Source organism: Centropristis striata, chromosome 16, assembly GCF_030273125.1.
Source record: "Centropristis striata isolate RG_2023a ecotype Rhode Island chromosome 16, C.striata_1.0, whole genome shotgun sequence".
Classification (NCBI taxonomy): Eukaryota; Metazoa; Chordata; class Actinopteri; order Perciformes; family Serranidae; genus Centropristis; species Centropristis striata.
This window is the reverse complement of record NC_081532.1, coordinates 26,501,571-26,553,832: the sequence shown is the minus strand read 5'-3', so window position 1 is coordinate 26,553,832 and position 52,262 is coordinate 26,501,571. Positions and strand designations below refer to the sequence as shown.

The 52,262-nt window shown below is 37.6% G+C and overlaps 2 protein-coding genes across 2 annotated transcripts; one reads left to right on the top strand and one right to left on the bottom strand.

The window, feature by feature from the left end:
* The first annotated feature begins 3,640 nt into the window (after nt 1–3,640).
* tonsl (tonsoku-like, DNA repair protein) lies at nt 3,641–36,199 on the top strand. Its single transcript, XM_059354064.1, has 28 exons — nt 3,641–3,999; nt 4,083–4,178; nt 6,503–6,645; nt 6,731–6,914; nt 7,671–7,800; nt 8,794–8,965; nt 9,091–9,205; nt 9,299–9,450; nt 10,717–10,869; nt 13,832–13,957; nt 14,757–14,955; nt 15,039–15,094; nt 15,182–15,271; nt 16,232–16,304; nt 16,396–16,559; nt 19,097–19,220; nt 19,319–19,560; nt 22,632–23,106; nt 23,735–23,937; nt 24,838–24,938; nt 27,023–27,179; nt 28,416–28,494; nt 28,984–29,291; nt 31,012–31,183; nt 31,640–31,815; nt 31,919–31,992; nt 33,121–33,254; nt 35,044–36,199. Exons 1-28 carry the CDS (start codon nt 3,975–3,977, stop codon nt 35,241–35,243), a joined length of 4,323 nt encoding a protein of 1,440 aa, XP_059210047.1. The 5' UTR covers nt 3,641–3,974; the 3' UTR covers nt 35,244–36,199.
* Nucleotides 36,200–37,933: 1,734 nt separating this feature from the next.
* LOC131988574 (uncharacterized) lies at nt 37,934–40,948 on the bottom strand. The gene is made up of 5 exons (XM_059353717.1): nt 40,865–40,948; nt 40,692–40,777; nt 39,281–39,358; nt 39,037–39,191; nt 37,934–38,140 (listed from the first exon to the last, which is right to left on the bottom strand). The coding sequence occupies exons 1-5, from the start codon at nt 40,911–40,913 to the stop codon at nt 38,065–38,067; spliced, it is 444 nt and encodes a 147-aa protein (XP_059209700.1). The 5' UTR covers nt 40,914–40,948; the 3' UTR covers nt 37,934–38,064.
* Between the last annotated feature and the right edge of the window lie 11,314 nt (nt 40,949–52,262).

Here is a 52,262-nt window from a genome sequence, read left to right as displayed (position 1 = left end):
GGACTTTGATTTGGGAATATTTTGGATGCTTCAAAAAATGATTACACAGGTTGATGTGTTCGCAAATCCAGCAGAAATAAGGCCAACTGAGTTTTTTCAACAAGAGACCTAGAAATGTAGAGCATTAGAGGATATATAATATTGAACAGTATGCCAATAAAGCAACTGACTCTTAAATATTCTGAGTATTTTGCAATAATGATTTGGTGGTCTGTTTTACCACATGATGGATAATAAAATTCAAGAATACATGCATTTGAACAGTCTAACCCGATCACACACTTCAGAGGATAAACAATGGGTGTGCTTTTCAGTGTAGGAACCCACTAGAGGCTGCACCACTACTTGTCTGTCAAGGCGTGCTGTCCGTCTGAATAACCCAATCAAAAAATGTCTCAGCCCTCACGTCACCGGCCATGTGTCAACCTTTTTTTTTTTTTTTTAGCAGACTGAACAGTTGGATTATAAGATCATGAATTTGGGTTAGCTCCATCGACGTCAATCTGAAAATTGGTGTAAGTAACTTTAGGCTTTTTATTTTCCCTCTTTACAGTAGTCCTGCTGACCAAGCAAATAAAACAGATACACAAACTAAGGAATTATTTATGAGTTATACACTTATCTTTTAGATATTGTACTGGATATATAGTTTAAGGATCTGATAAAAGCCTTCAGTGACTGGAGTCATAAAAACTATCTCCTACTGAACACCTCAAAGACTAAGTCCCAAGTTATAAGTATCTAGGTGTAGGGGTGTGCCATATCGTATCGTTCACAATTATACCGGTATCATTTTTTTATGGGTAAAAAAAAATGCATATCATGATATTGTCAACATTCCTACTTGTTGCCGTATCGGCGTAAGGGTTCCCATTAATGACCTGGACTGTGGCGGCTCCAGAGTCTCATGTGCTGCACTAACGTCACATTTCAACCTATTGCCCAAGTTGGGACTTGACTTGATATATTTTCAAATGTGATATGGAATTAGACCATATTGGATATATCGATATAGTTAAAACATTTTTTCTTTCTTTAAATATGACAAACCATAGTAAGGGCAGCTTTATATATAGTTCTTTTGTAATCTTCATTATTCTTTTTTCATATAAATATTGTTATTTCAGAAAAAGATTGGCCTATTACATCTGTTGTCGTACAGTATTTATGTTCACTTAAACGGTTTCAATAAAACTACTTGTGACATGTCATATTTGACTTTGACTGAACATTTGCTCTCACTTTGCAATAAAATATCTATATCTCTATATATATATCGTATATCAATATTCAGCCTAAATATATCGGGATATGACTTATCCATATCTCCCAGCCCTAGTGGCAGAGATTCTACCAGACTCACTGAATTTCCCCTCGGGGATAAATAAAGTAATTTTGATTTGATTGATTTTGATTTTGATTACAGTGAGTCTAGTAGTGGTGATTCATATTAGAGTGATGCTGGAGACAAGTTGAACGTGAAATAAATGGAATTAAAAGAACATTTCTTTGGGGTATTTTATAATGAGGACGATTAACAACCTGCTGCTACCACCAGTTGGCAGCCAGAACCAGATTACCAGACTAGTAGAAGGAATTCTTTAGCTGATGTCAATATTTGAGTGAAAAATCACAGCAGATCAGCCAATATTTATTTTTCCACATAAACATAAACTGCGACCTGAGCAGAAATTTATATTAAATGCAAATTAAAATGTAATTATTATGAATACTTGTTAAGTAACATTGTCTGCATAAGATATAGAGTGCAGATGTTTGTCTTGCATGGCATTTTATATCAGAAGTGGAGCGCATATTTTGGTAAGGATCCCTCAAATTTGGTTATAATTATGAGTGGGGGGACAGTTTTTAGATGCATCATGATTCTCTCTTTTAAGATTTTGTCTAAAATCCAATTCATGACAATATTCTCATGCTGTTCACTCCTTGAACCAACTGGATGGTGAAATGAAACATGCAAATTGTGTTTAGATTACAAACTAGGCTACTTATTTAGCTTTGCTGAGGATGGCTGAACGTGCACAACTGCAGATGGATAATCTCAGACCAGCACAAAAACTATCATACAGAATAAATTTGGGTTCTTGTTGGAAGTTGAAGGGAAAAGGAACAAGAGCCACACAATGCAAGTTGCGCATCATCTTCCCATAAGTCCCATAATTAGAATTTAATCGAATCATGAGGTGCCTATGGATTCCTATTCCTATTGTGACTATGATATATACAGACATTATGAAAAAAAAAAAGAAAAATAAGCTTGTGAGTGCTCCCTAGACGCTGATTCTGCTTGGAACAAACATTTGGCATTTCTATACTTTAATATATATAAATAATAGGCTAAATGATTATAACTATATTAGGGCTGCAACTAACGATTATTTTATTATTTATATTATCGATTAATCTGTCGATTATTTAAACGATTAATTGATTAGTTGTTTGGTCAATAAAATATTGAAAAATACCAATCAGTGTTTCCCAAACCACAAGATGACGTCCGCACATCTCTTGTTTTGTCCACAAACCAAAGAGATATTCAGTTTATTGTCATAAAGGAACAGAGAAACCAAAAATATTCACATTGAAGAAGCTGAAATCAGAGAATTTGGACTTATTGTCTTTTTAAAAAACCCTGCTCAAACCAATTATTTGATTATCAAAATAGCTGACGCTTAATTTAATAATTGATCATTGTTCGATTAATCGAATAATTGTTGCAGCTCTGAACTATATCTATGATAAGCTCAAATATGTAATTTAAATTTATGTATACAAATTTGTATATATATTGATTGATTGATTGATTGATTGATTGATTGATTGATTGATTTCCAATAACTATGGGATACAGCTTTAAATGACTTCCAATTATATCATCATTATCAGGTATTTCAATTTTCTCTCCTACCATTTCAAATTATTTATGGTTTCTCTTTTTTTCATGGCAGGAATTGACCCCATTACCTTTAAATGTCTTTAAAAATCAAAGCAGAAAACACAAACTTCCTTACAGATAAAATAACATTGACATTGGGTTAAGATGTGATAATTTCCTTGAAACTGGCTCGGAGACTCTCACCTCTTCCATCTGTATTTACCTGTTTTTAACCTGATTCACTTGGCCCACATTCACTAGAGTCAGACCAGACAACAGGGCAGGGACCATCACGAGCTCCTGCGCTATTTTTAACTTCTATTTCTGTTGTTTCATTCACAAAGCATTGTTTATGCATTTATAGTTTAATACTACAGCTGTTTCAGTTGGATTTGAGTGCATAAACACTGTCAAACTATTTCTCCTGGGCTAACCCGCACTGTTTCTATGTAGAACTACGTCACGCTCTGGCTTTAGCCAATGAACGGCGCCCATTGAGCATCAGGATCAACAATCCCTGAGTTTAGTCTGTCAGATAGACAGACAGAGGGGCACACTCTGCTCTCATGCTGTACACCGTCCTCAGAAACTTCAACAAATCACATGCGTTGTGTTTGAGTGCTAGGTTACAGCAGATGATCAGGTTGGAGGGCAGTGTAGGCCACACGACCTTTTAATCCGAGTGAGCGAGGCGAGGTGGGATTTGTGCCTGGGAGGCTAACATCAGGGTGGTACACGCCCATACGGTGATAAAGTGACGCTATTGGCTGGCGCGGTAGTGGCGCGCCAGTGTAAAGTTTACTGTTAGCTACATCACAAGAGTCCTCACATGACTACTATGAGGCGCTTTTTGATCACCTATTGAACTCAATTGGACATGTAAATGACAGCGAGGACATGCGCCGATAAGTGAAGAGAGTTGTCTGTCAAGATGAAGTGAAAAAAGTTGTTTGATTTCTGGTTCAGTTGGGTTTCATCCAGCTAGCGCTAAGCTAACGCAGAGCGCGCTGCGTTGTCATTTACTCTCAGCTGTTTGTTAGCTAACAGAGCTACAGGGACCCATCGGTGCTGGATCAGGATGAGTTCCGCACGGGAGATAAAACGTAAGTATTGATTAGCTTTTACTGTGTAGGCAAGTGGTTAAGCACTTTTGTTTTGGTTGTTAATATGTGTGATTACTGTGCAGAGCTGCAGAAAGCAAAGAGCAAAGCACAGAGCAGCAACAACTTAAAAGAGGAAGCAAACATCTGCAATCAGCTCGGAGAACTGCTGTCCAGAAATGGTAAGATGATTATAATATTCTTATATTAATAATATAATATTCTTATATTTTAACTTTTTGAGTGAGGAGGTAAATGTGAAATCTGTGCAGATGGCGTTGATCTTATACACCAAAGGGACAAGGACAGGACACGTATGAAAAGATACAGAAGGGACTAAATTGATAGCGATGTAATTGTATTGTGTAAGATACACCTTTATTTTGACATTCTTCCCACTTTGTATTCATTTTTATTGAAAGAATCGATTGCTATTCGTTTCAATATCTGTAAAAGCTCAATCATTACATGTTTCATATTTAGATCATATTTTTGTTGCGTTTTGTGAGTTGATATAAATGAACTGGTTGTGTTAAATGGGTATTAATGTTGTCTCATATTTATTTATTGGATCTCCATTAGCACCAGCACATTAGCATAGCTGTTCTTCCTGGAGTCCAAACATTAAATCAAATTGTCCCTCCTCTGAGATCATCAACAAAAACAACAACAACCGTCAATACAGTCACAACACATATACAATCATAGACGCTGTCAAACATTTATCACAAGACATGACACAACACTTGTACAGTACAATTAAGAGTCCATACACAACATATAAACACCACAGCATAACATACAAACAGATATCAAAAAATAAATAAAAGATAAATAAAGGGAAAGAAAAAGCGGTCTCACAGGATGATCTCACAACACCCTTGTTCTCCCGTACAGTTTAGCTACTGCAGCTGCAACATTAAGAGAAACTGTTTAAACCTTTATCAGGCAAAGAACTATATTTGGTAACTTCAGGTAATATTTGGAGAAAAAAGTTGCAATTTTACAAGATTAAAGTGGCAAATCTACAAGAACTACTTCAACGTTTTTCTCCCAGAATCACCACTTTAAATCTCATAAATCTATGCATTTTTTTTCTCGTAGATTTGCCACTTTAATCTCGTAAACTTTTTTCTCAAAATATTATTTCCGTATGTTTTTTTTTTTTTCCACATTCTGGCTGTATGTAATATCCTCCAATATTCTCTAGGGTTGAAATTTGGAATTTGCAAGAATTTCAATGAGTGTCCTATTAAGGGTTAAGCAAAAATGTATACATCTCTTTGGAATCTATTAATTTGATATAAAGTGGCGAGGAGTTCCACTCCAGAATGGCTCTGAACAGGACAGATTTCTTTAACACATTAGTATTTGCCCTGGGCAAAGTAAACCTCCCTCAGTAGCGTGTCTTGGCAGATAATCATGTCGACTCCACTGACATTAGAAAAGACAATACAAAAAGTTTGGAGACTTATTTACAATAATATTTCTGAGCAAGTTCAACAAAACAAAAGAGCTTCTTCAAGTGATAGTTATCAATCTCAGGCTGCTGAATTGAATGGAATATAAATCATATAGTGGCAGACTTGTGATAACAGCAAATATCGTATTGTTGTCCAAAGAATCAATATGATATTGCATTGTGATGAGACTTGTAATGTAGTAATATGGTAGTGAACATACACATACAGAGTAAATTAAAGTTTTGTGAAATATGCAGATGGAGTTGTTGTGAATAGACAAGACTCTTTCTTTTCTAACTTTCATACTCTTTGTCTTTGTACATTTACAAACGATTCATTAAATTATTCACAATGACTTTACATAATACACCATGCTGCTGACTTTTAAGTAGTTTTCCGTTACTAAGGTCAAGCCGTCATCTGTGCATACATTTGAAGGCTCACAGTCCTACAAACCACTGTCTGTCACTGCTGCCACCTCCTTATTGATTCAACCCCTCTTGCTGTTTAATCAATCCAGTTGTGCTTCAAACCAGCATACAACAACTTTCTGACCTTCCCTCCACCTCCACTTTCTCATATATTCCCTTTAATAGATCTAATCAGTGCAGGAGTGCAATCATTTCCTGTCTCAACACCCAAGACTGTAATTTCCTGCCTATATCCTGTACAATTTTATTTAGATATATTTTTATTTTCTAGAACACACCATGTGTATGTTAAAGGTCCAAGTCTGCTTTAAGTCTGCTTTATCAGTAAAAGGTGTTTATAGCATATATAGCTATTTTATTGTATTGTTTTTATATTGTTTAATTTTTATTTATCAGTCAGTAGCTTTTTTAATTTCTTTTTTTTTTACTTGCAAGTAAATTTCCACAGTGTTGATTGATCTTATCCATCTCTCTGTGAAATGCACACACTCTTTGTTTCTGCACGTATCACAAAACCCATCTCATCATTTCCAGTAATTTAAGGTGGTCTATTTCTGTGTCCTATTCCAAATCTAATCATGCGTCCTCATTCTTATTTGTTGTGTATGTCAGGTGATTATGAGGCTGCCATTAGGGAGCACCAGCAGGAGCTATCGCTGTCTGAGGTGTTGAACGATGTGATTGGACGAGCTGTGGCCAATCGTAAGATAGGAGAGTGCTATGCAGAGATGGGAAACACTGAGGACGCTTTGAAAGTGAGTAGATTGTGCTGCTTTTCTCAAATACCCGCAGCGACTTTAACAATGCAAATACAAAGTTGTATTTACTTTTCATCCTCAGCACCAGCGACGTCACCTGGACCTGGCTCGCTCTGTCAGAGACCATGCTGAGGAGCAAAGGGCGCTGGCCACTATTGGTCGAACCTACCTCTTCTGTTATGAATCGGACCAGTCGAGGAGCAGTTTAAAGCAAGCGGAGGAGGCCTTCAGGAAGAGCCTGGCCATTGTGGATGAGCGTCTCGAAGGTCTGCATTGTTTCTATGTGCTTGTCAATCTGCTTTTGATCGTATTAAATGATCTAGGTCCCATAGTTTTTGAAAGGCCATAGTAGAGCTGCAACAGTTATTCTATTAATCGAACAATGAAATGAAACAATGAAAAAAAAGAGAGAAACCATACATAATTTGACATGGTAGGAAAGAAAATTGAAATACATGATAATGATGATATAATTGGAAGTCATTTAAAGCTGTATCCCATAGTTATTGGAAATCAATCGATATATATATATATATATATATATATATATATATATATATTTATATATTGTTTAAACATGGCCAATTGAAATGACACATATTTGAGCTTATCATAGATATAGTTCAGAGCTGCAATAATTATTCGATTAATCAAACAATCGATTATTAAATTAATCGTCAACTATTATGATAATCCAATTATTGGTTTGAGCAGTTTTTTTAAAGACAATAAGTCCAAGTTCTCTGATTTCAGCTTCTTCAATGTGAATATTTCTGGTTTCTTTGTTCCTTTATGACAATAAACTCTCTGAATATCTCTTTGGTTTGTGGACAAAACAAGAGATTTGAGGACGTCATCTTGTGGTTTGGGAAACACTGATTGATACTTTTTAACATTTTATTGACAAAACAACTAATCGATTAATCGTTTAAATAATCGACAGATTAATCAATAATGAAAATAATCGTTAGTTGCAGCCCTACACAGTAGTTTGTTCTCACTCTTTATTCTCTTACCTCCAGGGACTGTGCCAGGACGAGAGATTAGTGAGATGAAGGCACGTCTCTTCCTCAACCTGGGTCTGGTCTGTGATCATCTGGGGGAGCCCAAACGTTGCAGCGAGTTTATCCGAAGAAGTGTCTTCATTGCAGAGTAAGATCATCCTAAACTCAACTTTATTATAGTACAAAAACATTGTTAGCGCAGGAGTCAAAGTGGGGTGTAAATTAAATTAATTAAGTGAGTTATTTAACAGTGCTTCAACCAAAAAGGTGCAAATAAGGTAGTTAGTAAAACAAAAGAAGGCCTGACTAAACAAGTATGCAACAAAAACAATCTCCAAAAAAAGACCTAACTAACTTATCTAGAAATAGTGTTTAGAGATAAATACATGTGTGGCACCAACCAATAACCCTAGTCTGTCTAACAGAAATTCTCTAAGTGATGCAATGTAGGGTACCCAACTTACCTACGCCCCAACCTCACCACCACAAAATTGCACTAACAAATCAAATTTAAGTTTCACGGCACACAAAATTAAATGAGTTTTATTTAACAGTTCTTCAACCAAAAAGGTGCAAATAAAGTTCACAAGAGGGTGGGAGGAATGGGACGAAGTGGTGGTGCCAAATAATTGAAATTAGTACAACAAAAGAAGGCCTGACTAAACTAGTATGCAACAAAAACAATTTCCAAAAAAAAAGAAAGAAAGAAACACACGCACAAACAGTCCTCTGGCACGTAACAATGTATATGTCGGAAAATGGGAAATTATCAGGAATGTTTCCTTTTATTCCTATTCACTGACTGTGTGCAACACAACACTACAGTAAGTGTATGTTAAATATTAGTCAAGTCAAGTCAAAGTTTATTTATAGAGCACATTTAAAAACAACCTCAGTTGACCAAAGTGCTGTACAGTTATTAAAATAGAATAGATCATACACAAATAGGTATAAATAAAAACAATGAAAACAATAAAATACTAAAAACAGTAAAACATTAAAATAAAATAGTAATAAAAACTCAATCCAAAACAGAGTTAGAGATAAAAAAAAAGACAAATAAAAGGGTAAAAAAAGAAAGCCAAGGAATATTATCATCAGCTAGTATTAATGGTGCTGTCTCCATTCTTACCCTGTAAAGGAAGAGTCAGCTGCTGGAGGATCTCTACCGTGCAAACTTCAACCTGGGCAACATCTACTTCCGTCATGGTCAGAAGTCAAACGCAGTGCGCTGCCTTGAGCAGGCCAAAGAGTGCGCCAGGAAGATCAAAGACAAGTTCAGTGAGAGCGAGTGCTTTCACTGCATTGGCAAGGTAGGAACTTATTCATGAGACAGCTTTAGCACAAACAGTCAAATTGTATTTAACCAAATGAGCCATCTTCAGTTCCTGTGGCTGTGTGCTTTCTAACTCCCGCATGTTCATGATGTTATCCACAGGTGCAGCTGTCTCTGCCTGATTTTGTAGCAGCCAGACGGTCTCTGAAGAAAGCTCTCCGTCTGGGTTCCCAGCAGCCGATGGACAGGCAAGCAGTGAAGAAAGCTTTCAGATATGGTGAATGAGCCACTTTGTTTTTATCCACTCAATCTGTATTTATTTTTAATGTTGAAAACTAAGTTCATGGTGTGATTTGGTTTAATTTTGTAGCGGATCAGGGCTATAAACTGGAGGAAGAGTTGGGGGAGGATCAGGGCAAAAGGCTGAGCTCCCATCAGGCCGTGGGGCTGGCGGAGCAGCTGGGTGACCTTTACTGTAAGGTTGGCTGCTACAGCAAAGCTCTGGATGCATATCAGGCTCAGGTAAAATAACAACAACTCATTTTATTTACTTTATTCACACTCCTCTCCACTTTGAGTTTATTGTTATTAAAATGACAATTTAGTTTATTCACATAATAGAATAAATTATGTTACGCTCATTGGTGGAATTATAACGAAGTACTGTGCTTCAAGTACAATTTTGAGGTAAATCTACATAGGGCTGCACAATTAATTGAATTTTAATCGAGATCACGATTTTGGCCGCCACGATTAAATTAACCTGATCGTCGGCTATATTTCCATTTTAAAATGCGTCTCTCCTGCATAACTAATCAACACTTTCTACACCAGTAGTCCACCAACCACCAGGGGGAGGGGCCGTTTTCTCCCCTGAAAAAAGCCTGGTTGCTGATTGGATAGAACGCTAAACAGGATGTGACGTAGTACTGGACGCCACAACAACACGCGACATTTGTAAAAGCCGGGGAAGCAGTGTTGGCAACTTTGTTGCTATATTTAGCGACTTTTCAGACCTCCTTAGCGACTATTTTTCAAAAAAAGTGACAGGTGACAAATCCAGTGACTTTTTCTGGTGTTATTGGAGACTTTTGGAGACTCATTCGAACGAGTCGTAGCAACACAGTCCTCCTGCAGCAGTCTCTCCCAGCTGCAGAGCCAGAGGGGATGTTAACCCCTTAGCGTCCAGTCTGCAAATTGCTAACAGGCTAACAGTTACCTCTGTAGCAGTACAGTGTGTATGTGCTAACAGGCTAACAGTTACCTCTGTAGCAGTACAGTGTGTATGTGCTGCTGCAGGAGGTGTTCACTCTGTTTGTTTACAACAAGCACCGGACACTAAAAACTGTTCCTATTGTTTGTTTAAAAGTAGTGCAATAAAAATACAGATGTTTTCCCTAACATGATGAATAATCGTGATAACAATATTGATCAAAAATAATCGTGATTATCATTTTGGCCATAATCGTGCAGCCCTACGTCTACATAACTTGAGTATTTTCATATATGTAACTTTTTACTTCGACACATTTTAGGGGCAAATATTGTACTTTTTACTCCACTACATTTAGCTGCCAGCTTTAATTACTAGTTACTTTTCTGGTCACAATTTGACATGACAAATATAATATATTTGGAATAAATATACAACAATCTGAGTGGGACAGTCTGCATAACGAGCACTTTTACGTTTGATACTTTAAGTACATTTTGATGCTGATACTATACTTAAGTAAGGGATGTGAATACTTCCACCACTGGTTACAATCTGTTGTCTATGTGCTGCAGCTGAAGGGAGCTGAGGCTTTGGGGAAGCCTGCCAGGGAGCTGGCCGTCATCCATGTGTCTCTGGCTGCGACCTACACAGACCTGAGACAGCACAGCAGGGCAGTGGAGCACTACAGACAGGAGCTGGCTCTACGACAGGGCAGCGCTACTGAGGTACACATGCACTACACAACGTCATTCTCTCCATACATGTATACCTCTTTATTTGATCATATTGATATTATGGAGTTGAAAATTAGCTGAATCTATATGTCTATATGCAGCACATCGGATGCATGTCCTGTATCTATGTTAACCCTCTATGGTACGGTGTTGCCCTCAGGCAACATACCCCTTTTTGGCCTGTCAAATTTCTACAATGCATGTTTTTGAGTTATGTGATACTTTAAAAAAGAGGGAAGAGCATAGGGAACCACGAGCAATGCTTTAATTTGTCACATGACCTCCAGGAGGCCATATTGAAACCCTATTTTGCAGACTTTTACAAATGAAACAGCTTTGCCATTTTGTGCCACAAATAATCTCTCAAAACGTCATTTTGTGGCCCTGTTTACATCTGGAAAAAAAATATATTCCTACACTGAAAAAAGAACCAACTTAATTGAATTGTTTCATTTGGTAATTAATTTAAAATCAATTGTGTTAATCTAACTTCTTAAATTAATTTGAAAGAACTTAATTCATTTAGGTGTTACCAAATGAAACAATTCAATTAAGTTGGTTCAACTATTTTCTTTTTTCAGTGTACTGATAGTTGAGTAAACCTTAATTTTTAATAGTTTCATACACCTAGACTGTTCAAGACAATAATTTACGGGCAACAAACCCCAACAACAAAAAAAAAGAATTATAAAATTTCTTCAGATTATGTTTATTTCGTCTATTTTAAGACAAAAAACAGTTCAAACATTTTTTCTTAACTGGCATCATAATGCGCACCATAGAGGGTTAACTGCATTGTCCCTATCAAATAAATAAAAAATAAAAAAATAAACAGGATTTTATGGATATAGGTTTAAAAGGAAGTATATTGGTTTTACCTCTTACCTTTTTTGTTGTTTTTTCCAGTTCGAAGTTAAATCTCAGCTCCTATAATAAGCCTATAATTAACTATTTAGCCAAAATATAGACACTCTGTTCTTTAAGGACATATATTTCCCCATAGAAACCCATTGAAATCACACTTTTTGATCCCACTGACATTACAGCATAAAATCATATATTTTGTGATATCATGCTTTCAATCTAGAGCTTGACTTCAAAATGTGTTGTTGCTGTTTTCCACCAGACTTTTCCCTACGGGGCAAACACATTCTATTTTGCTGGCTGTATTATGGTGAACTGCAGTGTTTGATGCAATGCATTGAAATAGTTTGTTCAGAAAAAAAGATTTTGTTTTAGTTTTTTCATTAAAATAAACACCAGATGCCTTTTTATATAAACAAACTCTCAATTAAAGCATTAAAATTTCTGAAATGGAAACAATTTTAGTATTTGTGATCATGACTGATGTAGGATTAAAAAAATGTAACTCTGAATATCGAAAAATGCTTTTCTTTATAATGTTATGGCTGTGTATTGATGCAGATATTTTGTCCTATAAGGACATCACAACAACTTGCATAAGGGTTTAATATATGCAGGGGGCTGCACAAGTAGGTATACAGTAATGAAAAACAAGACATGTGCACAAAACATATTTTATTGATTATACAAACATCAATAATAAACATATTAATCTCTCAAAGGTTCAAACTGTTTGCCCCCCAGCATTCACATATATATATATATATATATATATATACATACATACATGCATACATACACACACACACACACACACACACACACACACACACACACACACACACACACACACACACACACACACACACAAACAAACAAACAAACACCAGCTGAATCATCTGTGTAGAGAAAATCTGCCTAATAATTGAATGATCTTTTGTTACTTTATGATGCCAAACTGTCCAACATAATTCACAATGTTAAACACGTATTATAATAACTAGTGCAGTGCCCGTAGGAAGTATGTATTCGTATAGTGGGAGATTAAGTAGATTTTTCAATTATGGCCCAATGAGGTTGTGTGTTAAAGTGGGATGTACAATGAGGTAATACTCTTACGTAGTGTTAATATACAAAGTGTATATTGGGTAATACATGGATGTACATTGAGATATAAAGAGACACAGAAATAGTTATTTTAAGAAAAAGAAACTTAATCATCACCATGGTTAGACATATATACAGACACAGATATAGGAGGGAACACGTTTACATGCAGCACAAACAGATGGATGTGAATAATGTCAGTAAGGGTTATTAGACCACTACAACGTCTGCAATTCCAGGTAGGTACCACACCATCCAGCACATACACATTGAACATTGATATTCACTGGAAACTATTAGAATATTATTTGGAAAATCAAACCTTGTAGCCACTTTAAAACTCCTAAAGATAGATAGACTAAATAGACTTCCAGATGAGATGAGTCAGGGTGTAAATCCAGAGTGAATTGTGTTACTGACCAGGTGTAGGCCTATCACACAATGGGTGTCCCCTAAAAGGCGTCCAATCAGAAACAGTGCAATGCTGCAACACGTCCTACATGAATAATAATGATATTTTGAAAAATTAATCCAAAAATCTTCAAAATTGAGGATGCACACCTTCGTGCCATGCACAAGCCACATACAAAACCTTATGCCCTAGACACACACACACACACACACACACACACACACATTTATGAACACTAAATAGCGTCATGGCAAATTGAATTGAAGACTGTGCACCTTACCTCCCTTTCTTGCCTATGTTTTACATTATATCTACATTTACTTGCCTAAGTAGGTGTAGGTGTATGTTTATGTTTATATTGTATATCTTTTATGTATTTTATTTATTGTCTCACTGCTCTCTGGAGTCAGCTCTTAAATCTCATTGTACATGTGTATAGTGACAATAAAAGCATTCTATTCTTCTACGCACACACACACACACACACACACACACACACACACACAGATGCTTCTTGCTCTATAGACAGATAATACGTCTTGAATGTCATTTCATCATTGTACGTGTCAGGAGTGTAGCACGTGGCTGAACATTGCAGCAGCTCAGGAGGAGAGCGGCTGCTCCTTGGAGGATGCAGACAGCAGCTACAGCGAGGCCTCCCGCTGCGCTCAGAGGACCGGCCAGAGCAGACTACAGGTGAGCTGGAATCAGCAGCTGAAAGTTGGAGAAACAAGTTAGATATGAAAATGTTAAACTGGATTTAAAAAGCTGATACATTTTCGTAGGTTTACATACATTTTCAGCCTTTTTATTTAGCTGCAAATCCATATATTAGGTTGAAGAATAATACTTTGGGAAGTGTCTACAAACAGATGCAAATCATTCTTCTCCCTTCAGAAACCTTGTTTGGTCATTTTGTCTTTTTTAAGTAATTTAGAGTTTTTTCTGTCATTTTGTGTCTTTTTTTAGTAATTTTGTGTCTTTTTTTCTGTCATTTTGTGTCTTTTTTTGGTAATTTTGTGTCTTTCTAATAATTTTGTGTCTTTTTTAGTAATTTTGTGTATTATTTGGGTTATTTTGTGTCTTTTTTGGTAATTTTGTGTCTTTCTAATAATTTTGTGTCTTTTTTTAGTAATTTTGTGTATTATTTGGGTTATTTTGTGTCTTTTAAGTAATTTTGTGTTTTTTCAATCATTTTGTGTCTTTTTAGTAATTATGTGTCTTTTTTTGGTCATTTTGTGTCTTTTTTTAAGTAATTTAGTTTTTTTTTCTGTCATTTTGTGTCTTTTTTTTGTAATTTTGTGTCTTTTTTTGGTCATTTTGATACTGCCTCCAGCGGCCCCCAGGTAATTTGAGTTCGAGACCCCTGATGTAGATGAATGAAAACCTGGACTTTTTCAGCCTTTTTATTTAGCTGCAAATCCATATATTAGGTTGAAGAATAATACTTTGGGAAGTGTCTACAAACAGATGCAAATCATTCTTCTCCCTTCAGAAACGTGTGCTGAGGCTCTGGCTGGCGTCCCAGAGACGCCACGGCTCGCTGAATGCTGATGAGACGGAGGCGAGGCTGCAGGAGCTGTGTGCTGCCGAGGGCTGGAGTCCAGATGGGAGTGATGGTGAGGAGGATGAAGAGGAAGAGATGGAGAACAGTGAACCTCTGGAGGACAGTGACGTGGTGCTCTCAGACTCAGGTAGACCTGACACCTCTAAACAAACGGATTCCAGCATTTACCAAAGTTACTGAATGTTTCTCATGTGACTGTTTGGTTTCTAGATGATGATTTGGAGGGTTATGACAAGTTGGTGTCGGGAAAGAGGAAGGTAGCAAGAGTAAGTTCTCACACTGCACACACACTCATCTCAACTCTGTGTTCTTCTCCATTGTTTTAGCCTCTGCATCTGTTTTTTCTGCTTTAGTGGAACAAGAGGAATGAGAAGGGCGAGACGTCTCTGCACAGAGCGTGTATTGACGGAAACCTGAAGGAGGTTCAGTATCTGGTGCAACAGGTGAGAGAAACAAAGATTTCTCATTTTTATTTGAAGAAAAAATGCAGTTTTTTATCAGAAATGTGGCCAAAAAAGCAAAATCAAGATAAAATGCATTAAAAGTCAAAACATTTACTACACAAAAACATGTTATTTGGCGGAGATTCAAGAAGAGGCTCTCTGCTTTAATCATTTATAAAGAGTGATGTTCATGTAGATCATGGGTCTCAAACTCGTGGCCCGCAGGCCAATTGCGGCCCTCGTGACGATATTTTGTGGCCCCCATCTTGATATGAAAGTTTAATGTGAGTTTTATATGAATGTTTCTTTACCGTGTTGTGTGTGGAAGGTCCCTTTATTGCTCCAGCTGGAGCTTTGTCTCACTTGTTTCTATGACGACGTTAACAAAAAGAAAGGCAGCTGCTACCGGACCGTTTATTATCTGCTGTGTTGTTGTTACCGCGAGAAGTGGAAATGTTATGTAATGTAATTTTGTGTATTGTTTTTGGTCATTTTGTGTCTTTTTTTTGGTCATTTTGTGTCTTTTTTTTAGTAATTTTGTGTCTTTTTAAAGTAATTTTGTGGGGTTTTTTGGTCATTTTGTGTCTTTTTTTGGCGTTTTGTGTCTTTTTAAAGTAATTTAGTGTTTTTTCAATCATTTTGTGTCTTTTTTTTTCGTCATTTTGTGTCTTTTTTTTTCGTCATTTTGTGTCTTTTTTTCCGTCATTTTGTGTCTTTCTAATAATTTTGTCTTTTATTAATTTTGTGTATTATTTGGGTCATTTTGTGTTTTTAAAGTAATTTAGCTTTTTTTCTGTCATTTTGTGTTTTTTTTTTTTTGTAATTTTGTGTCTTTTTTTTGGTCATTTTGATACTGCCTCCAGCGGCCCCCAGGTAGTTTGAGTTTGAGGCCCCTGATGTAGATGAATGAAAACCTGGACTGTATAATAATTAAGGATGCTCTGCTGCTCTGTTTGTCAGGGTCACCCAGTGAACCCCAGAGACTATTGTGGCTGGACTCCTCTTCATGAGGCCTGCAACCACGGTCACTATGGTAACTGAGTCATGATTAATTGTATTTCGCCTGGTTTAATAGAGGTTTTTTTAATGAAAATAAAATAAAAAGCCAACTCTTTCTCATGCAGATATAGCAGCCGTGTTGCTGGAGCATGGTGCTAATGTTAATGATCCCGGTGGTCCCTTATGTGAGGGAGTGACTCCTCTGCACGACGCCCTCGCTTGTGGAAATTTAAAAGTGGCAAGACTGTTAGTGGAACGAGGGGCTTCTGTGTCCCTACGCAACTCCAAGGTATGTGGCATTTTAGCCTTTTAGCAGCAGATTCTGTCATAGAATATGACATGCAAGAAAACCATTTGCTCCTCATTATGTCTTACTTAGTTTAAAAAAAACAAAAGAAAAACGTGGTGATGCCCAAAGTCTAAAAGACATTTATTTCTTTGGTATTGTAGAGAATTATGTCTTAAGTTCATATATATATATATATATATATATATATATATATATATGTTTGTCTTTCACAATGAAACAATTTATTCAAACTTCCATCTAATCCCATAAGAGCTTAAATGTAATTTATCCAATGGTTTGAATTTCTCTATTATTTCTTTCCAGTCATGGATGCCTGAACATATTTGAGTAATAATGGAGTCGTTCCTGCCTTTGGCCATTAAACTTTTTAATCCCTCCCTCAGAGTGTCAGACACCAGCAGCCATGACCACATAATTCATAACTTTATAACTTAATTAATAATAATTACGGTATCTGTACAATATGGACTTTCTATAATAATCATGTGCAATAATTATATTTGTCACACATACATATGTGTACATATTCCTCTTTACTTCAATGATGATGTAAATGATGTCCATATATTTTTTACTTAAGGCTTGCATTTGTAATTTATATTGTTGTATATTTGGTATAGCATGCTTTTTTATAATTTATTTATTTATAGAAATACTTTCTATTATATTCTTATATAGCAGCAACTGTAACAAGCAAATTCCATTCAGGGACAAATTAAGATAAAAATTTCTGATTCTGACAAATCTTAAAAATTTGAAGTGTTTCTAATAGTATTTGACGAATAAAACTAGTACAATTTCTACAGCAAAAATAAGAGGCTTTTTGAAACTTCAATTGCTGTAATTAGTTGTTTTTTTTACCAACTTGGACCAATTTTCCTTAAAACACTAGGTAATTGGGACCGTTGTTAACCCGTTTAGGCCTCAAACACCTGAAAAAAAAACGCCTGTAAAACCTCTGGGCGAGTTTAAAATAACCACCTAAAGAACAATAATTGGAGATTTTTAAACGTTTACTCCTCCGGCATAATTTCACCTAGAGACTCCATTTAAACTTCAAACAGTAGACACAAGTCTTGTGTATCGGTGTATTAATCCACGTTTCGATAGGTCATACAGTTTTTTATCAATCCCTGTTCAATGACCATGATCATTTTTGGAGAAATTCTGAGATTATAATGGGTGTGTATTGCACGGAATGTTCGTGTCGGAGTGTGTGATGTCATCGCTCAGAGTGTAGAGGGAGAGGTAAAACTGTCAAAAAATAAATTTTAAAACCGCGCTCCAGGCCGCAAATTCCACTCTACAGAAATAATTTTTACATAGAAACGTAGGAAAATTTGTCTTCTCACTCACAATCCTCTGGTAAAGCTGTCAGAGTTATAGTTTGGGCGTAAGACGCAGTGATGATCCACCAACACGCACCAACAGCCTCATTGGCTCCCATATTAAAAACGCAGAAGATTTCTGAGCTGTCTGAGATTTAACAGTTTTTTTAGATCGCTCTAACAAAGCTATTTTTTAATTTTTCTTCACAAAAAACATTTGTAGACGTTCAGGAAGAACTCAGGACGCTCAAAGTGAAGTCGGATCAATGATAGGTATTATGGTTTTGCCAAAAATGCTTTCTGTTCGAGGCCAGAAATTCCAGTCCAACTCTGGACCTCTGTCCACCGGCTGCTGTCACAGGTGTCAGTTATTTCTGTTGATTGCTTTGATCTGATTGCCTTTGATGTGATTACAGTTACAGATACACACACACACACATGCGCGTAAGCGCTCACACTCCTCACACATGCATACACATGCTTCAAACGCGCGCGCGGGGTGATTTCAATTACACAGACAAACACAAACACACACACAGGTAACTTTATGCGATTTTCGCTACACACACACACACACACACACACATTTTGAGGTTAAAGGGCATAGTTTGAAATCTCTGAAGAGTCTCATCATAGTGTACACACACCGGCAGTAGCCCCCGTGGCCCTTTCAAAATTTCCCCAGAGGAAATTTTCTAGTTATTATTATTATACTCGAGTAAAGAGTACTTTTTTTTGTATTTGGCAACTGTTGAGATTTGCACTTCACACTACATTTTAGATTTTTATTTATTTATACAGGCAAAAAAAATCATATTTTCTATATCTTTTTAAGTATTTCGTAATATTGTGAAGAATAATCGTTATCGCAAAAATAGCCTGAAATATCGTGATATTATTTTAGGGCCATATCTGTGTGCATGTGTGGTTGTGGGAGTGGGTGCACATGTGTGAGTAAGTAAGTGTATATGTGGTGAATATGGAATACCTTGTCTACCTGCACTCTTCAATTAATTTGTAATTGATTTTTGTTTGTTTTTCTGTGTTTTTTTTCTGTAACATAACTGTAATTATGTATATTGTGAAGCACATTGAGTCTGCCTTGTGCATGAAATGCGCTCTATAAATAAAGTTGAATTGAATATCGCCCAGCCCTATGTGTCTCATGCTTCCACCATCCTGTCTCAGGGCGACAGCGCCATGGACACGCTGCGTCAGTGGCAGAGGACCTACAGCAGAGAGCTGGACCAGGAGACCAAGCAGGAGTGCATGGCTACAGAGAGACTACTGAGGAGGGCTCTTGCAGGAGGAGGTGAGGCCTTTACATCATCACAGCGGTTTAGCCTCGGATGGCCTTTTAAACACCCTCTCAGACACTGTTTTTTCCCCACTTATCTCTGTCTAACACAGTGCCTGCTGCTCCGGCCCCGGCCAAGCCTTTCGACGCCCTGCAGGACAGCCAGCTGTTTGATGCCGAGCACTCTGAGCCGCTGGAGACCTCCGGAGGGGCCTATTCCTCCAGCCAGGACTGGCCCCGACCCAGCAGGACTCCAGAGGTGAAGGAGGTACCTGGCAGCCCTAAAAGGAGGCAGAGCAACGGCTCCACACAGCGGCACAGATCCAGAGGGACGGAGGCTTCTGTTCTGTACGGGGTAATGCCTCAATGCTTCTTTATGTGTCCATAAAAATGCTTGATGCTACATCATTTCTTCTTACAGGGTTCGTACGGGTGCTTGAAATCCTTGAAAACGCTTTGTAGAACCTGATAATGTAATAAATTCCCGATAATGTAATAACCCCGATAATGTAATAAAAATCTGCACTTTAGTCCATTAAAAAATTTAATAAAACCTGATAATGTAATAACTTCCCGATAATGTAATAAAGTGCATTTCCCAATAATGTAATAAAGTATAAAACCAAGCACCTTTAGACTTCAAGAAGCTGTTGAATGCATTCGGTTGTCATGGATACCTTGTTTGTGAAAAACGGATGAACGGGTCAAAAGTTAATAAACATTCAACTTTGACCTGTTGGTGGCGCTAGAGCTCTTGAGCTAGAGTTCCTACACAGTATCACCACTTGAACCCAAGTAATGGGTGGTCTGCTGTTAAATTATTACAATATTGGGGAATTATTACATTATCAGGACTTGCAAAATGAAGGCTAACCTGATAATGTAATAATCCCATTAATGTTATACTTTATTACATTTTTGGTGAAAAAAGTGTATTACATTATTGGGAAATGCACTTTATTACATTATCGGGAAGTTATTACATTATCAGGTTTTATTACATTTTTAATGGACTCAAGTGCAGATTTTTATTACATTATCGGGGTTATTACATTATCGAGAATTTATTGCATTATCAGGTTCTACATGCTTGAATATTTGTTGTATTTTCAAGGTTTAAAAAGTGCTTGGATTTTGGATAAAGTGCTCGTAAATGCTTGAAATTCTTACTATACTTATTTCTCTTGAAATCTGACTATATCCATCTATAGACTGTAGATAATCACATGTTCAATGTTAAAAATAATATCTGAAATGAAGACCGTTCCTCCTTAAAGTGTAATACCATCATTGTTGGTATGGTTAAGTGAAATCTCCCCCTTTTAGTATGTAAGTACTCATCTAAAACATGCAATTTACAACAGGTGTAAGATACTGGAAAAGCTTGAAAATTTACCTTGAAAGTGCTTGAAAAATGCTTGAATTGGACCACTGCTAAAGTGTACGAACCCTGTTCTTAGAAATGTTTTGGGTTCATTGACAGTGTACAAACACAGAGTATCAGCAGGTCTTAGAAAGTCATAAAAAATGATTTTGTTCCCTCAAAAACATTTATAAATTGTAAAAAAGAAACTGTAAAAGACGTGAGACTTTATACAATATAAACTAGGAGTTGAGACAGTGGACTGTGCTGCAGGAGGCACTTTAATCCTGGAGTAAACAAGTGTTCATTTTCGTAATTAATTAATCATTTTTAATTGGTTAATACATCTATCATTTTTTATGCTGCTTATCCTGATTTAGATTATAATTAGAATTGTGATTATATTCTGGGTAGGGCTGGGCGATATCTGTTGTCTGAATGATACAAAAATATCTATCATATGAATTATTTTATAATCGTTTCTGTCAAAATGTTGTAAAAGCAGCAACTTAATTACTTTACAGCAATATTGACATCATTTGGATTAAACCTTTTTATTTTGATCTTTGTACATAGGAGCTGTTTGCCTAATGTAAAATATACATAAATAAGTTTTGCAATCTGGTTATTGCATATAGACTATTTTCTTCACTGAATTACCAGGAAAAAAAATGCAATATTGTGATTTATATCGTTATTGAGATATGATACTATACTATAGTATATAGTATAGTATATATATATATATATATATATATCCTATATCAGGATAGAACATTTTGAACATCACCCAGCTCTACTGCTGTGATGTGCTGAAAACAAAACCCAAAATACAAACAAAAGACACAGGTTTCTATGGAAAAGTACCATTTTTTAAAACCATTTATACACACACAAAAAGAAAAAATAATTAATAACAAAACTAAAAAACATTAAAAAATCGTAATAGTTTTCATTGTAGAAAGAAAATTCACATTTTAAAAATGGTCTAGAAACATAAATGTCACACTGTGAAAGCTCCTATGATTGCACTTTCTCAGCTTGTCTACATATATGTAAATAATGTTATTACTGTAAATAAAACGTGTATTTTCAATAGGGCCAGGACTTGATTTAAAAAATTAATCTAATTAATTAGAGGCTTTGTAATTAATTAATCAAAATTAATCACATTTTAATCGCATATAAATATTTGACCTGAGAACAGTGAGAAGTAATTTTTTTCACATGGATTTTTAGTATACCATCGAATAATGACTGAATACATAAGCTTAAGCAACAAAAATATTGTTTATTTTTGTTCAAGTCCAACAGACCAGTGCAATTTTTGCCATCAAGTGTAGCAATAGCATATTTAGAAATATAGTACATTTCATAAATTCAGGTAGCCTATAGGTAGGTAGACCTTCTGTAAACTATAATACTTTGGTTTTTTAAGTAAAACACAATCCACGCTAGCTAGCACACTAGCCGCTAGCTGCTATATGTTTAGCATTGAGGTGATATTTGAGGCTGGATGTGCTGTGTTGATATGTGAATTCCTTGTTGCATAGCAACACAACCACGCTCTTATCGACGCTTCCATCCGTTGGTTTTTAGTAACTAAATGTCCCATCATCCACGGGGCCAACCAAAGCGTCTCATCAGCTTCTTCCTTCATGTTCACTGTGGTTTGTTGTTGTCTGAACTCATCAACGCTAGTTGGTGCTCCAGTATAATCGGTCCTCCTGAAACTCATCCAGTGAGAAACGTTCCACGGTGCAAAAATAAGTGTGATTAAAATGCGTAAATTTTTTTAACGCGTTAATTTTTGTGTAATTAATTCATCTTTATTAACGCGTTAAAGTCCCGGCCCTAATTTTCAATAAATAGATGGAGTCCAGAGGGTTAAAACAGAATGCATCAAATTAAGAGTGTTTTTACAAAAACAAAAGTTAAAAAAAGATGAGCAATTTATCACGTTCTGTTTTATTTACATTTGTGACTGGACTCAGGGTTGAAACTTGGTTGCCTCTGCAGGAAAAAAATCCACTCTATGATTTGTATGTATCTGTATTTCTCAGAAGAACAGCAGCTCCTCCGATGACAGCGACTCCGACAGCCCCATCAGTCCCCTCCGGCCCGTCCGCTCCAGACACAGTTTCCCAGCAGCCTCCAGCCAAAGGGAAGTACCCCCAACAAACAAGCAGGCCAACCCCGTCCTCAGCTCCAGTCGGGAAAGTGTCAGGGAGGCTCCCGCGCCGTCTGGCTCGGCACGAGACGAGTACCACAGCGCCATCCGAGCGCTGGGCAGCGCCAAAACTCTCCTCCAGGGTCTGTCACAGCCTCGCTTCTCCAGCACGCCAGCTGTTTCCGCCAGCAACAGATCGGCCCTGGTTCCTGAGGAGGAGTATCTGGCTGATGAGTGGCTGGAGGACGATTTGGGGGAAATCCAGCCGAAAAAGAAGAGGAGGCTTCGAGTGGAACAGAACGGGATGAGAGGGGAGGACGCGGCCTCAAGAAGTCAAAACAGGAACTCAAACTCTGACACCAGCAGAGGTAATGATTCCTACTGTTTCCTCTCATTTTAAGATAAGATAAGATCGAACTTTATTCATCCCGAAGGAAAATCTGGTTCCAGATTGCTAAAATTTACAAAAACAATTACAAAAACAACCACATTATGGGATAATATAATATACTTTTAGTTGTTAAAAGTGTAATACCATTGCTGGTGGTATGGTTAAGTGAAATTACCCCCTTTAGTATCGAAGTAGTCATCTAAAACATGCCATTTACAATCGTTGAAAGGTCCTGGAAAAGCTTGAAAATGGACTTTGAAAGTGCTTGAATTTGACCACTGAAAAAGTGTACGAACCCTGAGATATATTGAGGCTGTGATCTGTTGTTTGTATGTATGTGTGTTGGAATGTATTGTGTTTTTATGTTTTTTTATACATCTAGACTGCAACCAAAATACCCAAGTTGGGACAAATAAACTATACTAGACTTGACTTGATATGGCAGGATGTGATATACAAATATATTGCACATGATAATGAACATAATATAGTCCGTCGTTTTGAAAACTGTATTGCACATGATGTTAATATTAGTGAATATTAGTCTTTTTATCTTATTTTACACTTCTCTGCTTACTGTATTGTCATGATGCTTGTGTTTCCAGGTTCTGCAGTTCCTTCGTCCTCCAGCAGGGGTCTCTCTCAGAAAAAGAACAGCTCTCAGAGGCCTCACCAGGTCAAAATGACTCAGATGCCAGGATTAGTCCGACTGGGCAGACGAGAGGTCAACAGGTCAAACAGCCCCACAGTTACAGACGATGACGACATGAGACCTGAGACACCTCCACCCCCACAAATACACACACAGGTTAGAAAAACACAACATATCCTGCCCTTTATTCTGACTGAGTCAAATCTAGAAAAGTGCACAGTATAATCTGCCTTGAACAAAGGCAAATGTACCTTTTGAAGTGACTCATTTCAACTTCAAAAGAGTCAAAGTTCAGAAAGATTTCACATTATCTATTCATTCAGAACAACGGTGACTGCAGCTAGACAATTATTAATGCTCCAGCATCACTAGGGGCCATAAGTAGAACATCGTTTGTCAGGAATCTGTCTGTTTTCTTGATTAACTTTAGACAGTGATGAATGTGCTGCTGATCTAATAGGTGGTGCTGTTTTAAGACGCTGCTGCAGGTTGAATACCAGCAGCGTCGCCTTGGAGCTTCCAAATAGTCTTTATTGTCATTATATCGTTCACTATATCAGCTATTCTCAACCTTGGGGTCGGGACCCCATTTGGGGGCGCGAGATGATTTCTGGGGGTCGCGAAATCATTTTGGAAGTCAGCTCTGTCTCCACTGTGTTAAAGTGTTCATGTGTTAATGTGTTTTAGTCTTTTTGGTCACTTAATGTCTTTTTTTTGGGTCATTTTGTGTGTTTTTTGGTCATTTTTTGTCTTTTTTTGTGTCTTTTTTTTTGATCATTTTGTGGTCAATTTGTGTCTTTTTTGGTCATTTTGTGTCTTTTTTGATCATTTTGTGGTCAATTTGTGTCTTTTTTGGTCATTTTGTTTCCTTTTTTTGGTCATTTTGTGTCTTTTTTTAGTCATTTTGTGTCTTTTTTTAGTCATTTTGTGTTTTTGCACAGTCTTACTTTCAGCATTTCCAAATCTGTCTCCTGATCCAGTTTCAGGCTTTGCTGGAGTTTTGCTTGAAAAGAAATCTGTTTTGTTTATGTTTTTTTGTCGTTGTTTTCATTTTAGCCTCCAAATGTGGCTGCTCCCATGCCTTCATCACTGCCTCCACCCATCAGAATGAGAGTCAGAGTTCAGGAAGATGTTTTCCTCATCCCAGTTCCACAAAGGTTAGTTTAAATGGAATTTTTTTATACGAACGCATAACTTCCAAAATGTTGGAAGACTCAAGCTCAGTCTTTGTTTTGAAACTTTTCAGTTTCTTCTTCTTTCTCTGTCTGTCTCAGTTTCAGACAAACAAGACTCTGGATTTTTTATTCCAACATAGGGCTGGCCGATATATCGATATAAAAAATAGGAATAGGAAAAAAAATTGAACTATATAGATATATGTGATATGGTCTAATTCCATATCACATTTAAAAATAAATCGATATTGTTCAATTTTTTTTCCTTCTTTATATATTAATGCTGCCCTTACTAAGGTTTTTCATATTTAGTAGTCAAGTCAAGTCAAGTCAAAGTTTATTTATAGAGCACATTTAAACACAACCTCAGTTGACCAAAGTGCTGTACAGTTATTAAAATAGAATAAATCATACACAAATAGGTATAAATAAAAACAATGAAAACAATAAAATACTAAAAACAGTAAAACAATAAAATAAAATAGTAATAAAAACTCAATCCAAAACAGAGTTAGAGATAAAAAAAATTTAATTTTAATTTAAATAGTAATTTTGTAATGTTCGTTATTCTTTTGTCATATAAGTATATTTATTTCAGAAAAAGATTGGCCTATTTTATTTCAAATGCTTTTTTTAATCAAGATATTTTTTATTTAAATGTGCACTTTATGGAGCTTTGATTTAAGAAAAAATAAATAAAATAAAAAAAGGTACTTCTGCAATAAAAAATATCTGGATATATATCGTATATCGATATTCAGCCTAAATATATCGGTATCGATATGACTTTTGGTCCATATCGCCCAGCCCTATTCCAACAACAGTAGTAACCACAACTGTGGAGATATCACTAAATTGTCTGTGCACTGTTTGTTTTTTCAGCATATTTATATCAATGTTCGCTAACATCAGATCTGACAAAAATGCTACCCGCCGTGGCACATCTCATTTAGCTAAAAGAGCTAGAGATGTGACAGCAGCCTCCACTTCTATGTGAAAAAACACATTAAATAGGCTGCTTTGCCTGGCAAAAAGCACATGGCCACTGCTTTAATAGTGCTAACTTTGAGTTTAAAAAACTAGAAAATGTGTGTCGAATAACGATGATTCAGTTGATTTCAGCTCTTTAGTGTTTGTTTGCCCATAGAAACCAACAAAAAGTTCCCACAGATTCTTGTGGTACACTTTTAAATGTCTACATTATGTATATATGGCAATAAAAGAGATCTGTTTCTGTTGAAATGCTAAAAGCCTTTTTGCAGTTGCTGTAATTTGCTCTTTTTATACTCTGTTGGTCATTTTGAAGTTGAAATACAGCTTGCATACTGTCATTGTTTGACTTTTAAATCATCATCAAGAGCTTTTAAGCTTTTTCTTGTGCAAATTGACCAACAGGAGGGGTTTTTTCAGGCTGTTTTGTATAAAAGCTTCAAAATTCAGTGTTTACCTGCCCACTAGAAATAAGCAGCTGTCTACTGAATGTTACTGTAAAGGTTTTCAAAGCTTCATAGATTGGAAGCCCAAGAGAAAACACGACCAAGAAAATAGACTGGTGTCAATGCAAGCTTTTTATTTAGGTCACAGGTAAAGTTATACAGCGCTGGTCTCAGACTGACACAGCTCTCACAGGACCCCAGTCAGAATGAGCCCCAATTTCTGTAATAATTCACATTTTCCATTTTTTGGACAGGCCTTAGCATTGTCTTCAAATCAAATCAAATCAAATCAACTTTATTTATAGAGCCCTTTAAGACAGCGTTAGCTGATACAAAGTGCTGTGCATGGCAGGACAGACCAACAATAAAAACAGAACAAGCAAAAACAACTTAAACAAAGCGAGTCTCATGCTGGGTAAAAACCCAATAAATAAAAGTGGGTTTTAAAATGAATCTCAATTTTAAAATTAGTCTTAATTTTAAAATTAATCTTAATTTAAAAAAAACACAAAGAACAAATAAAAATAGTACAAAGGCTCATGTTGAGTTAAAAGCCAGTGAATAAAAATGGGTTTTAACTCTAAGAACCTTGCTGTTTTATATCCATGTGGTCCTGCCGCTGTGTTCCAGTGAGGCGGACTCGTGCACCGTGTCGTGGCTGTGTGAGCAGGCCGCTCAGCGTTACTACCACAAGTGTGGCCTCCTGCCTCGCCTCTCGCTGCAAAAGGAAGGTGCTCTGCTCTCCCCGCAGGACCTGCTGCTGGCTGTCCTGCACACCAACGAAGAGGTGAGTACTGGAAAAGTATCCATCTAGAGCAGGAGTAGGAGCCAACACAGTGCCGGCGGGAACCATGTTGCCCGCAGCGACCATGTAAGTCGCCTGCAGGTCATGTTCTAAAAATAGCACCATTTACAATCGTAGAATATATATAAATAATGGACGTAGTGACCGTGACGTCACCCATTGGTTTGTGGCCCGTATCTCAACGTGGAGCAGTGAGGAAACACTGGAGGCAGGTTAGAAATTAATTAGATAAAATAAATAAAAAATAAAGTAAGATAAAAATAAAATAAAAGTAAATAATAACAATAAAAAGTTTTTTTTAAAACCTAGATAAAAAAGACAAAACAATAAATACATAATTAAGAAGGAGGGCATGATAAAACATATATATATATATATATATATATATATATATATAAATAGACTAATAATTAGTAGCAAATAAATAAATAAAGGAGAAGATGTTTGAGTGTGAAATGTGTGAATGTCACAGTGTGAAAATGATCACTGTGGGTTTTTGTTTTTTACTTTTGGTTTTATGAAAGACCACTCCCAGAAGACCTGAGGGTCCTCCAGGGTTCAGAGGATGAAAGTAAACCAGATAAAAAGGATGGACTAAGACCATTAAGAGATTTATAAACCAGTGAAAAAATTACTCTGCACCCTTTAAGTAGCTCTCACTTTCAGAAAGGTTGGTGACCCCTGATTTAGAGGAAAACTTAGCCTCACTTTTCTATATTTAAACCTCTGAAGTCCAGGAGATTTTGTTTCAAATTTGTCAACTTCCTATGCATTCATTTCTGTCTCTGTTTAGCATCTTTCAGTCTGTCCTTAAATTACATGCATGGCTCCTTTTTCTCCACACAAACTTGGCTATCAGTCAGATTTTTCATTTTATTTTAATTAACAAAGTATAAAGCTGCCAGGAACCCAAAATACAAACAACAGACACAGGTGTCTATGGAAATGTACCATTTTTTTTAACCATTTATACACACAAAAACAGCAGAAAAAATAATAAATAATAAAACTACAAAACAGTCTATTTGCATGTAAATTAAAAATAGTAATAGTTTTCATTGTAGAAAGAAAATTCCCATTGTAAAAATGGTCTAGAAACATAAATGGCACACTGTGAAAGCTCCTATGATTGCACTTTCAACTGGCTTTCTCAGCTTGTCTACATATTATATATAAATAAAGTTATTACTGTAAATAAAACATGTGTATGTGTTGTAGGTTCTGGCTGAAGTTTGCTCCTGGGATCTCCCTCCTCTCCCTGAGCGCTACAAGAAGGCCTGTAACAGCCTGGCAGTGGGTGAGCCACACACACACACACACGCACACGCACACGCACACACACATTTAACCCATAAGAACCCATGGTGACACCCATGTAACAAACACTTTAAATCTTCTATAATCTCCCATATTCAGCTTAATGCTTCACCTTTCTCCAAAATATGGCGGTGACTGGAAACAGAAATGTGGAAAAGTAGCTAATTTCAGCAAGCTTATTTTTTGTTACCAGGCTAAGTTTCAACCCATTTAACAATTCTAATCCGTTAATAGTTTGTCCTGTATTGCATTTAACTTGTTCTGACCAGATTTCCTGAACAAATTAAGGTCACAATTTTGATATATGTTATGGAGATGCAAACACAAAGGCAAATGGTTATTTGTTTTAATTTATTATTGATTCATTATTATTTTGTTACTTAAAAAAGTACAAATATGAAAATTAATTTATTGTTAAACAGCACTATTGATGTCACAATTTTGATAGCATGTCTCTGTCTCCCTACAGACGAGAACAAGCGTGTCACCCAGCTGTGTGAGGTGCAGGATGGGAGCCCGTCTGTGTCGGTGTGCGGCCTCAGCTTGCCTCCCTCCTCCCTCAACCCGCTCCTGAGGGCCCTCAAACTGCAGGCCAGCCTCACCGAGCTGCGGATTTCTGGCAACCGTCTGCACGACAACCTTCTCCCCGAGCTGGTCGCCGCAACAATAACCATGCCCCGGCTGCGTCTGCTGGACATCTCTGCCAATGGCATTACAGGGGAAGGGCTGGAGAAGGCAGTGAACGCTTTAAAGGGACACAGTCATCCTGCGTTTCCGGTAAAGAGTCTCCTTTTATTTCACTTAATGTCTGCACTGTTTCACCTGTCCCCGGCATAATTTCACCTAGAGACTCCATTTAAACTTTAAACAGTAGACACAAGTCTTGTGTATTGGTGTATTAATCCACGTTTCAATAGGTCATATAGTTTTTTATCAATCCCTGTTCAATGACCATGATCATTTTTGGAGAAATTCTGAGATTATAATGGGTGTGTATTGCACGGAATGTTCGTGTCGCAGTGTGTGACATCTTCGCCAGAGTGTAGAGGGAGAGAAAAAATTGTCAAAAAATACATTTGAAAACTGCGCTCCAGGCCGCAAATTCCACTCTACAAAAATAATTTATACATAGAAACGTAGGAAAATTAGTCTTCTCCCTCATAATCCTCTGGTAAAGCTGTCAGAGTTATAGTTTGGGCGTAGGACGCACAGATGATCCACCAACACGCACCAACAGCCTCATTGGCTCCCATATTAAAAATGCAGGAAGATTTCTGTAAAAGGGAGATGGAACAGTTTTTTAGATCGCTCTAACAAAGCTATTTTTTCATTTTTCTGAAAGAAACAAACATACAGTGGGGAGAACAAGTATTTGATACACTGCAAATTTTTCAGGTTTTCCCACTTGCAAAGCATGTAGAAAGTAATTTCTATCATAGGTACTCTTCAACTGTGAGTGATGGAATCTAAAACAAAAATCCAGAAAATCACATTGTATGATTTTTAAATAATTAATTTCCATTTTATTGCATGAAATAAGTATTTGATACATCAGAAAAACAGAACTTAATATTTGGTACAGAAACCTTTGTTTGCAATTACAGAGATCAGACGTTTGCTGTAGTTCTTGACCAGGTTTGCACACACTGCAGCTGGGATTTTGTATTGGATTCAGGTCTGGAGACTGGCTAGGCTACTCCAGGACCTTGAGATGTTTCCTATGGAGCCACTCCTTAGTTGCCCTGGCTGTGTGTTTTGGGTCGTTGTCATGCTGGAAGACCCAGCCACGACCCATCTTCAATGCTCTTACTGAGGGAAGGAGGTTGTTGGCCAAGATCTCACGATACATGGCCCCATCCATCCTTCCCTCAATACGGTGCAGTCGTCCTGTCCCCTTTGCAGAAAAGCATCCCCAAAGAATGATGTTTCCGCCGCCATGCTTCACGGTTGGGATGGTGTTCTTGGGGTTGTACTCATCATTCTTCTTCCTCCAAACACGACGAGTGGAGTTTAAACCAAAAAGTTCTATTTTTGTCTCATCAGACCACATGACCTTCTCCCATTCCTCCTCTGGATCATCCAGATGGTCATTTGCAAACTTCAGACGGGCCTTGACATGCGTTGGCTTGAGCAAGGGCACCTGCATGCACTGCAGGATTTTAATCCTTGACGGCGTAGTGTGTTACTGATGGTTTTCTTTGACACTGTGGTCCCAGCTCTATTCAGGTCATTGACCTGACTGTTATTTCCTTCCTGCAGACTGCGATTAAAGTGAAATGCAGCTTGCTACCAAGAAGTCACACTTGGTTGCTCGCTACAATCACAGCTCCTCCCTGTGTTGAACTGCAAAACTAAAGTGTCAGAAAACTGGCATGCACATGCATGCACATTTTCCATCACATCAGAGAATAAGAGGTCTCCAGTTGATTTATAAATTAAATCTAATGGAGATTTCTCTCATGCACCGTGCTGCTTTGTGTTTGTTCTCCTCTCACAGTGCCTGGAGGAGCTCGACCTCAGTATGAACCAGCTGGGCGACGGTGTGTCCGAGTCCCTGTCCCGTCTGCTGTCCTGCTGCCCTCTGTTAACCAAGCTGTCTCTGCACGCCTGTGGCCTCACCGCCCGCTTCCTGCAGCAGCATCGGCTGCTTCTGGCCAACGCTCTGACAGGTGACTCTCTAACAGGCACAGGGTGCTGTCAGTGGAGAGAAACAGGCAGGAGAGCCGGCACGGCACCTGAGAAATGAACTGCTGTGGACAGGGCCAGCAGCAAAATGTATTTTAGCCACCTGAAAAAAATCAATATCAGTTTTAAGTGTACGCTATATTTAAAATACTCAGGCCTCTTTAGCCCTATTAAAGTTTACGCAGGAGGAATTACAGTTCTATGCTTTCGTAAAAGCCACCGGACTCCTTTGACAAAAGCTTGAGGTAAAAAAAAAAAAAAAAAACTCTCAACATGAGTGTCCTCTGTTAATCAAATCCTTGTTGTTGTTTTTTTTTATGTTAAAATAGCAGAAGAGCCTTGTTTTTTTTAATCAGCAGTGGAGACAAATGAGACAAAAAATGATTTGGGGGTTAAAATGAGTGTTGAGATAAATAATTTAATGTAATTTGATTTTCCAGGATCGGGCCACTTGAAATCTGTCTGTCTATCCCACAATGCACTGGGCTCCACTGGCTTTGAGCTGGTGTTGAAGACCCTGCCCCTCCACTGTCTCACACACCTGGACCTGTCTGCCGTCCGCAGGGGCCCGGCTGATTCCCCGGCGCTGGAACACCTCGCCAAAGTCCTGTCTCAGGTACACCTAAACATAAATCATGTTCTGTATTCTGCAAACTGTTGAAACTGCAAATATCATTAACGTGTGGATTTATTGAGAAAGCATTTGTCTTTTCCCGTAGGACGAGTGTTCACTGACCCACCTGAGTCTGGCAGCAAACGAGTTGACAGACAGCAGTGTAGCCACCTTGGCCAGGTGTGTGTGTGTGTGTGTGTGTGTGTGTGTGTGTGTGTGTGTGTGTGTGTGTGTGTGTGTGTGTGTTTGTGTTTGTGTTTGTGTGTGTGTGTGTGTAACCTTTACATGCTGCCGCTTAGTCAACTTATAAAGAAGAACTCAATCGCCTACCACAGTTACGCTGACAACACTCAAATTTATCTCCCACTAATGCCTAATGACTATACCCCTGTTGAAACTCCCTGTCATTGTATTGATGAAATAGATAAATGGATGTCCCAGAACTTTCTACAGCTCAACAAAAACAAAACTGAGGTTGTAGTTTTTGGAAAGAAGGAGGAAATGCAAAAGATTTCTGCCTTGCTTAAAGGAAAGGCTTAATAGCAAAAGATGTGGTAAAAAAAAACCTGGGTGTTCGATCTAAATTTGAGCAGTCACATTTAATCAGTCACAAAATCAGCATACTTCCATCAAAAATATTAACAAACTTAGTGGATATATGTCCATACATGCTTTTATCACTTTATAGGATTGATTATTGCAATGTGCTTTTCACAGGACCTCCCAAAAAAAGTTTGAAACCACTTCGAATGATCCAGAACAGTGCAGCCAGGGTCCTCACTAAAACAAAAAGGAGAGATCACATCACCCCGATCTTCAAGTCCCTGCACTGGCTCCCAGTTAGCTACAGAATTGATTTTAAACCTCACCTTACATTGAGTTCAGCTTCATAGAAGCAATGGACAATGGGGGGGTCGCCAAAAGTTTTGTGTTTTTTGTTCTCTTATTTACTTTTAATTTGCTTGAAAGTTTGCTTTTGGTGTTTCATGTATATATGTATTTAAAATTGTGTGTGTGTGTGTGTGTGTGTGTGTGTGTGTGTGTGTGTGTGTGTGTGTGTGTGTGTGTGTGTGTGTGTGTGTGTGTGTTGCATCTTTCTGCGGGAACATGCATAATTGTAATCATCATTATAATAATCACCAAATCATAATTATGTTGTTCAGAATTATACTATCACTGATGACATTTTAACTTCCCTTAATTTGTGTGATTGGATTAATTTCATGCCTCGTGAGTTAACACACAACCAAACTGAACGATCTCTGCAGGCTTCTGTTTCCCCGTTCAAGTTTGTGGTTTGTCTTCCAGATGTCTTCCGTCATGTCCGACCCTGGTGAGCCTGAACCTATCAGCTAACCCGTCTGTGACCTCAGCAGGACTTCACAACATCCTGACGGCTCTCAGAGAGGCTGGGCGACCTCTGAGCCTCCTAAACCTTCAAGGTACAATGTGTTCAGTGTGTGTGTATGTATGTGTGTGTGTGTGTGTGTGTGTGTTTGAGTCATAAGTCACAGGCAGTCTGAAACCTGGTGTTGCCAGACTCATTCATGAATGCATTTTAGTCTGGGAAGCTCTTAGTTCATTTTAGGTTTCTGACTGAAAATGTAATGTGAGGTGTTTGCTCTCATTTAGCTCTCAAAGTGCACAAGATCGATGTATTTTACTTAAAAATTTACAAAATTTTCTCCCCCAAAAAGCTGTGAACCGAGGGGAAACACTGCTATGCCTATATTTTTAAACCTTCTGATCAAATATGAAAGTCATAAAATCAAGTGCCATAACTTGTATAATGTGGGATATACATTACACAACAAAAACCGCACCAAAATAACGCCACAAGTAAAGCAAGGCGACATGCCAATCGGACAAAGCTCGTTCCAAACTTGGTGAGCATTTGCTTTGACTTTGCTTGAGCCTGAGAGGAGAGGCCCATTTTTTTAAAGTTGTGCTTACAAACAGTAAGTGACAACTCTGCACAGTGTGCTTTTAAGTTTAATGTTCTGAATATATTATATATATTATAAAACTTGGATAAGGAGGAGAAAATAGCCTTTATAATTTAGATATAACATGTTTTTATTAGGGCCGGGACTCGATTAAAAAAATAATCTAATTAATTAGAGGCTTTGTAATTAATTAATTGAAATTAATCGCATATAAATATTTGACCTGAGAACAGTGAGAAGTAATTTTTTTCACATGGACTTTTAGTATACCATTGAATAATGACTGAATACATAAGCTTAAGCAACAAAAATATTGTTTATTTTTGTTCAAGTCCAACAGACCAGTGCAATTTTTGCCATTAAGTGTAGCAATAGCATATTTAGAAATATAGTACATTTCATAAATTCAGGTAGCCTATAGGTAGGTAGACCTTCTGTAAACTATAATACTTTGGTTTTTTAAGTAAAACACAATCCACGCTAGCTACCACACTAGCCGCTAGCTGCTATATGTTTAGCATTGAGGTGATACTTGAGGCTGGATGTGCTGCGGTGATATGTGAATTCCTTGTTGCATAGCAACACAACCATGCTCTTATCGACGCTTCCATCCGTTGGTTTTTAGTAACTAAATGTCCCATCATCCACGGGGCCAACCAAAGCGTCTCATCAGCTTCTTCCTTCATGTTCACTGTGGTTTGTTGTTGTCTGAACTCATCAACGCTAGTTGGTGCTCCAGTATAATCGGTCCTCCTGAAACTCATCCAGTGAGAAACGTTCCGCGGTGCAAAAATAAGTGTGATTAAAATGCGTACATTTTTTTAACGCGTTCATTTTTTTGTAATTAATTCATCTTAATTAACGCGTTAAAGTCCCGGCCCTAGTTTTTATATTTTATATATATTTTTATACTTTTTACATTTCTACTTGTTTGTATTGTAAATTGTTAGTACTTTATTATATTTTTTACATGTTTATTTGCTTATATTTCTGGTTTATACTGCTGTTTACTATTTAGTGTTTTCTGCTATCCACTTTGCTGCTGTAACTCTTTTTTAACCCGTTTTGGGACCAATAAAGGAAATTTTAATCTTAACTAATGTTAACTGACGGATACATTTTAGACTTTAAGTAATGTTAGTTTAAATGTTATTTATTTATATACTATTAAACTCAACTATTTAATGTTTATTGTTATCAGGCAGTGTGTGATGTTAAGAATATTTCTTTAACATAACTTCTAGAAGCTGTAGTTAAAATAAGCTTGTTGTTGTTGCGCCCTCAGGCTGTGAGGTGTCTGGTCCCTGGGACAGTGCAGGTCTGGATGGTTTGTCCGAGCTGGTCCAGGATCTCCGTCTTTGCTCTCAGGGACTCAACAAGCTGGACCGTCACATCTTGAAGCAGAGCTGGGGCAGCGGCCGGGCTCGTGGGCACTTCATCGACCGGAACAGCCAGTGTCTGCTCTCTGCTGCAGCCTCCTCGTGAAGTCGGGGGGAATCGGTTGTGGCAAATCGTTCATCACTGACACTGACTTTTGAGCCATGTGAAAACATCAAGTTTTATAACGAGAGTGCAATTCCTTTATTGTTTCCTTCAGTGAGCAGGGATCGCTTGAGGCTGCGTACTGGAAATGAGCCTCCAGAATCACACAATGCAACTTTAAACCTGCAAAAGACGCAAACTGCTTTAAAAAGAAAGCAGGGACATGGCATCTACAGACATTCTGTGTAAATGACTGATTTATATGTTTTATATATGTTGTACGTCTTTTTATGTGTATGTGTAAGTCTCTGTTAGCAGTGTGTTTTGTGTATGACTTGATATGTGTTAAAAAAAAAAAACAATTAAAGTGACTCATGATGCTTTTGTCTAAGATTTTTTTTCTTTTATATCATAAAACATCGATTGCCTGAATCTCCTACCTTTGTGGTGTAGACTTCAGAAGTTTGGTTAACTCTATCAGTGTATTTGTTCAAAATTTAAGTAACATTTGAACCTTTTTTTGAACATGTCTGCATCTGATCATGTGACCATGTCAACTCACAATTACATAAGTACAATAATAGACACATTAACAAGATAACACCCTCCTCACTATCGTACTACCCTTGGTCAATTTTCCTTAAAATACAGAGGATCAGCACTCTGGAATGATCAATTTAATATTTACATCCAGTTTTCCCCTCTGAATACATACAAGAGCAGTTTAGTGGCTCACACACACACATTTCTTCACTTTTGTTTTATTTTACTTTTAATATTATAATTCTGCTTAATTTTAATGTCATTTTTTTTCCTATTTCATAATTACTTGTTTTTAATTTAACTGTAGGTAGAGGCCTGTAGAAGCCCTTTTGAGTTTCTTGCGCTACCTTGCACCTTCCTTTTGTTGTTATCTCTTTATCCTTGTCTTTTGTCTTATTGTGCAAAATAAAAATAAATAAAATAAAAGATTGCACAGCTTAGAGGGTCTGAGGTTACTGGCAGTGCTCCGTGTACTACAGTGAGCTGTTCTCACATGTAAACCAGCCTGTGTGACCCATTTACCACAAACCCTCAAATAATAGGTTGGTCTAGTTTTTACCACTGTTTTTGGTGAGAACACTATTAACATAACCCAACTTCCTGTTAGAGGAAGATAACGCTGCTTTTTTTCTTCTTTGTTTTTTTGGGTGGAGGGGGCATCCGTCCACACTTAAATGTTTCACACAGACTGGATCCCACAAGGTGTAGTTTAAATTATCATATTTGCTAAAATACAAAATTAAATGCAATCTATTTCTGTTGAAATGCTGAATGCCTTTTTGCAGTTGCTGTAATTTGCACTTTGTATACTCTGTTGGTCATATTCAGTGGTGAAAGAAGTATTCAGATCCTTTACTTCAGTAAAAGTACTAATGCTACACTGTTAAATGACTCCACTACAAGTAAAAGTCCTGCATTCAAAACTTACTGAAGTAAACATACAACAGTATCAGCATCAAAATTTACTTAAAGTATCAAAAGTAAAGCTACTCGTTATGCAGAATGGAGCCACTCAGATTTTTTTATATATATTCTAAATATATTAGATTATTTGTATAGATGCATTTATGTAAGCAGCTTTTAAATTTCCTCGAGAGGGCTCATTTTAACCACTTAATATGCTGTTCTGAGGTTTCATTTTAAAAAAAAACATCACTTTAAATTTATCTTGATTTTCACATCAAAAGTAACTAAAGCTGTCAGCTAATTGTAGTGGAGTAAAAAGTACAATATTTACCTTAAAATGCAGTAGAGTAGAATTATAAAGTGACATAAAATGGAAATACTCAAGTAAAGTACAAGTACCTCAAAGCGGTGTCGAACGCAGAGCTAAGGTCGAGTAGAACAAGAATGGACATTTTTTTGGAGTCTGTGTTTATATGTAGATCATTTAGGATTTTAGTAAGTGCTGTTTCTGTGCTATGGTGGGGACGGAAACCAGACTGATAAGTATCTAAGAGGCTATTTGACGCTAGATAATTCTTGAGCTGAATGTAAACTGTTTTTTCAAGTATTTTACTGAGGAATGGTAGGTTGGAGATGGGCCTGTAATTTGCAATGACACTTTGATCCAGATTGTTTTTCTTCAGAAGTGGTTTGATGACAGCTGTTTTTAGTGATGTGGGAAATATACCTGACTGAAGAGACGTGTTAATGATATGTAAAACCTCTGGTGCTAAGCAGTTAAAGACTTTTTTGAAAAATGCAGTTGGGAGAGGATCCAGGCAGCAGGTGGAGGACCTGAGCTGACCAACAATATCACCAAGTTCTATCAGATTTAAACAGTTAAAATGAGGCATGACACAGGTGGAGTTTCTGGAGAAAGGAATGGCAAGCTCAGTTGTAGGTTTTAGGTCAGTAATGTTTTGTCTAATAGTAATGATTTTGTTATTAAAGAAAGAAGCAAATTGATCACATTTTACTGTGGACAATATTTCTGAAGGAATGGTGGAAGGTGGGTTAACAAGTCTGTCAACAGTGGAGAAAAGCACTTTACTATGATTAATATTTTCATTGATGATTTTAGAAATCAGTCATGTTGGCCTCACAGCTCAGACCACAGAGGTGGTCCCCCTCACCCAATGACTCACATTCACACTTGTGAACCTACACTTTGTGTCTCGTCCCACAATGAATATTCATAGAATTTGCGTTGCAACCATTTATTGATATCCGTTCGTAGGTACAGGAATGGAAAACAACATTACATGCTTTGCAGAGTAAATAAAGGCAGAAGGAACAGAAAGAAAACTGAAAGAAATGATTATCAATGCATACACTGTCACGGATATTTATTCATTTCAGTTGATTGCTCCTCATCGTCTGGATGAAAGAGCAGGTCTTCCCACTCCTTTGGCCTAAAGGAGAGAAAAAATAAAGATCAAAACAATGAAAGTGTAATCGAGAATCAGTGGTGGAAGATACATTAACCCTTTGTTGCCCAACATATTGACACCCCTTCTAATGCACAACATGGGTCAAAAATTACCCGCATTCATTTCCCATGTTATTTAATGCTTGCTGTATGTTTCTGCGCTCTATCTTTTGATATCAACTTATTTTATGGTTGAATATTCTAAGTATTCTTTAAATATTTTGTTTTTGATAACAGATCATTATTTCCATTTTGCCTCTCATACTTTATGAAAAAAAATGTTTTTGTATTATTACATAGCTAACTACTTGGCTAAGTAGCTTGCTAAGCTAACTACATAGCCAAGAAGTTAGATAAGTAGTTAGCTTAGCAAGAAACTTAGCCAAGAAGTGAGCTAAGTCGTTAGCTTAGCAAGCTACTTAGGGATTTTATTAAAAAAAATAAAATATAGGAAAACATAAAATTAGGATGTATGATGATCAAAAACAAACTAATTGAGGAAAATCTGGAATACTCAATGATGAAAATAATTTATTGCAAAGATATAGGACATAAAAACTCTGCCAGGTCACTTTAGACCATGTTGTGCATCAAAGGGTTAAACACTAACTCATGAATGAATGTGTTTGATAGTGATTGTATGTTTTGTGTACAAAATCTCAATCTGAAAAGATACTATAGCTGTTGAGATTATATATTGAGGTAAAAAGTACAATATTTTCCTCTGAAATGTGGTGAAGTAGAAATATGAAGTAGCATGAATTGGAAATACTCAAGTAAAGGAGAAGGTAATGGGGTAAATATAGTTGAAGTTACTTTGTGAAAGAGTGTTTATTACTGAATCATTGTTACATCTGAATAATGAACATTTTAACTCACTTGCAGGCTCCCACGTTGACGCAGATCGTCCTGGTGTCATCAGAGGTGGTGAGCTCCTCGACCAATTCTCCGAGGTGTGCATTCACAAATTTGCTGCACTTAGATTTCAAGAGGCCAATTTGGCTGCAGACAACGTGCAATTTCTTTGTCAGCATCTGTAAGTGTAGAAAATATGGTTATTGCTCATAATAACACAATACACCGTCAAGCTGTCGGTTTTTATTTTTATTTAATTTTATCTTACCGCTACAGTGGCATTTGACCTGGCCCATTTCTTCACCTTGTTTATAGCCCATTTGCACGCCCAGCACACACCTGGAAGCTGCAGATGAAAGTCACACATACTATAAATTAAGCCTGTGCATTGGCAAAAATGTGGTGATACGATAATAAAACAGGCATTATGATTATGATCATATACTGCAATAACTTGCAGTACTGTAAACTAGGCAATAGAACAATAAAATACAACATAATAGTTATCATATAGGCAGGTTGAGATCAGTAATGAACACTTAAAATGTAATTTTATCTACTAACATTCTATTTTATAATCGTCTATATTGTTTATAATTAGAAGGTGAAGGTAAAGTGTGAACAATAGCTTACATTAGAGAATAAAAGAATACATATTTGTCTAGCAGATTATTGTTTTTTCTTATTCCCAACCCCAGTTTATTACCAATCAGATTTATCTTGTCTATAAAATATTTTAAATATTATACTTAGCTCCTTCAGATGTTTATTCATGCTATATTGGTTATGTTTGTTTATTATCTGGGGTTAACTGGGCCTTTGGTCAAAGCAAGTTGAGTGTCCCTACTACAGAGACATGGAAAAAAAAATCTTCTTTTTGCGGCAAAATTTGGCAATAATACATAAAATAACACAACTTTAATATTTAAGCATAATGCAATATAATGCAAGATGATATATTGACATTTTTCCATTTTAGGAAAACTGTCCTATACAAAACCACCATATGCATAAAATCTGAGTTTAAAAAAAGTATTTTTTTTTTCCACTGTAGTCAGTACAGTGAGATCTGCATTTACATGTATCACAGCCCCTATAACATCCAACATCACAGCATCAACTACACTACCTCGGGTTATTGGGATAAGAAATAAAGTCAGGGTTAAAGATTTGATTAGTGTTCGGCAAAAAGTCTACTTTAGAGTATCAATGCTCCACTGTTACACTGGCTACCTTTTCTGCTACTCATCTGATATATTGATTGATTGATTGATTGATTGATTGATTGATTGATTGATTGATTGATTGTCTTTATTTCGAACATGCAAGCAATAAAAAAAAAAAACAAGTTTAAATATTAATAGATAAATAAATAAAAAACAAAACAAAAAAGCATAAAAATTGAAAAAACAGACACTTTCTGCAAGTTGGAAAGGAGGTAGGAAGAAGTAAAAAAACGTATCTAGTCCTACCCCTTAACGGGTCAGTATATACATACATATATGAATAATCAATATAGTCACATACAAATATTATAAATAATTATATATATACATATACTATAAACAATTTATATTACATTGTGAATACCTATACATGTATATTGTAAATTACTATATATATATGTAAATATTATAAACATAAATATATGAAGTTGAAGCTGAGTGTGGCCACGTTACCTTGCGGGCCTCTGCAGAGACTTCCATCTCCACCTGCTCCTGATCATCAATGCTGACCTGGTAGCATTTCCCCTGGACAGTCCAGACTGTAAGAAAAGACAAAACAAAACTGAAGAAACAGTTGAAATGATACGATTATATTCTAATAAGAAAATCTAAGAACATCAGCTCACCTGAACATGTCACAAGAACACACACAAGCAGGAAAGTAGATGTCTCCATGGCTGGCAGTGACCGGTGCTCTCAGAGTGTGTGTGCTGCTAACACACCTTTTCCTTTTATACACAGCAACACTCCTACAAACGCTCATGTGGTTTTTGTTTGTGACCACAACCCTCATATAAAACCTTCTGCACAAACCCACTCCTCAAGACCGTCATCTTCTCCTTTCTGATTCAGTATTGATGGTAATACAGGCTACTGTCTGGTCTTTATCTGTCTATACAGACTGAGAAATACATTGAGAAAAAGAAGATGTTATAAAGATAACACTGAAATTACTTTAATGTATTATTGTTTTACAGGCAGAAAATGTAGTTTTATTTCTTATATTTGTCTGCTGTCACTGTCAAATAATATATATATATGTATATATATATACATATATATATATATATATGAAGAAAAAGAAGAAGAATGTGCCATTTTTTTCTTATGTTTTGGGCCCCTTTATATGGTCGGCCATAAAGTTGAAATTATTTTGTTTTCAAATAAATCCTTGTGGTTTCATTTTCATTGTGATATGTTTGGAAGAGATTGATTAATAACATTTTGAGAAGATAATACACTTTATCTGTCAAGAATAAATCACATTGTCACAATCATTTTATAGTTAGAGATAAAAAATATTTTATTCCAACTTTATAGGCATGTACATTGTGAAATAAAGAAACGGAAACCCTGTATGTGTGGTAAGAACAGTCTGAGAGCTGCTCAAGACAAAAAAATAAATATGCTACAATGAATCAATATGGACCTGGACTCTGAACAGCTATTAAATCCTTTAATTATAACTGAATGTGAAGAAGAGAGTGAGTAAGTGAGAGTTCATCATGTTAGTTAGTGATTATTTTATGTATTTAAAAAACAGAAAGTGATAGTATGCTCATGCTTTGAGACGTATATTAGTTCAGAAAGTGTACAAAGACAATATTTAACAACTAAAAACACGGTTGGATTAGATCTGATGTAGTTCCGGTTGTGTTTTGGCCACATGCTAAACAAACACAACTGCAGAAACTAGAAGATGTTACCTTTTAGATGAAGCCTCAGGCATTGATTTCGGCATTACTGTTCTTCTGTTAAAAGCTTTGGCTCACATTTTTTTGGTCGGCAACCTTCACTAACTAAAGAGCCATTGTTGGCCAGAAAAAAAGAAAAAAGGTCAGAATAGAGCCACAGACCTTATTTTGGGCCTTACAATAAAGACAAAACAGCCTATTAAGTCAAAAATATAAATATATATATAAGTCTAAAAAAACTCTCTGAAATCTGAATTTGATAAATAAAAAGAGAGAATTAGGAGAAAAGGCTTTCTCCATAGTAGGTAAGAAACGGGGACAGTCATTCATATATTAACATGATGAGAGGGCTTTAAATATATTATTCATCAAGTTGTGTGTGTGTGTGTGTTCTTGTTCTTGTTCTTCCTACATAGTGAGGACCGGAAGACATTTTTAACCAACAGAGTGAGGACATTTTTTGCAAAGTGAGGATATTTCGGCCGGTCCTCACTTCTTTAAAGGCTTTTTTGAGATTTCAGACTTTGTTTTAAGGGTTAAAGGTCACATGATAATGATAATTAACTGAAACTGTATTGTGTGGTTACAAAACCAACTAAAATTATAGTGACATTTTTTAATGACATTTTCGTCTTTGTCAACTTTTTTCATACATAATGAAGATGTATCAGACAAAGGAAATAAAGGCAAAATTTACTGTGACTCTTTTAATCTCCCACCCAACAAATACGAAGTACAAGAATGTGTGTGTGTGTGTGTGTGTGTGTGTGTGTGTGTGTGTGTGTGTCACAGTCCCCCCCCCCCCCCCCCCCCCCCCCCTACTCTCTGTGGTGGTCTGCTGCTCACACCACGTGTTAACTCAGCCGGAAAATCTTCCTGTTCAGTTTGGTAAATGACGGTGGTTTCTGACTTGCAGAGAGCATGTGAAGAGTGATGATAAGACACTTCTCCAACACATGTAGCATGTATCTAAACCAAAATGATGGTCCTTGCAAAGATCAAACACCACATTTTTAAACATTGTGCCAAATACTTAAAGTATGTTTGAGGATACCCCATATCATCACCATAAGAGTGTTTGTACACATACTTACTTTTTAGTGGAGCAAAACTCTTGCCCACACTCCCTGTAAAATCTCTAATTTTGCACAAATCTAATCTAATCTCAGGGACATTTCAATTTAACACAGATCCTAACCAATGCAAAGTCATGTGACATTTCTTTCTAAAATGTTTTATGTGTGTGAGGTACAAAATTAGAACAAATAAACAGTAATTGATGGGGCATCCTCATGGAGAATGAAGTATAAGGATCATTGTGTTTACATAATTTAGAATATAAAAATAAATTCTGTTGGTGGACATATGTATGCATGTTTATGTGTATATAGTTTTGGACTAGGTAGATTAGATGCAAACCAGGAAATATAAGTAAACTGGTGTTTATAAAAGTCTCTCTCACTCACTCATTTTCATTTTCTTCTTTTTTTTTTTATTGTGCACTCAATGCAATCAGTTAAACTGGTGATTGCTTTTCTTTTCTTTTTTAATTACTTTTATTTGTTTTTGCACATTGACTCTTCTCTTACAACCAAACTAACATTTACATTTTCCTAAAACACAATAAGGGTTAATAACGGGTGTCACATTAAGATCTGTAATCCAACAGTCATAAAGTGTTCCTATGCATGAATTTTGAAACTGAAAATGATCGAGTATTGAAGGACCACAGATGCTGCAGAATTCTGCAGGTTATGACGTGACCAGTGTCATTTTTTATCTTTCCGCGAACACCATCATGACACCTTTACTCCACCTAAAAAAGCATTTCTGTGCATTCACTAACTTTAGCTTCACGGCAATAGTGCAGCAGATTCTGTGTGTGTTACTCTGCCAGATGTCAGGACACATTGTACTTATTCTTTCAGTGCGCAAGAGAAGGACATCAGTAAAAAGTGGTTTTCACAGGTTGCTAGAAGTGAAAAATGCAACACCACATGACGGACCACCCATCTCCTTCCTCTTTTACACCTACTGCAACCAGATTTAGCTTCCACTGCTCATCTATACACTCTTTCTCATGCATTGTGAGATGTTTAATTTAATTTTAATCATTGATGATTTTTAATCATTTTAGTATGTTTGAGGAGACCCCATATTATCACCATATGAGTGTTTGTACACAGTACTTGCTTTTTAGTGGAGCAAAACTCTTGTTATTCACTTCCCCACACTCCCTGTAAAATCTCTAATTTTGCACTAATCTAATCTAAGAGATATTTAAAATGAACACAGATCCTAACCAATGCAAAGTCACGTGACATTATTCTGAAATGTTTTATTGTGCGAGGTGCAAAATTGGAACCAATAAACATACATGTTTATGTTAATATACAGTACATATAATTTTGGACTACTTAGATTAGATGCAAATCAGGAAATATAAGTTGAACTGGTGTTTATAAAAGTCTCATTTTCATTTTCTAAAATGACTTTTATTTGCAAATTAACTATTCCCTTACAACCAATTAACATTTACATTATTCTAAAACACAATAAGGGTTAATATTGGGTGTCACATTAAGATCTTTAATATGATGTGAACGGTCATAAAGTGTTCCTACGCTTGAATTTTGAAGCAGATTATTGAGTATTGAAGGACCACAGACGACATCAGTAAAAAGTGGTTTTCACATGTTGCTAGAAGTGGAAAATGCAACACCACTAAACATGACAGACCAGCCATCTCCTTCCTCTTTTACACCTACTGCAACCAGATTTACCCCCACTGCTCATCTATACTCTCTGTCACACACACTGTGTGAAATATTTAACTTAATTGGTTTACTAACATTTGTATGGAAATATCTGCTGTGATGTCCCACATGTTTCCTTTAGCAGTATAAACCCTAAAACAACATTGTTCTTCATTAAGTACGGTAATGTATCTTTAAAGGTATGTTAAGCATTTATGGATCTCTTCCATTCACCAAAAGTGAGGTTTGTCTTAAACCAGTATTTATTGATTATTTTGGCTCAACAATCTATCAAGACATGCACATATTATCACCTTGTGAAGTTGTTTTATGTAAGCATGAATAACCTATTTACACACCCAGAGTTCATCTTGGTCATTTGGATTTTTGTTGATGTCCATCTGGTGAATGTAAGTCCAATATTCACTCTGTTAGATTTGCTATTGAGAGACATGTCTTTCTCTTTAGCTATGAAATGCTCCACCAGCAAGTCCCCAACTGGCTGCTGCTTGGTGCAGAGCAGGATGTGTACAGTGGGGCCTATATTAGCCTTTCTGTATTTTTTCCTATATTATATATGTCATATACCACTTGTGCTGTACTGTGTGTATCTCTGCATATATCTAAATATATTTATTCATTGATGTCCTTACAACTACATGCAACAAGTTATTTAAACTATTTAGACCTTCATGGTTGAAAAAGCGTGCTAAAGTGTCCTCTAGAGCAGCTATTCTCAACCTTGGGGTCCCGACCCCAATTGGGGTCGCGAGATGATTTCTGGGGGTCTCCAAATCATTTTGGAAGTCAGCTCTGTCTCCACTGTGTTAATGTGTTTTAGTCTTTTTGGTCATTTAATGTCTGTTTTTGGTCATTTTGTGTCTCCTTTGGTCATTTTGTGTCTTTTTTTGGTCATCCCACTTCTGACAGCCTTTGTATACTGGAACTCTTTGCTGTTTCAAGATATTTGGAAATAAATTATCTGTGTGGTTATCCCAAACAACGTGCAGCTTTTCACCAACTTCCACTCCTGCAGCTCTTTCTGCTGCCTTCTCTCACACCCCTAGACCCACTGGCAGGGGTGGAGGAACAGGTCTTCTTATCAACCGTGACTGGAAGTTCTCCCTCCATCCACTGCCACAGTTTTCTCCACGGTTCTTTGAATTCCACGCTGTCACCATAACCTCTCCCTCACCAGTAACCATTGTTGTTCTCTACCGCCCACCTGGTCCCCTTGGAGAATTTCTGGAGGAGCTTGACGTCCTCCTGTCAAACTTCCCTGAAGATGGTCCACCACTTGTCCTTCTCGGGGACTTCAACATCCAGCTCGAGAAGTCAGCAGACTTACTCCTTCTATTCTCCTCCTTCGCTCTTCTGCTCACTCCATCACCTCCTACTCACAAAGCTGGCAACCTCCTTGATCTCATTTTCACCAGGAGTTGCTCTACTACCAATCTCTCTGTAACCCCACTTCATGTCTCTGACCACTACTTTATCAAGTTCTCCCTCCCTCTCTCCCGACCGGACTGTCTGCCCTCACCGCTCTCTCTCTCCTCCTGCTCTGGTCTCAACTGTTCTCTCATCCCTCCCTTCATCGGACTCATTCTCACTTCTGCAGCCCAACTCTGCAACCGACACTCTCCTTGCCACCCTCTCCTCCTCTCTTGACTCACTCTGTCCTCTCACTCCTCGGAAAGTACGCAAATCCTCCCCTGCCCCTTGGCTGTCAGACTCTGTGCGTGCCACCAGAGCTCCCCTAACTAAACACCCTGAGGACCTACGCAACTACCAATCTCTTCTTGCTGCCTTCTCATCTTTGATCTCAGCTGAAAAAAGCTCTTTCTATCAGACCAAGATCCAATCCTCATTCGCCAACCACAAGAAGCTATACTCCATCTTTTCAAACCTCCTGGTCCCTCCAACCCCCCCTCCTACCTCCTCCCTCCTACCGACCCACTTTGTCAACCACTTCCTGAAAAAGATTGAGGACATACGCTCTTCATTTACCCATCCAGTCTTACAACCTGCCTCTCCTCCCTCCCCATCAGCGTCTCCCACACTCTCAGCATTCACTCCACTGTCTCCTCCTCAAGTGCTCTGCCTTGTAACCTCTGCCCGTCCTACCACTTGTCAGCTGGATCCTATTCCCTCCTACCACCTGTTTCAGTCTATTGCTCTGGATCTCCTCCCGTTCCTCTCCCATCTTATCAACATTTCCTTGACTACTGGCTGCTTTCCTAACTCTCTGAAGGAAGCAAGGGCGAATCCTCTCCTTAAGAAATCCACCCTCGACCCATCCTTAGTGGACAACTACAGACCTGTCTCTCTCCTGCCGTTCCTCTCCAAAACTCTGGAACGGGCTATCTTCAACCAACTATCCTGCTACCTGCATAGGCACAACCTCCTTGACCCTCACCAGTCTGGCTTTAAGAAGGGCCACTCAACAGAGACTGCCCTTCTCGCTGTGACTGAACAGCTTCACAAGGCGAAGGCGGCCTCTCTCTCATCTGTGGTGGTTCTACTGGACCTTTCTGCAGCTTTCGACACTGTGGATCACCAGATCCTCATCTCCACCCTTCACCACCTGGGAGTATCGGGCTCTGCCTTGTCTCTGCTTAAATCTTATCTCAAGGACCGCACCTTCCGTGTAACTTGGAGGGGTTCTGTTTCAGAACCCTGTCTACTCACCACCGGGGTCCCTCAAGGCTCTGTCCTTGGTCCGCTCCTCTTCTCGATATACACCAACTCCCTTGGCTCCCTCATCCACTCGCATGGCTTCTCCTACCATAGCTTTGCCGACGACACCCAGCTAATCTTCTCATTTCCCCAGTCCACCATTGACCTCCACATCACTGTCCAGAACACGGTGGTTGTCTCCACAGAAACCGCCAAAAACCTTGGCGTAACTCTTGACAACCAACTGTACCTCTCAACAAACATCACCGCCACTACCAGATCTTGCAGATTCTTGCTGCATAACATCAGGAGAATCCGACCGTTTCTCACTCAAAAGGCAGCTCAGGTCCTGGTCCAGGCACTGGTCATCTCACGCCTGGACTACTGCAACTCCCTCATGGTAGGTCTGCCTGCCAAAGCCATCCGACCTCTACAACTCATCCAGAATGCAGCTGCTCGATTGGTCTTCAATCTTCCCAAATTTTCACACACAACACCCCTCCTCCGCTCCCTCCACTGGCTACCGGTGGCTGCACGGATACGCTTCAAGACCCTAGCTCTGGCATACTCTGCTACTAACGGTTCAGGTCCTACTTACATCCAGGACCTTGTCAAACTCTACACCCCTGCCCGTCCTCTACGCTCTGCATCAGCCAAACAGCTGGCGACTCCCACCCTACGTGGGTCAACTCGCCTCAAAACCACTTCCAGACTTTTCTCTGTCCTGGCTCCCAAATGGTGGAACGAGCTCCCTACCGACATCAGGACCTCAGACAGCCTGTACATCTTCCGCCGCAGGCTGAAGACCTATCTCTTCCAACAATATCTCGGTTAAGTCATGGTCACCTAACCTAACATATAAAAATTTTTTTTAAAAATAAAAAAAAAATCTTATTCTTTTCTCTTCTTTTCTTCTTTAACATATAGCACTCCTTTAGCAATGACAGTTAGCTCTTAAAGTTATGTACTTACTTGATTCCTATGGTCTATGTCTAGTACCATCAGGTTGAATGCACTTATTGTAAGTCGCTTTGGACAAAAGCGTCTGCTAAATGACATGTAATGTAATGTAATGTAATTTTGTGTCTTTTTTTGGTCATTTTATGTCTTGTCATTTTGTGTCCTTTTTTTGGTCATTTTGTGTCTTTTCTGGTAATTTTGTGTCTTTTTCTGGTCATTTTGTGTCTTTTTTTGGTCATTTTGTGGGCAATTTGTGTCTTTTTTGGTCATTTTGAGTCCTTTTTTTGGTCATTTTGTGTCCTTTTTTTGGTCATTTTGTGTCTTTTCTGGTCATTTTGTGTGTTTTTTTGGTCATTTAGTTTCTTTTTTGGGTCATTTTGTGCTTCATTATTTGTCCAAAATTTGTTGTGTCAACTGAGTTTGTATGATCTGAACTGTGAGATTCTGTTCAGTGAGCGGGGGTCGCGGACAACATGCATGTTAAATTGGGGGTCGCGACTCAAAAAGGTTGAGAACTTCTGGTATAGAGTGGTGAAATTGAGAGGAAGTGCCGTATTGGCTGCCCTTTACACATGAAAAAAATGAATGGGTGCCCTCGATGGTGCCCCTTCATATAATAAATTATGATGATGTGCCCTCTAGTGCAAAAAAAAATCGATAATGTGGCGTTGCTATGACGAACAGCTACATCAAGTGGTATTAAAATCTCCAACGGATAATGAAGCAAAAAGCGGATTATAAGTATTCCTGTACCCGTAGAAGAAAAGCACAATTAGATTAGACAAGTTAGAAAACATGATAAAGTGCCCTGCAATAGAGAGAAAAAGAATCCCAGTGAAGAAAATGATGTGCAGTAAAGCACTTTGAGTTGCATTTATATGTATTAAAAAAAAATTCACCCGGACCCCCTAGATCAAGGATGGGCAACTTAAATGCTGGAAGGGGCCACAATTTTTCATGGACACTACCACAGGGCCACATATAGGAGCGTGCACTTAACCAGATATGATGAAACTGCCATTTTAAATATGTTTACAGTGCAGTAACTTAACATAGTTCATGCTCAAATGCATGTATAACAGTATAAATAGGAATACAAAAGGTTTGAAGCAAATAAAAAATAACCACTTACTGTGATTTCTTTTTTTTTTCAGTGCAAGAACAGCAGACCAACATTAATTGCAAGAAGTAATTTTGTGAATTTTTACACTGCACTTTTAAGATTTCATGCTCAAATGCATGTAGTTGTACTGAGGGCCACTTCAAGTGAGGGTGCGGGCCGTATGCGGCCCCCGGGCCTCCAGTTGCCCATCCCTGCCCTAGATGGTTCGGTTCGATGGTTTTAATTGTCAGCACCATATCATTAATCTGTTGATCTGGATCTCCTTTTAACTTAATGCTAATCGTAATCAAGGATGAGGACTATTTCATCATACATCAGAGCTTTTTGTTTGCTGGTGGGGCTCCATGTTGTGCAGAATGTGCCCTTTTTATTTTTTCGCCCCTGCCCTTCAAACAGTCTAGGTCCGTCACTGATATAATGTGTATAGAATGTATGTATGTCTTATTTTTTACATTCTTATAAAGTTTTTTATATCTATGTGTCTGTATCTTGTGCTGCTGTGACAACTAAATTTTCCCGCTGCGGGATAAATAATTAGGGCCTCGGGGCAATCGAGCACTGGTCCCTACAGCAATAGCTGTAGGGACCAGTGCTGCACTACTGTTATACTGTGGATTTCTTCTTCTTCCTCTTCCGGACGCAATTTCGTCCCGCTACTAGTCCTACAACTTGAAGAGTTGCAGGACAAATTATACATCAAAACGTGCGTTTTGATCGGGATCGGTGTGCTATTACTTTTCTCTACAGAATATTAATTTTTTCGCGGCGCAAGTCGCGAAAAACTGCCCAAAATTTTGCATTGAAATGAATGGGACGGCCGAAAGAAAATGAGCGAAAAAGAACAATAATTGGACATTTTCAAACGTCTACTTCTCCGGCATAATTTCACCTAGAGACTCCATTTAAACTTTAAACAGTAGACACAAGTCTTGTGTATTGGTGTATTACTCCACATTTCGATAGGCCACATAGTTTTTTATCAATCCCTGTTCAATGACCATGATCATTTTTGTAGAAATTCTGAGATTATAATGGCTGTGTATTGCACGGAATGTTCGTGTCACAGTGTGTGATGTCATCGCTCAGAGTGTAGAGGGAGAGAAAACATTGTCAAAAAATACATTTGAAAACTGCGCTCCTGGCCGCAAATTCCACTCTACAGAAATAATTTATACATAGAAATGTAGGAAAATTAGTCTTCTCCCTCACAATCCTCTGGTAAAGCTGTCAGAGTTATAGTTTGGGAGTAGGACGCACAGATGCGCCACCAACACCACCAACTGCCTCATTGGGTCCCATATTAAAAACGCAGGGAGATTTCGGTAAAAGGGAGATGCAACAGTTTTTTTAGATCGCTCTAACAAAGCTATTTTTTCATTTTTCTTAAAAAAAAACCATATGTAGACGTTCAAGAAGAACTCAAAGTGAAGTCGGATCAATGATAGGAATTATGGTTTTGCCAAAAATGCTTTCTGTTCGAGGCCAGAAATTTCACTCTGCCCACCTCTGGCTGCTTTCACTGTGCCAGAAGATTCCACAGCTGTTAATTCTGTTGATTGCTCTGCTCTGATTGGTCGACCCCAACGCTTTGATGCTTTGATGTGATTACAGTTACAGTTAAAGATACACGCACGCACGCACACACACTGGTAATTTAATGTAATAACAGTTAAAGATACACGCACGCACACACACACTGGTCATTTAATGTAATAACAGTTAAAGATACACGCACGCACACACACACTGGTCATTTAATGTAATAACAGTTAAAGATACACGCAAGCACACACACACTGGTCATTTAATGTAATAACAGTTAAAGATACACGCACGCACACACACACTGGTCATTTAATGTAATAACAGTTAAAGATACACGCACGCACACACACACTGGTAATTTAATGTAATAACAGTTAGATACACGCACGCACGCATGCGCAAACACGCACGCATGCACGCGCGTAAGCGCGCACACTCCTCCAGATACAAATGTTTCACACACACACACATTTTGAGGTTAAAGGGCAAAGGTTGCTGTATAAATAAATACTTGAAGAGGAATGCTTGTTGTAGGAGTGCTCCTTGTATATTATATAGTATCATAACATTACTAGTATTAATTGTTTGAAATCTCTGAAGAATCTCATCATAGTGTACACACACCGGCAGTAGCCCCCGTGGCCCTTTCAGAATTTCCCCAGAGGAAATTTTCTAGTTCCATATCTTATCTTTTCACTGACAGCAGCTCTTTACTGCATCTGAAAATAACACTTACTATAAGAGCAGAGAGGGTGAAGCTAAACGGAAAAGTTAGCGGAGACAGGTGTTACCTTTTTGTTCCTGATTAGTTCAGAACCTGCACTCAAATCAGCTGGTCAGTCCTCAGATGTTGCTGCTGCTCTAATACACCAGCAGGTGGTGCTAGAGTCAAGCCTCTGAGATCCTTGTGTGTGTGTGTGCGTGTGTGTGTGTGTGTGCGTGTGTGTGTGTGTGTGTGTGTGTGTGTGTTCTTGTACTTCCAACATAGTGAGGACCAGAACACGTTTTAACCAACAGAGTGAGGACATTTTTGCAAAGTGAGGACCTCACTTCTTTAAAGGCTTTTTGGAGATTTCAGACTTAGTTTTAGGGTTAAAGGTTACATTAGGTTTAGGGTTGGGCATTTAGTTGTGATGGTGAAAGGTTAGGTTCAGGGGCTAGGGAACAAGGTTATTATAGTGAACGAAAATTAAATGAAATAACGGAAACTAGAATTGAAAAAGCATTTTCGTTAACTGAAATAAAAATAAAAACGAGAGTTTAAAAAAAA

Bases quoted from the DNA above. Each gene is read 5' to 3' on its own strand.
- tonsl (XM_059354064.1), top strand. From the start codon at position 3,975: ATGAGTTCCGCACGGGAGATAAAAC. The intron at 9,206-9,298 runs GTGAATGAGCCA...TTAATTTTGTAG, and splicing joins GAAGAAAGCTTTCAGATATG to CGGATCAGGGCTATAAACTG. The intron at 29,292-31,011 runs GTAAAGAGTCTC...CTCCTCTCACAG, and splicing joins ACAGTCATCCTGCGTTTCCG to TGCCTGGAGGAGCTCGACCT.
- LOC131988574 (XM_059353717.1), bottom strand. From the start codon at position 40,913: ATGGAGACATCTACTTTCCTGCTTGTGTGTGTTCTTGTGACATGTTCA. The intron at 39,359-40,691 runs GTAACGTGGCCA...TTTCATCTGCAG, and splicing joins TCTCTGCAGAGGCCCGCAAG to CTTCCAGGTGTGTGCTGGGC. The intron at 39,192-39,280 runs GTAAGATAAAAT...CTACACTTACAG, and splicing joins GGTCAAATGCCACTGTAGCG to ATGCTGACAAAGAAATTGCA.